The sequence below is a fragment of the Takifugu flavidus genome, chromosome 14 (genome assembly GCF_003711565.1).
Source record: "Takifugu flavidus isolate HTHZ2018 chromosome 14, ASM371156v2, whole genome shotgun sequence".
NCBI classification, from domain to species: domain Eukaryota; kingdom Metazoa; phylum Chordata; class Actinopteri; order Tetraodontiformes; family Tetraodontidae; genus Takifugu; species Takifugu flavidus.
This window is the reverse complement of record NC_079533.1, coordinates 529,816-596,986: the sequence shown is the minus strand read 5'-3', so window position 1 is coordinate 596,986 and position 67,171 is coordinate 529,816. Positions and strand designations below refer to the sequence as shown.

Below are 67,171 nucleotides of genomic sequence, written 5' to 3'. Positions count from 1 at the left end.
CCACTGGCCCACCTCGCGATGGTGCACGCTGGTGCTCACCTGGAAGCCCACAAAGGAGATCTGCATGGAGAGGATGGTGCCCAGGCAGTAAACCGTGCAGTACGCCACGTAGATCCGGTGAGAAAACCGGCCCGTCAGCATCAGGACCAGGACGTGGAGCGGGATAAGGTTGATCAAGAACACATAGCCTCCCCAGGAGGAAACCTGCAAGCAGACCCGCGTGGTGAGACGGAGCCAATGCTGGGACGCCTCCCTCGCCACTCACCATGTAGAAGTAGGCCAGCGCGCACACGGACGACCAGTACACCGAGCCCGTCTTCACCGCCTTGATCCACATGTAGTAGGTCAGCAGCATGCAGAAGATGGCGATACCTGAGGACGCACGCCATCGTCAGCTTTGTGTCCAACGGGCGCGTAACATGTGGGTGTGTGAGGACCTTCGTTATCGTAGGAGCCCGCCACAGAACGGGAGATGTAACCAGGCACCACGGCGATCATGGCAGCAGCCAGGAGGCCGGCCCCCGCATCCTGCACGCCAGAAAGGGCGGGATGTTACGGAGGCTGTGGGGGGAAGGAACCACAGCGCTACATCAGCTAGCATGCGACGAGCGTTACCTTCAGCTCCCTGGTGAAGTGGTAGGTCACGATGGCAGTAAAGGAGGAGAACAAGGGAGCCAAGAACACGCAGACGTTCCGGATGTCGATGGTGATGTGGAAAAAGTGTAAGACGTGGTAGAGCAGCGCCGAGGTGATCATCAGCCCTGCAGAGGCCAAGAAGAAGCGTTAGCGTTAGCGAACACGGCAGCACGCCGCCTCCTGACCCTCGACAGGCAGATCGGACATCAAAACAGGACGTAGAGGACGACGCTACTGCGGCCATGGCGACGCCGCTGCGGCCATGGCGGCGCAGGAGGCGGAGAGTCCTACCTGGGTAAATGGTGCCACCGATAATGCGACCCAGAGGGTACCAGGCCCGGTCATCAAACCAGTTGTGGAACTTATAAAATCCTTCTTCTGCCAGGAAACGAGTGGTGCGGTAGTTAAAGTACCTGGAGACGAGACGGTGAGACGCTTTAGGGTTAGGGTTAGGGGTCAGGGGTTAGGGGCGGCGTCATTAGCGTGTCCACGATGGACACGAGCGCAGCGGAACCACTTACGGGTCAAATTCATGGATGACGCTTTCGAATCTCAAAACAGAAAAGAGTCTGGTGGAGAAGGCTGAAAGGGAGAAGGTTCAGTTTGAGTTTGTTCGGATGAGAGAGGAGATATTCTGGGTGGAGGTCTTACAGAGGACGGCTGCCATGGACAGGATGAGCAGCTTGAGGAGCGTGTCCTGCTTCTCATAGGACAAACGCAGGAAGCCCACTTTAGTCATCTTGGTGAGTTCGGCTCAGCTGATCCAACCTGGCCAGAGAGGACAGAGCACAAGTCCTGGTGAGGAGAAGAGCTGGGGAGGAGAAGAGCTGGGGAGGGAGAGAGAGCTGGGGAGGAGAAGAGCTGGGGGGGAGAAGAAGCTGGGGAGGAGAAGAGTGGTGGGGAGAAGAGTGGTGGGGAGAAGGTGGTGGAGGAGAGAGCTGGTGAGGAGAAGAGCTGGGGAGGAGAGAGCTGGGGAGGAGAGAGCTGGTGGGGAGAAGAGCTGGGGAGGAGAAGAGCTGGGGAGGAGAAGAGCTGGGGAGGAGAAGAGCTGGGGAGGAGAAGAGCGGGGGGGAGAGAGGGAGGAGAAGAGCTGGTGGGGAGAAGAGCTGGTGGGGAGAAGAGCTGGTGGGAGGAGAGAAGAGCTGGGGAGGAGAAGAGCTGGGGAGAGAAGCTGGGGGGGAGAGCTGTGGTGAGGAGAGAGCTGGGGAGGAGAAGAGCTGGTGAGGAGAAGAGCTGGGGAGGAGAAGAGCTGGTGAGGAGAACAGCTAGTGAGGAGGACAGCTAGTGAGGAGAAGAGCTGGTGGGGAGAAGAGCTGGGGAGGAGAAGAGCTGGGGAGGAGAAGAGCTGGTGGGGAGAAGAGCTGGGGAGGAGAAGAGCTGGGGAGGAGAAGAGCTGGGGAGGAGAAGAGCTGGTGAGGAGAACAGCTAGTGAGGAGGACAGCTAGTGAGGAGGACAGCTAGTGAGGAGGACAGCTAGTGAGGAGAAGTGCTGGTGAGGAGAACAGCTAGTGAGGAGAACAGCTAGTGAGGAGAACAGCTAGTGAGCAGGACAGCTAGTGAGGAGGACAGCTAGTGAGGAGAACAGCTAGTGAGCAGGACAGCTAGTGAGGAGGACAGCTAGTGAGGAGGACAGCTAGTGAGCAGGACAGCTAGTGAGCAGGACAGCTAGTGAGCAGGACAGCTAGTGAGGAGAACAGCTAGTGAGGAGGACAGCTAGTGAGGAGGACAGCTAGTGAGCAGCACAGCTAGTGAGCAGGACAGCTAGTGAGGAGAACAGCTAGTGAGGAGAACAGCTAGTGAGCAGGACAGCTAGTGAGCAGAACAGCTAGTGAGCAGGACAGCTAGTGAGGAGGACAGCTAGTGAGCAGGACAGCTAGTGAGGAAGACAGCTAGTGAGCAGGACAGCTAGTGAGCAGGACAGCTAGTGAGGAGGACAGCTAGTGAGCAGCTTGGGAGAAAGCCCATTAAAGACCAGGTATTTGTCATGGTGGACAAGCGGGAAACCCAGTTTTGTAACCCTCTTTGACAAGAATTTCAACCGGAAAATGTTAACTGGTGTTTTGTAGCTCTGATAAGTGCTACACCTCCTTAGCTGCTGACTGGAAACCAGTTTCCTCATGATCACAGAGAAGTGCACGGCAACTATTTGACAACTACCTCTTATTGCACATCATGCCTGTTTTAAGCGAAGAATGCATATATTTCTATTGTCGTGGCCCAAACCGGGGCTAGTTAAGCAAGCTAGTTTCAATGCTTCTCCTGTACACTTAAGTGTTTAAGCGCTAACTAGCAAGGAAAACATGCTAACTGAGGGATAATCCCAACAATACTGAATCTCGCGAGCGAAATTTCTAAGATGGAAAACATCCACAGCTCCTAAAAAGTAGCAGTATGATAGTTAGGCAGAATAAAAGTTACCGTTGGGAAACGTGCTAAAAGTTTTAATTGATCTTGTGAGTCTCACCCGCTCCGCTCCTTCTGCTTGTCCGCTACTCTCACACAAACTTGATAACCTCTGCCCGCCCACACAGCGTTATACGGCACACGTATTGGTTGGGAGTCAACCTAACTTGGCCTCGCTGACTTGTGATTGGCTGCTCCAGAGTCACTGCGCCCTCCTCACGACAGCGAGCGAACCTTCGTGACGTGTCCTTAACTCAGGCGAACAGCGGCTCCCTCTGCCGGCAGGAGTGTGTATCGCAGCATATCTGCTGCCGCGCAAAATAAACCGCCTAAAATATACGATGTATAAGTTTTGGAAATTATGTTTCTCACAAATGCAAATCCGATACACGAAAACAATGAAAAACATAAACAGACACAGACTTTAGTAATCCCAGAGGGAAACTAACGTCAATGTGTCACCATAAAATGAGGTAAAGTATATTGACTCAACAGACAGTAACTGTGACTAGAAAAATATATTAAAAGCACATTAAAACATATGGAATCCGGTGATTTAGCTTAAAGGAGCAGCTGTTGAAATGCTTCCGGGATGAGCAGGGTGGAAAGGTCTCTTTCTGAAGCCTGTACACCATTCCTGGAGGGCTGGGCTCACCAGATAACGATCACCTCTGATCAAAGAATATGCTGTCTGTCTGTTTCTCTGTCCATCTATCATCCAGATATGACACGCAGGGAGAGATGGATGTAACATGATGATAGATGACAGACAGATGTGTGAAAGATATGAGGGAAACAGGCCTTTAATAGACATGGTTTTGTATGGAACAGCTCAATATAACGACACCATCTTCATTAACCTGTGTGTAAATGAAAGTCACCTGTGTGGTGTCAGCTAGTGCCCTGAAACCACCTCCCGAAGGGCAGCTTGTGCCGCTCATCCCGTGCACCGCTCCGTTCCCTGGGTCCACCCACAACAGGAAGCTAACAGATAGCATGACACACCACTTCTGAGGGCAGACTTGCTTTCAAGTGTTTTAATGACATCATCTGTGTCTCGGAATCTTCAGAGGAGAATCATTCAAATGGCACACTGTACAAAACTGACGGCGAGGGTTCCCCTGCGGCCGCCGTCATTGAGCCGGCAGCTGTCTGTGGCGCGTCGGGGAGGTGTGAGGGGACGCCAGTCGTTCCGAGGAGGCAGAGGACATCAGAGCAGACTGGAGGTTGACCGTCTTGTGGAAAAGCTTATTGCTGATGAGCACGACCAGAGAGAAGAGGCGCAGCTGGAAGTGGCTGAAAAAGGTGAAAAGAGCCGTTTCAGGCGGCGCCAGTGCGAACCAGCATGTTGTGTTGCTGCAACACTCACTACGGCGTCGTTGGCGTCTTGGCTTCGTTAGCGCTGATGATGAACAGAGGAAAGAGGATGGAGAACAAGCAACCACTACAACAGAGCACAGAGACCCCCATCACATCCCGCCTGAATGGTGTCCATCAAACAACCAATGCGTGGCCGCGGTCAAGCACGCCGCGGCGGTGGGGGGCGCTACCTGATGATGTACGAGGAAGGAAGCGCGGTGAGCAGAGCCATGGGCAAACCAAAGCCAAAGTAATACGGCCAGTTCCTCTCGATGTTGGACAGCCGCTGGTGCATCTCCACACCTCCAGCAGACACAAAGAGGCAGACTTCAGCACCCTTCAGACCCAGCAGACCGCTGCTGGGTGTGTGTGTGTGTGTGTGTGTGTGTGTGTGTGTGTGTGTGTGTGTGTGTGTGTGCAGCTCACCGTTGTTGAACCAGCGGTACTCGAAGCAGTAGAGCGAATAGAGCAGAGACATGTGGAGAAGGCTGACCATCTGCCCAATGGCATCAATGGGGAAGAGGCTAACGATCATACCCTGGGAACGACGGGGCAGCCTTTAAACCACGAGGAGGAGGAGGAGGAGGAGGCATTTGGACATGTGACCATGTGTGTGTGAGCAGTCATGACAAGTGTACCTGAATGAGGAACAAGGCCTGCAGCAGCAGGTTGAACAGCATGTCAGCGATGCTCTTACTGATGCTGGGGAACGCTTGTGCTTTACATCCAGACACCTCGAAGGCCAAATCAGCAATGTCCTGCAACACAGGAGGGACCATTCAGAGCTGCTGCCCTGCCCACATGGAGGTGGGACACCCCCGGTTCTGCTGCCCACATCGAGGTGGGGCACCCCCGGTTCTGCTGCCCACATGGAGGTGGGACACCCCCGGTTCTGCTGCCCACCTGGAGGTGGGGCACCCCCAAAGCTGCTGCCCACATGGAGGTGGGACACCCCCGGTTCTGCTGCCCACATGGAGGTGGGACACCCCCGGTTCTGGTGCCCACCTCAAGGTGGGACACCCCCGGTTCTGCTGCCCACACCGAGGTGGGACACCCCCGGTTCTGCCGCCCACACCCAGGTGGGACACCCCCGGTTCTGGTGCCCACCTCAAGGTGGGACACCCCCGGTTCTGCTGCCCACACCCAGGTGGGACACCCCCAGTTCTGCTGCCCACATGGAGGTGGGACACCCCCGGTTCTGCTGCCCACACCCAGGTGGGACACCCCCGGTTCTGCTGCCCACATCAGGGTGGGACACCCCCAATTCCTCCCAATGTTTCATACTTAAATGTGTGCAAATACTTTTGAGCGGCTCAACTTTTCGAGATCTGAAATTTGAGCCTTTATTTTCTAACAACTGAGATGTGATGTCATGAGTTGTCCTCAGTGCCGAGGTGCCCTTGAGCAAGGATCCTGCCTTCACCCTGAAAGGGGCGGTTCCATTCCCGGCACCTTACCTGGAACCAGATTGCGTTGACGATCTTGCTGAGGACAAACAACGGGAGGACCCAGAGGGCGCCGAAGACAGAGGTCAAGATGAACTCTAGCCAGGCCCAAACGCTGCCATGGAGGGACGGGTCACCTGGGTCAGAAAGGCGGGTTTAGCCTCAGCTCAGGAGCAGGTCTCAGGAGCTGCACCCTGTCCCCGGCACTCACACCTACCAATGATTTTTGCGGTGAGAGTCTGCAGCATTGGAATAAAGACCCGGTAGAAGAGGAACAGACTGAGCTGGAGAGAGAACAAGAACCTTAACGGGAACGCCGGGAACGGGACCAGAGCTGCCAGCTCTCCCTCCACATGCAGGGTCGGCTCCACCCTGCCTCCCTTCGTGGCCCGAAGTCCAGCAGACTTGTTCCATACTCACCCAGAACACTCCTCCATTCCAGGCGCAGCACTGCAATATCCTGCTGGCGACTTTGGGCTCGCTGGAAAAGAGGGAAACACAGACGACCCTTAGTAACACCTCAGAGTCAGCCCCGTTAGACCGGACCGTCGGCCCCGTCAGACCGGACCGTCAGACCGGACCGTCGGCCCTGTCAGGCCGGACCGCTGGCCCCGTCAGACCGGACCGTCAGGCCGGACCGTCGGCCCCGTCAGACCGGACCGTCGGCCCCGTCAGACTGGACCGTCCGGAACCAAACTGCCACCATTACACGCGTGTCTCGGGAGAATTAACGAGCACTAAGACAGCGCTCCAGCCATCCCCTTAGCTGGGCCCAGGCCCAGTGGCTCCACCTGGGGGGCCATTCCAGGACCTCTGACGGGGCCTCACTGAGACCCTATGTCAGAGTCACGCTCCCGGGGGGGCTCGAGGTTTCCTCCGCGCTGACTGGTTAAAGCCAGAGCAGGATGTGATGCGGCAGCCAGCAGAAGAGCAGCGTTAGCCTAGCAGATGCTGCTTCTCCTGTGGTTCCTCTCCCCCGCCAGCATGAAGGTTCAGTGCACGTTGATAAGGAGGGGCTTTGACCCTGGGGCGCGCTGCTATCTGATCACCACTGCCTATATCCGCCATCCTATAGACGATATAGGATGGAGGATATAGGTGGAGCTCTGACTCTCAAGAGCATTTGATGAGGTTAGCTATAGCGTAGCTGGAAGCCGTAGCCACAACATGCTCATGCTAATTTATCAGACGGCACCAAGGGACTTCCTGCTGGGCTGTAGAACATTAGCTTTGTCTTTGGTTTCTGACAACACGCTAGTTTCACATCAGGTCCAAGTTAACTTCATGCTAACACTTCAAAAACAAGCCTTGAAAAAGAAGCACGTTTTCTTCTTACACGTCGTGCTTGCGTTCCTCACTCTGGGCCCGTCGCTGGGCCAGGGCCCCGCTCACCCTCCTCCTGCGCTGCTCTTCCCGTTTCTGCTGGATGCGGACGTCTAATTTGGAAATCGTTCCGATCCCCAATATGGAATCCTTGATTCCCTAGAAATTCCAGTGTGAAACAGCAAATAATTGAAGTGAATGTTTCTGGAAGCACCTTCTCTCTCCTCAGTCATCTGAACACTTGTGACGACAGAAGCAAGTCTCGTCTTCCCTTCATCTCCCATCTGTCACCTAGTTTAGGTGATAACACTATAGGATCTATAGGAGGATCTTACAGCAGTCCGCCTCCAGCCTGTCCAGTCAGCTGGCAACACCAGGACAGCTCCCAGCCAACCGGACCTGCTGTGACCCCACTTACCATCGTGGAACTAAGGGGGTCGCTACATGAGACTGTGTGTTGGCGTGCGTGGACTGACCGTGGCCACATTACGAAGGAAGGTCCGGATGCTGTCGGTCATCTCTGGAGCAGCAGCACATCCATCAAGTGCAGACAACGGGGGAGCTGGTGGCTGGAGGGCCACTTCTCATGGCAGGAACCTTCTCACCATTCACCTGCTCCACACAAGAAGAAGAGCTCCAGGATGCAACAGCATGGAGAGTAACAAAAGGATCATTTACATGCCCTCCAAACCCCTAAAGCCTAGTAAAGAAGGATAAATGAACGTGGTGTTTTTAAACTAGCCATGTCCTTAAACAAGAATCTGTGGCAGCACCATGTTGCTGTCTTTGGGGAAATGTGCATTATTACATGCTTATTACACTGATATCAAGGTCCACATCAAAGGAACCTCAACTGTAATCCAGGTTTGTCTGCTTCGATCTTCTGAGGACATCAAGCACTTAATAGAACCTTCCTACTGAAGCTGAATTTACAGAACCGCTTCTCAAACACTGCACTTATTTCTATCTATCTATCTATCTATCTATCTATCTACCTAGATAGCGTCAGCAGAATGTCTCCACCGATTCTTGGTGTGAAGAATCAGGACTGAATTAAGGACTGTCCGGTTGAATAAGCCTTAGTTGAAGCTTCAGAAGGAGCTTTAGCTCTGTATTGTTAGCTAGCCGCTACTGTTGTTGGTGCCGCTCGGCAAAAACACGCGTCTCTACGAGCTTGGCAGTTTAAACGCGGAGCACAGAATTAGTCTTTCGCGCTTCCTTACCTCATATGGCAGATAAAACTATTTGATTTGCTTCTTAACTTTCTTCTACACCTTTAAAGTGACCACAACACCACGACACAAGAGCCCCGGGCCGTGAAAAACAAATTGCGCAAGCTCCGGTTTCGAGGGATTCTGGGAAATGTAGTCTCGCGTAGCACAAAAATGGCACGATTACAATTTTATAGTACAGCGTGTGTGCACTAAATACTACACTAAATATGCCTGCGGTATTTATTCATTTGTTACCTACTAATACATCTAGTTTAGGTATAAAGACAATGAGGTACATTTAAAAGCAAAGCAGCGCAATATCCAGTTTAACTTCAGTGATTTTAATTACCTTATCAATACGTACCAGGAAGGAAAGCGCCTCGGTTGTTTCTTTACAGGACTTGGGATAACACCAAAAGCTCATTTCATGATGGTTCGCTGATGAGCCGTCCCTGACACACCCTAATGAGGGCGGCGATGCTCGCTCCCGAGGGCGGCGCGCTCCTCACGCCCGCTGGAGATGAGCGCTGTTAAAGCGCGTGAGTGGCAAAGAGCTCATCTGGACTCCATGGTTGTCTTGAGCATCCGAAACGTGCATAAAAGAAATGCACTCATCTGCCTGGGCGCTGTGGGCTTCATCGCGTGCGTCTTTTTCGGGTGAGTTTTGTCCACTTTAGTTGTTGCTGAACCTGAATGACGTCATGTAGATTAAACAGCTGATTATGCAGTAATAATGATGATAACGCTGACGATGCTAATAATAATGACATAAATGATCAGGGACACGTGACGCCAGGTCATTACTGTGAGTGAGACTAGTTACTTTAGTATAAATATGACGTAATATTGGTTATCACTGATTCACTTCCTACTTCATCAGTTTCTCCCAGGGAATTTGAACTGCATTGATTATAGTTTGTTTAGTTGACACACGATGGTTTCCATTCCACTAAAGTGAAGGGTGCCAGTGAACTGGACCCGTCCAGAACCCCCTTATAATGCTAATGTGCTGATGTGACTGTGAGACAAATGAGATTCTACTTCCAGTCTTCCAAGGAGGCAGGAGAGACTCGGCAGGCGGGCTGGCCTGAGTGCAAACTCGACCCAGTTCCTCCTGGAGGGACAGCCCTTCCAGATCCTCGGGGGGTCGGTCCACTATTTCCGGGTGCCCCGGCCCTACTGGAGGGACCGCTTGTTGAAAATGAAGGCCTGTGGTATCAACACTCTGACGACGGCTGTGCCCTGGAGTCTGCACCAGCCACAGAAAGAGGTCTTCAGCTTCCAGTCCCAGCTGGATCTGGAGTAAGGATCCTTCCCCTCTCCCTTCAGCCGTGCACATCCTAGCACTGAACTCTGGCCGAGGCCGCCGTGAACGTGAAAGAGGCTCGCCTGTCGTCTCTGACACCACCTGTTCTCAGGTGTATTTTTCTGGTCGCCATCGGTGCTCTGTTGCTATAGAGACGCCCAGAGGCGCCGCCTGCCAACGCGTTACTACACCACATCCAAACCGCTGTTGTCAAGGAGCGTCCTTTGTCTTTTGAAACAGAAATTGTGGCAATTTTAATTGATGACTCTGGATTTGATTCACTCTAAAGTGGGTTCGATCCTCTCTCCCATCAGGGCCTTCATCAACCTGGCTGCTGATTTAGGCCTGTGGGTGATTTTACGTCCCGGGCCTTATATTTCATCTGAGCTGGACCTGGGAGGGCTACCAAGGTGTGTGTGTGTGTGTGTGTGTGTGTGTGTGTGTGTGTGTGTGTGTGTGTGTGTGTGTGTGTGTGTGTGTGTGTGTGTGTGTGTAGAAGAATGTACACGTACACTCAAACCCTGTATGCAAGGCTGGAAGTGGCCACTGCTCGGGTGAAAGGGGGACCAGCCCAGGCTTTGTCTATTATGGGCTGCACAGACTGACTCTTGTTCCTGGGTGACTCCATGCCTAAGCCAGCGTCTCGTGTCCTGTCTGTGCAGCTGGCTCCTCAGGGACAGCAGCATGAGACTGAGGACAATGTACCCAGGCTTCACTCAGGCCGTCAACGTCTATTTTGACAAACTTATCCCGAAGATGGTCCCACTGCAGGTAAAACCTTCTGACCCAGTTTCGACCGTGGCCGTTAACGCTTATTAAAACCTAACTTCTGTTGTTTTAGTTTAAAAAGGGAGGCCCCATCGTTGCTGTGCAGGTGGAAAATGAGTACGGCTCTTTTGCAAAGGATGACAGTTACCTGCTTTTCATCAAAGAGGTAATGTGATTGTTGTTGTCCTGGAAAGTTGCTCAACCGCGCCACCTCCTGGACACATGTGGAGACTGAAATCCTGTTGAATCCTGAAAGGCTTTGAAGTCCCGCGGGATCAGCGAGCTCCTGCTCACCTCAGACCGCCTCGACACTTTGGAGTGGGGAGGTGTTGATGGAGGTATGCAGGCGACACTACCCACACGCTCACGTGCACGTGGACACACTCACCTCATGGACTCTCTCAGCCATTAGAGCAGTCAAGCTGCAGAAGGTCAACCAGAGACACGTGCAGGACCTACGTGCTCTTCAGGTCAGTGAGACACGAGTGGCGACCATCACCTGAGGACACATGACGTTTACTACTGTCCTCCAGCCCAGCAGCCCCACCATGGTGATGGACCTCTGGACTGGTTGGTATGATGTTTGGGGAGAGCTTCATCACGTGCTTCCCCCTGAGGGTAAGACCGTCTCCCAAAGTTTAGAGGAAGAGACTTTATTCAGTACTCTACTAGGACCTTGCTCTTTAAAAACACAGTAAAATTAAAAGTAGCAATCGTGAAACATGGACTTGATCTGGTGGCTAACGTGTGGGCTGGTTGCATGTTGCTGCTGGGCACACCAACTGTCTCATTGTTGCACAACGTGCGCATGGATGTTCCCAATAATGACGTATTTCCCGTGGACACATGGCAGATATGGTGTCGGCAGCGAGGGAGCTCGTGAGCCAAGGCATGTCCGTCAATCTGTACATGTTCCACGGAGGCTCTAGCTTTGGATTCATGACTGGAGCACTTGGGGAGCCTTCATATAAAGCACTGGTTCCCAGTTATGGTGGGTGCCCTTTGTCTTAGGCTCCATCTGAATTATTGATGCCATAGTGTTGGACCTCCTCAACACAGACCCTTTTAAAAGATGATAATTAATCGCTCTTTTTCAGATTACGACGCTCCTCTGTCTGAAGCCGGGGAATACACGCCAAAGTATCACATCCTACGGGATTTACTGTCTCGATTTACCAGTATGGGGATTCGTTTCACCTAAAGTCACGTAATCAGTCGACCTCCACTCACGTCGTCCTGTCTGTTAAACCCAGGAGGCCGTGTTCTCCCCGAGCCGCCGGCTCTACATTACAGGGAGTCTTATGAACCAGCCGTCACGTACCAGCACTTGTCTCTGTGGGATGCTTTGAGCTACACCGAGGGGGTATGTTTTATTGAAAAGTATGTTTTATTTCATTTCAACCCTCCTGACATGTTGCCGAATGGCCCAAATAAGTTCTGGGTGGAAAACAGCTTTTATGAACTTTGTTGTCTGTTGATTGGATGTAGCCCTTCAGGTCACCCAAGCCGGTTAATATGGAGAACCTCCCTGTGAACAACAACAACGGACAGGCGTACGGGTACACGCTGTACGAGACTACCATCACCAGCGGGGGGTCGCTAAAATCAGGAGACAGTGTCCGAGACCGAGCTCTAGTAAGTCTTCAGGAGCCCTGGAGATCAGCGCTGGTAACCTTTTCTACATCACGAGACTTTTCAATCAACCTCTAAGAGAAAGTCGGGCGTTAGTACCACATTCAACATTAGCTGGCACAAACTGGAATGGCTGGGTGGATTCCAGTGTGGTTAGGAGGGCTTTAGTTAATGGTATTTAACAGGAAAGCCCCGCCCACACGTGAAGATCAAAGACAGAAAATAAAGATAAAAGAGAGAAACACAAAGAAGAAGGGCAGAAATAAAGAATAGCATAACAAAAGCCAATTAAAAAGAGATCAAAGAAGTAAGAAAGTAGAGATCCACCCTAGATCACTTTAAACAGCCCTTGTTACTAGATATGTCTTCGTAATACTTGAAACTTTCTGTGCATGACGAGGGCTCCGCCGGGGATGCAGCAATATTTAACAGCGCCCCCGGTGGTAACAGGAAAGGACGCCCAATACTGATCCAGGGCCGAGGGTGAATGGAACGGGTGCACAGGAAGTGGGCGGAGACCCGTTCATCGCTGCGTTCCCGTTAATGAGTATGTTGTCGAACTACTACCGATGCGCAGTACTGCAGCAGTTGTTCCATCATTTCCCTGTAGGTGTTTGTAGACAGAAGCTACATCGGCCTCCTCAAGCACAAGCGGCTGGAACTGGCAGTTCCTGGTGGTAAGGTACAGTACTGAGGCCAGGCACTGAAGGCCGCTGGGCGTCTGCACCATCCAGTTTTCAGTTGTAAAATCCAAACTCTCTTTAGGGACCCCGCACCTTGAGCTTATTGGTGGAAAATTGTGGGCGTGTCCACCAGGGTGGCGGCCTGGACAAGCAGCGCAAAGGTGACTGACGACTGCTCGCTGTGCTCGAACTGCTCTTCAGGGAGCGCTCGCTCGTTACTGTTCAAGCTAATGTGGCCTCTGTGTTTCCAGGCCTTGTTGGGGAAATCCTGCTAAACAATATCCCCTTGCGGGATTTCACAATCTATAGCCTTGACATGAAACCCAGCTTTATCGACAGGTTTGTGTCAGCAGATCTGCATTCTCTCTCTCTAATGCTCTAATGATGAGGACGTTCTCTGCCAGCCTTTACCAGGCACCTTGGAAGACCCTTTCTGAAGGGCCCACATTTCCTGGGTTCTTCCTGGGGAAGATTTTTGTTTACGGTTATCCAAGTGACACGTTCGTGAAGCTGCCAGTGAGTGAGAGGAATCATTTTCAGCATTTAGAATTAATGGAGAAGTTGGAGCAACGCTGTTTGTTTGGATCCACAGGCTTGGAAGAAAGGTGTGGTCTTCATTAATGGGCTGAACCTCGGCCGGTACTGGTCGATCGGCCCCCAGCAAACACTCTATCTTCCTGGTCCCTTTCTCAACAGTGGAATCAACCAGGTGCAGATTGTGATTTACGTTTGCTTTTTTGCCTTCTGTTGTGGAGTACTGTGCTTCGATGTGCTTGTGGCCTCGGCGTGCATGCTGTGCCAGAGAGTGTTGGGCATTGAGTCAGTTACTCTGACAAAAGCTTTGAGAGGTTTTTAATTTGTTGCGTTTTGGACACCTGACACTAAACAGCAGACCTTTCCAGGCTGGACCTGGAGGTCTGGAACGGGCCCTTTTCCTCTACTGACCAATGGTCAATACTGGACAAAAGTACATAACAAGGCCGATGAAATGCAGTCGGCAATAACAGCCAAGACAATTACAAATCAGCAAAACGTTGTTGCAATGAGATGTTCCGACGGACAGACGAACTCTATGGATTCCTCTGTCCATACGTGGCTTTTTATAGCTCTGATCTTTCTGGATCTTATGTGTGACACTCACTTCTGGTGAGACACAAGACTTCCTAAAATCCATAAATATTCTAGTTTGGGACTACAACAGGGAAGGGGCGTGGCCAGAGTGTACGGGGTGTTGGGTGAGGGCTGACGGCCGAGAGCAGGGGACCGATGTGAGGACAGAGGACGTGTGTCCAGCTACTGTCTTAGTAAAGATGTTCTCCACTGCTTGTGTTTAACCTTTGATGAAGAACAACGGTGGTGTATGACCAGGAAATGAGCCCTTTAAAGTACACAAGCAACAAAAGCGTTGATGTCAACCTGCTGACTGGAACTATTGCAATTTAATGTGTTCATATGAGATCTCTTCCTCCTAAATGAAGGTTATTGTGTTTGAGGAGCAAGAGGGAGACTACTCAGTCCACTTTGAGGACACACCGGATCTTGGCATGGCTGCTGACCTCTAATGAAGATTCACCATTTCACTGCTCGTCATTTTTATGTGAAAATATTTGGAATAAGATCAAATTAGACAATGTAAATAGCGTGACACCTATAGTCAATTAAATGTAATTAAAGTTCAGAATTAAATTACAGAGAAAGGAGCTGTACTTATTACACAGAATAGAGATTGATATAGGAGGAAGTAGATAAAAGCATAAATACAGAAACTCTGCATCATAAAACTAACCTTTGTTCTCTGTAATCGCAGGTTTTATGTGATATTATGTGGGAGCCAGCAAAAACAGGCCGATGACAGTGGAGATGACACTAGTGTGATGATCAGTAGTATTGATAGTGATTATTAGGATTATTAGTGACAATTATTAGTGAACGCCTGCAGTTTTTGAACCTTGCCTCAGTTCTGGTTAAAAATGGGACATTTTGAAGAGTTTGGAAATGAAGAAGACTCTTTAGAAATGTTCTTGAGAAGCCCTCAGATCAGGAGGATCTCGGCCGTTCTGGTCCTCATGGTCAGTTCCTGGCTGTTTTGGCCTGTTTGGCCTCCTCCACACTTGGTATTGGACGGATCTCAGCCTAGGACTCACGTCCCATCACGCTGAGAATCGGCAGCATCAGGTAGAAAACAAGCAGGTGTGTGTTGCAACGTGTGCATGTGAGTGTGCGTGCGTGGGCTCTAGTCCCACCACCCTTCCCTTTGCGCAGGCAGCATGTGGCACACATTGATTTACGTATTTATTTACTTACTTTTTACGTATTTATTTACTTGTTGGTAATTGACGCATGTATCAAAGCTCGTTTCATACAGTGACCTCATTGAAAACATGCAAAGCCTGAAGAACTTTTATTTCTTAAGCATTTAGATCAAATCGTCTTTCTTCATCAGCAAACTTTAGCATTTCTCTTCCAGCGATGAAGTTGATGGCGCGTAATCTGATCATGTATCAGCAAACGTCTGCTGACCTCATCAACACTGGTTTTTACTTGAGAAAATCGAGTTCACTCATCTTCATCAACATCTTCATGTCTACATTCACCTGTTTCACTTATTGCTAACTTTTCTTTTGTTAAAGTTCACCAGTTCAATAAACATTTTGTGGAAACAGTAATTGAATGTCGTGATCTTAGTTCCAAGCAAATAATCCAAGATTCCTAGTTTCTCCAGAACAGTGCAGCCCTGGTCTCTTGTCCTGGAGGCTCATTGGCTGTTCTGTTCTAGCTGTGCTGCTTGTGGCCTGTGGTCTGGAGGGGTGACCCTGACTCCTCCACAATTGGTGCACAAAGTGGCAGACACACACTATACACAAGCATCAACACACACCACGTCTAGATCTACATACTCATCAGCATCTAGAATCTGCCGCCTCCATCATCGATTATGATGAAAGGACAAGAGTTGAGAGGGAAACAAGACTGGACAAGATGAGCATCTTTAGTGGTCAGAAACTTTCCAATAGCTCAAGAGGTGTTGATGTGAACGAAACACGTCACTACAGCAACATCACCAAAAAACCCTCGTCCAAACACACCAGTGTTATTAACGTTTCAGAGAGTGTTATAACACATGATAAAACGTGATATATCTCGTCTCGGTATCTTCTGCTTATCTGGGGCAGGGTCACAGAGGCAGCAGGCTAAGCAGTGAGGTTCTCACTCCAGACCCTTCCTCCATCTCTTTGGGAGGATTCCAAGGTGTTCCCAGGCCAGCCCAGAGACACAGTCTCTCCATCCATCCATCAATCAATCAATCTTTATTTATATAGCATCTGTTGCAATCAATCAGGGTTCCAGCATCCTGGTGATCAGGTGATCATGTTTCTGGACCCCTGTCTGTCTATGATAGTAACTGGAACTACAAAATTAAAAGTAGACCAGCATTCTGAGAGCGGAGCGGTCTATTGGGCTGATAAGGTATCACTAGCTCCTCCAGGTAGGATGGAGCTAGGCCTCTGAGGACCTGGTAGGTCAAAAGAAGGGTTTTAAAAATTATTCTAAATTTAACAGGCAGCCACTGAAGAGACGCCATTACAGGAGTCATGTGACCTCTGTGGTCAATACCTGTCAGAACTCTGGCTGCAGCATTTTGGATCAGCTGGAGGCCTCTTAAAGAGTTGTTTGGACACCCTGTGTTGAGGTTAGGATTTTTGCAGGACCCGAAAGCAGGCAAGACGCGTTGATAAAAATTCCAAAAACTAGTCTTTATTTAACAAACTCAAACTCGCAGTCCTCCTGGACCGCAGGGAAGCACTTGTCCAGTCTTCCAGAGTGGACAAAGAGCTCCAGAGCGGAGCCAACACAGGAGTCAAGTCCCACGCAAGCCTCACTCCTGCAAGGCGACGTGGAGACCAGAGAAAACACCAAAACTCTCTGAACCTGGTGGACAGGCGCTCCGTCCCTAAATAGGTGGCCTGATGTAGGTTGCCGACAGGTGCGCCCGCCTGCGGCACCAGCTGCAGCAAATCACCTCCTCCAAGCCCCCTGCAGGAAAAACCAAACACACAACCCAGAACCCTGGACCCCAACACCCTGATAATAAAGAATTACAATAGTCCAGCCTGGAAGTAACAAAAGCATGGACTAACTTTTCAGCATCATGGTGGGTCAGCAGCTTCCTGATCTTTGAGATGTTCCTCAGGTGAAAAAAGGCACTTCTAGAGACTAATTTAATGTGTGAGTTGAAGGAGAGATTTTGATCAAAAGTTACTCCAAGATTCCTCACAGAGAGACTAGATGTTAATGAGATCCCATCTAGAGTGATCATGTGATCTAATCTATCCCTGAGAGGTTCAGGACCAAACACCATGACCTCAGTTTTCCTGGGTTAAGGAGGAGGAAATTTGAAGACATCCAGGACTTTATGTCTTTAAGACAGGTCTGGAGCTTCACTAACTTCTCTGTCTCCATCCTGCCCTGGGGACATGCCTGGAAGACCTCCCTAGGGAGGCGTCCAGAGGGCATCCCTAACAGGTACCTGAGCCACCTCAGCAGACTCCTCTCAACATGAAAGGAGCAGCAGTTCCACTCCGAGCTCCTCCTGAGTGACTGAGCTTCTCGCCCCCTCTCAGGGAGCACCCAGCTACCCTGCGGAGGAAACTCATTTCAGCCGCTTGTATCCGTGATCTTGTCCTTATGGTCACTGTCCTGCTGTCAGCAGTGTCAGTGATGGCTCTTTAATGGCTGTTAACCAGCACCCTTGTTAATCTTCATTTGTCTCTTGGCTGGGTTCCATTGCAACCTGTTGATCCCCTTAGCCTCCTCTCTGGTGGGGAAGCCAGAGCCTGATTTAGGCACCATTCTGCTCCACTCTCCAGGGCTCCACTGCCATCTTGCCATTCATTGGCTCTGTCTCTTTGTGTTTGGGGTAGATAGTTTAGCTCCTTTGATCACAGTCCCTTTTAGCTTCAGATCACTGCTAATAAATGTCAGTGATGCACTAGAGCCCCATAAGACTGAATTCTTCAGCAGTTGCTGTATGAGAGGACACATCGTATGTGGTCCCCCTTTGGTGTTAAACATCTACAAGTGACGCTTTCTTTATTATTTTACTGTTTCCTTTTTACGATCCTTGTTTCTTTTCTTTATCTCAGTCTACTGATCATGTGGGTTTTGATTCCTTACTAATGTGTTTTTCCCTCCTCCATGTCGTTTGTTAATTTCTGATAATTATGTTAATTTGTCTTTGGAGTTTGATCTCATTAATGGACATAAAAACAGGTGGTTGAAGTGTGTTAATATCAAATATTTGAAGATCACCACTGACTATTGTTGAATTGTTTTTTAATGTAGTAAAAATCTTTTTTTATATATTCTAACTCCCGTCTGGCCCAGGTGCATTTGGACCCGTCTCCCATGAGCTCTAGTTTAAGGTTAAGCTTTTGTCTGCCTATAACAGTGCTGAGATCTCTCTCCAACCAGGTAAACACCTCTTCACACACCTGTAAACACTCCACTTTCACCTGGGCCACGTGACCACAATGACTCTCCTGATAGGCACCACTATCAACTGGTTTCTATGGGCCTTTGTTTCACCAATGAGCCTGAATGGAAGGGAACTCATGAAACCTAACCCACCATGATGGGCGTTTGGCCCTTTGATGCTACAAAAGCTGAAATAGTTTTTTCTTCCACCAAACCTGTCAGAAGTGAAGAAGCTCTTCAGATGAGAAGCCAAAATCTTCCAGTTACTTTCATCAGTTCAGTTGACTTACAGAGAGCTTTATGGATAAATATGGCCTGGATGTATGAGAAGCTCAAAACCTTGAGTCCTGCAGCCTGTTTGGGGAGAAGCTCCATGGACATTTGGACCACGTCATTTGGTCAGGCACCTTCAATAGACCAACCACGAGTACTGTAGTAGTCTTAAGAGAAGAGCCATCTTTACATAAACTGAGCTGCATAAGGTCCCGCTTTGGTTTAGCACTTCAAAGACAAACATTAAAGCTTTAAATCTTTTAAAAGGGTTAAAACAATTAAATGGACCTGGCCACTTTTACTGGCGACTGGTTCGTAATTATTATGTGACACAATGACGTCATTTTATGTGCACCGTAGTGTCCGAACAATCATTTTAAACTCAGTCCACTATGTAATTCACTCAATCCACGTCCCCAATGTAGTGAGTAGTGAATAGGGAAAGAGTGTGTGGTTTTGGACACAGCATTTTAACTTGTATAAATTTAGCATTACAAACCTAGAGTTAGGGTTAGGTTAACCTAACACTAACGCTAACCTTAACCTTTCAAAGGTCCAACCAACGAGTGCTGTAGTAGTTTTAAGAGAAGAGCCATTTTTACATAAACTGAGCTGAGTGAGGTCCCGCTTTGGTTTAGCACTTCAAAGACAAACATTAAAGCTTTCAATCTTTTATCCTCTACTTGATAAACTGCAATTGTTTATGTAACTGAATACACTTTATACTGTACTGTTGAAATAGCTGCTGACATTAGCAATTTAAACATTAAGACAATACATATACAAGAAATGGAATCACAAATATTCCTTGAACATCTACTTTCTGAACATCAGAATCTTCTTTTCAGATACAACCAAAAGAAAAGTGTCTTGTTTTACTATCTGAACAGACTAATGGAGCGGATGGACAAAGAGGAGTTAAATCATTTCTACAAAAATATTTCCATGAAGTATGATGAGCGTCCTCCACAAATAAACACTGACCAAACTAAAACTCCCTCTCAGGCCATTCAGGACCTGCAGGAGGCCAATAGTCAGATTCATGCATTGAATAGCCACATACAGGAAGACATTGTGACCCTGGAGGAACATTTCAAGGATCTGAATAAAACAGTACCTTCAAACCTTCAAAATATATTTGATTGTCAGAATGAGAAGAACCTCCTCCCCAATATTGGACTGGATACTGAAACCCAGAAAATTCTGGAGAGCCACAATAAAATGAAAGAGCAGCTACAGTTTACACAAAACCATCAACGCATCAATGAGAACCTCATTGAAGAACTTGCAGAGGACGTGGATAAGCTACGTGAAAGAGTCAAAATCCTTCAGGAAAGGGAAGCGTGCAGTACTCCATTAGAGCAAGTTGAAAAGGAGAACAAACTCGTTTGGGAAACTGAAGTTTGGGAAGAAAACATCAATGGTATTAACCAGCAGTTGTCTGAAGACATCAACAGGGGCGATGACTTAAATGGACAGCTGAAAAAGACCCAACGCCTGTTCTTTATTTACAAGAACATCATCAAGAATTACTGTAAAGAAACGTTTGCCCTCCGTAGCACTGTGAAAAAGCTTGTGGAAAAATTAGAGGATAATCAGACCTCAGTATACAAAAGTAATTTCAAGTTCTTCAGTCCAAAGTGGAAGAAGCATCAAGCAGAGATCAGTCTTCTAATTAGCCAGAGGCGTTTGGCACGGGACAGCATTGAAGACCTCAAAGAGCAGCTGGACAGGGCAAAATACATCTATAGCATCTTTAGGATCATGTTTGAGAAGATTCAGATGGAGGTTGATGAACTTGAGGAAATAATAAAGTGGCTTGATGACAGGCTGCTGAAAATTAGTCCTTCGTTGAGCCAAAGAATGTGTAGATGGTTGGGGCTAGCACCAGCAAAAGAAGAAATGGAGATGGGCATCCTCAGAATACAGAAACGTGAGGCTAAGTGCAGACTGAAGGATCTTCGAAAGCAGCTTTTGGATGTCAAACGCTTTTATTCTCGATATGAACACATCACAGGGAAGATTAAGGAGGACAAGAATATCCTTCAGAAACGACTGAGAACATTTGAGGAGAAGCTGAAGAGTACGATTCAGGAAGAAAGAATCAGAACAAAGGCATTCGAACATTGGAATTGAATATTTATGATTGTACAACTGTTGCCTGAACATGGAGTCGTTGTGTTTTAAGGAAATATATGACATTCTGTATAAAACTTGTCAAGTTAACATACATTAATGCGACTATGATAAAGAAGCTCTTCATGCCTCTTCATATAAAAAAATCTTTTGACATAATCTGCAATCTCTGTCAAGATTAATATTAAACTAGAAAACAATCACTTGGAGAGCTCAGTCCTCCACCAAGGAGGTAATTTCCTGACATATAGAATATTCGGGCATTAGTAATAATGTTACATGACTTACATGGCCATTCCTTGTTGTCACATCCTCAATGATGAAGTGTTCAGAGACTTTTATCGGAATCATCCAAAAAAGCCGTAAGTGCAAGGGGGGATTTGCAGATAGAATCGGTTAAACTCATGTCCCAGTGATGACAGATGATGATTTTTATTTTTTAGTGTTTCATGCAACCAGCCTCACTGACACTTGATCATAAAAGTGCTCATTTCATGTTTTCTTTATAAGCCAACATTTGTCCAGCGCCACACATCCGACACCTCGTTCTGCTCAAACTGTGGTCATGTGTCTGTGTTTCTTGAACGCTGAACCCCCTACAGCGTCATAAACAGCTGGATGACTGTTCACTACATCGGAGATCTAAAAGTTAAAACAGAAAATAGTTTGCATTAATATTGTATATTAAATTAAGAAAGAAACACTAATTACATGAGCTCCTCAAACTCCACGCTGGCCTGCGGCCCCGCAACACAAACATTCAGAAAAGCCGGCGATAGCGTTCGCCGTTCTTGTCCCCCTCTCTAAACCAGGAGGGACAGCGAGCGTCTGATCTCAGTGACGCCTACATGGCGTAGGAGAAGAACCAAGCTGGACCCTTCTCCAGCTTCCTGTTGTTAGAGATGCTGCTCTGCTGCCGGACTCCGCTGGTTCTTAGGTGACGTAATCGATAATTACACTGGTTGTAATTTGTAAAACGACACACTTATTTGCCTTTTTCTGCTATCTGCCAGAGAAAACACGTTAGGCTCAAGATGCCTGACATTTTTCTCCAGCCAAGTGATTCGTATTGTTGATCTACTTGGCGTTGGAGTGGTTAAACCTCACAACAAAAGGTTCCCTGTTGGAATCCTCTAGCGGGCCAGCAGGGCCCATCTGTGCAGGGTTTGCATGTTCTGGGCTCCTCCTACAGTCCAAAGACATGCTTTGAGGAGGACATCAGTGGGATAATTCAAATTGTCCTTAGGGTTGACGGGTAGAGCGTCCTTCCATCTTGACCCTGCAATAAACTGACGACTCATCCAGGGTGTCGGGGAGAACCGGCAGAAAGTGGGTGGATGGATATGCTATTAATAAAATACTTCATTTTCATTTGTAAGTATAATGACATGTATTTATATGTATATATTTATGACTTTTACCAGAAGGAATTCAAACCATAAAACAGTCAGGAGCTCACCTTTACAGCACACAAATATTTACAACGGTTGTTGTGTAGTGGGGTCACACTGGAAATCCTACCTCAAATATGCCGGAGCCCTTTGCTTGGGTCACCCCACTGTCAGAGCGGTCCCAGGGACCTGAACCTAGCGTTAGACAGAAGGGTTACATCTGCTCTGGCATAGAGAAACTGAGACGTTTGCATTAATCTGCGTGTTTCCTACTCGTATGATCATCTGAAACATATCCTTGGTTCTCTTTGCCGTCTTGCTGTCCTGAAGCATCAGTCCTCTGACTGTGGGACCTGGCTCTACGCCTGCACGCAAACACAAGCAGCAGCTGAGCTGAACAAACCTTCCCAAAGACAACCTCAAATGTGTGATTAAAAGCAAAGTTTCTTACTTTATCTCATCTTGGTAGGTGGTTTCTGAAGAAGACAGATGATTGATTAATTACTGCGCAGTGCGTAAAACACCAAAATGTTACGTTTTTATCGAGTGGGACTGAAAGTTACGTTTGCCTATCCTGCGTTTGTAGCAGAAGATGATTCCAAAAATGAGTAAAAGCAGCAAAGCGAGACCACCAATGGACACGACCACAGCTATCAGCACGGTCCAGTCTGGAGGCTTGGGAACTGGTGCGGGAGTCAGCAAATATCTGGTTATTACACTCCCACATACAGAGATATACCTGGTTATCACACACACACACACACACAAATGTGGTACAAATACATGGTATAAATATCATTACTTTTTAATCAATCTTAATTGGGTTTCGGTTTTCAAAAGACACTAGTGAGAAGGAAGGATGGATGGTCACAAGTTGGCGACGCGATAGCCGAAGTGCTAAGGTACGCTTTGTGCTAGTGTGGTTTTTGTTAAGCGGGAAGTGCTTCAGAGATGAGAACAGTCCTTCCTGCAGGGTGCGTATTGCACTTTATTTCAGTCATCTGCACCGACTGTACCCTCGGTGGTTCTGCCCCTGCTTCAACCACTTCTCCTTCTCTCTGGTCTTCTTGCTGGGGTCTCGACGGGTCCATCTCTGCTGTATCCACTGGCACAAAGTACTTAGTCTCAAGCCCTTTCTTTAAGTTCCTCTTGTCTACCTGATAAGTGAGTCTCTTGCCATCTGTGACCGCCTGCATGGCCTGTTCAAGTTTCATCCTTTTGCTGTCATGGATGCAAATCGGATATCCCCAAACCTTTGAACAAGATTGATTTAATTTTCTTACCAACCACCATGTCGACAGAGCTTGACCTCGGACTGGTGAGTGCTGCCACCGTGGCCCAACACTCCACAGTGGCACTGCTGACGGCCTTGAAATTGAGGATACTGGTGGAGTTGAAGGAGTCCCCATCCTCCACGCTGCTGGTATTGTAGAGGCTGCTGTTCACGGCGATGCCATTGAGGCTCCATCCAACTGTAGGTTGAGGGTACCAACCCCCTGTTAGACACTGAAACTCCACCTGCTGGTCCTGGGTCACAGTCATCTCCCTATTCATAATGCTGACTGTGCCACTCTCTGAAAAACACACACGCATTAGAGCAGGACGTGCTTGTCATACATGTTCGAACTAAAAGTACATACACGGTTCGTCTATTTCATATACGTGAGTTTGAGGTGTTGGCTTGGCCTTTAATGTCCCCAGACATCAAAACCATCAAGCATCTGTGGGATTCGCTGGACAAACAAGTCTGGTGGCCCTTAAAGCTCTGCTGTGAACATTGTGACAAGATGCTGCAGCAAAATGGTGGAGGGAGGTGCAGACCCCAACGGATCAGGGCTGTTTTGGTTGGGGACCGACACGATATCATTCAGGTGGTCATAACGATGTGCCTGCTCACTGTAGCTCCCCGAGACCTACAGGAGATGCTCCTGACTGACCTTGTACAGAGAGACTTGCTGTCCTTGATCCATACGCTCCGAGCACACGGCAAACAACTGGTCCTGACTGGTTGCGGGTGACACTCGAGATGGAGAACTCGACACAGCTGGTGTCATTGTCCGAGCACAATCGAGCGGAAAATTGCTCTGAGGACGGTATCACTTCAAAGCTGTTGTCGAGAGAGGCGCTGAGGACCAGCAAGTCGTTGATGTTCCAAGTCATCACTTCCCATATCCCTGGTACGGTGGCGTTGAACCGCACGGTGGAGTTACTCAGAACTGCAGTCCTTGCCGGCTCCAGCCTGAAGTCCTGGGACAGAACTGAACAGAAAAAGGAACAAATGTCGTACAGCTCATGATTGTGTGCAATCAAGGATTTATTTAAAATCTAAATGTACATTTTTGTCCACAAAACAATGAATATTTGCTTGTCTTTATATGAATGTACAGTATATGAATTTCTGTACTGAGGACTTTAACATGTACATGAGAGCACACTGAGTTAAGATTACTTAGGATTACTTATAATTACTTTGGATCACTTATGATTAATTAGGATTACATACTTTCTGCATGATCAACAATTGTTGTCCAATCAGTGCTTAAAGCTGAAGACGTGAAAAGGTGTAAAACTGCTTTGTTTTGTTGATTTGTGATAAGGTCAAAACTTGGAACTGCAGCGTTTCATGGTTTGTGTTATAGTGTAGCAAAAAGTGACACAACTATCGAGCTGAGAGCAAATAATTGATAAGTATGTGCAACCTGAAATATATATACATATACAGTGTATACAGTATGTGTGTGTGTGTGTGTGTGTCTAAACTGACCTGAAACGAGGCACAGAGATAAGCAGCAGTAAAAGCCGTGAGGCTGTGATGTCCAGAGAACAGTCATGTTGGTGCCGTGATCCTGGAAGGAGGATGCAGAGACCAGCTGGGTGATGGGACACTTCGTGGGTCTGCTGCTCACATCCAGTTAAAATGAATCATTGATCCCGAGGTCCTTCGAGGAAGACAACAACCTCGACTGGCTCCCACGGCTGCGTGTTGGGAGTGAATGTAACTATCACGATGAGCAGGTCATCAGACGCGCAGGTACGACTCCGACGACGACTCTTTGAAGAATCACTATCGCTTTAAGAAACATTCACACATATAGAAAAAGATCAAGAAATCAAACAATGGACTTACAAGGTGTAGCTGGACAAACAGGTCCTGAAAAAGAGCGCGAGCTATGGGCGGTCACCTGTGGCTGCTGCTGGGAGCAAGGTCCAGTCTTTTATCACCCTGTCAACCCTCTGGAGGTGACAACGTCCGAAACTGGCGTGTTGACGTGGGCGTGGTCGAAACATGACTGGGCAGCTGCAGTGTTGCACCGTTAAAGTTCAGCATTTTTGGTTGCTTGTTGAATCTGGTTCAGAATAAATATAGTCTTTTAAACCATAAAGCTTCATCACCCTTTCAAAAACTCAACTGCAGCTACAAATCTTGGCGATTTCTCTGTGTGTTTGTTTTGATGTGTGTGCACGTGTGTGTGCACGTGTGAGCGCACCCTCCGCTCTTTCCTTCTTACTCACCTGTGTCTGCTCTCTTATTCAAGACCTGCTTCTTTGCTCTTCTGCTACATCATCTAATGAGACAACATGGAGGCCTTGGCCCCCTGCTGTCCATAAAGCCTCCAAAACAACATTCATGAGCGGGTTGAAGGAACCCAAACAACATTCAAGGGTTCCGAGCAGTCAGACGGCAGAATGTGGTTCTGCCTGAAAGGATCAAAAACAAGAGAAAATTTCAGCCTCTTGGTTTCACTTCTTCATCATTCATGTGAAAAGTTAGAAACAACAACAATGTGAAAACTGCAGCATGTTAAAACTCGGCGCTACTGAAGGTAACCAGTGGATGTTGACGCGTTGCTTCAAATTGGTTTGATCCACCAAAGTTAGGAAGTCCTGAATCCTAATCTCCTTTTAAGACTACTCTATGCAGTGGACCCCTATCGTGTAGCCTCCCTAGACTCTTGTAAGAACCACTATTGTTTCCTTTCAGCTGTCATGAAAGGACAAGCGTCCCACATACAGTGTTAGCTGTTAGCTTGCGTTCTGGTAGCTGAGGGGTATTGGATCCACATTTTATACCCCAGAACGTTTCAGCTGGCCTCAGTTTTTTAATCTTCTGTGTTTTGTCTTGATTAAAAAGGCCATGAACAAACTCAGCTTTTCCATTGCCAGTGCTGCCGGTGCTGCCAGTGCTGCCGGTGCTGCCAGGGAAGGGGCTCATTTTTCCGCTGTCACACCTTCCCTTTTGGCCGTGGACCCTCGTCTCTGCCTCTGCGTAGCTGCACTGTTTTCACTTGCTCAATTTCCTTCCTGACTTCACAACCACTGATGTTACTCTGCCCACCACAGATGCAACCTTTGTCCATCAGCTCTGCAGTCCTCAGTCCTCTGCCCCCCCCCCCCATTTATAACTCCTCTGTTTCCCCTTGCAGGCCGCGGCTACTTGCCTGGCAACTGGAAAGCCCAGTATCCAATTTTGCCCCGTGGAAGTAAAGGGCCCTCAGACTCCACAGACAGGCTATCCAACCCATCACTGTTAATTGTTTTTGCTCTGCTGACCCTTGGAGTCTTTTTCTTATTCATTACTGCCCCCTTCTGTTCTGGAGTGTGGACCAGATAATAGTCCACCACAACATACAGTACACACACACACACACACACAGCATTTTTGAGGTTCCTTCAGTTGTACTATTGGCCGCTCCTGCTTGGTGGGTCACTAAATCCCTTTAGTTCACTTGCATGCTGTGATTTGTCCTCTGTTGGAGATGATCAACGTGCACAGCTCTTGCTCGTTTCCATCTCTCGTCTGTACTCTTGACACATTCCTAGCTGATTTTTCTGAGACAGCTTAAACTGAGAAAGGGTTAATTTACAACATCTACACTCTATTTCCAGAAGTGCAGAAAGGTGCACGTGCTGCTCGTGCGTACGGTGGTGAACGATGTGTGTAACACTGTGTTTGTCAGAGAACGTGGTGACCTCAGGAAAGGAAACAAAAACTGTCTAGAAGACTGGAGATTTCCCTGGCGAAGGTGAAACGATGAGAGCTGGACCGCTCCTGCTGGAGAAGCTCCTCATCACACTAATTAGCTGCAGCTGCAGGGGAGATGGGTCAACCAGGCCCCCTGGTGGGAAACACACAAGAGCACAGCCCCAAACACACTGCTGCCTCAGGTCACCTCCACATCTTCCACAGCTCCTCTTCTCCGAGTGGTTTGTCCAAACACCTGAAACACCCTAATGGTTTTTGCACAAAAACTCCATGAATACTCTCTTGGGCTGTTCCCTCGTTCAAAGTCAATTCACTGTTTAGGAACGTTTGTCACTCCCTTTTTAGTTGTTTTCAATTCAATCAATCTTAATTGATACAGCGTCTGTTACAATCAAAATTGTTTCTAGGCGCTAGCCATGACCCAGTAGGGTTCCAGCAGTCTGGTGATCAGGTGATCATGTTTCTGGACCCCGGCAGAGCTGAGCTATGTTCATTTGTAACTTGTTTTCAAACAGTCAATAACAGTCATGCTGTGACTAGAAGACCTGGGAGGGGGGAGTTCTTTATTTAGTCTTTATTTGCGCCAGAAATGTTTTTAGTCAGCTTTCGTGTCACATTATGAACAGTTCAAAGTAACAAACGTGCAATAATGTTGCATTCTTTTGTTGGACCGATGTACATGCTGATCACATGACTTCAACATATGGAATTAGTAGTAAACATTCCACTTTGGTTTAACAAATTCGATACAATTTTTGGATCCCACTTCTCACCTGAAGCCAGCTGTGATAGGCTCCACCCCCATGACCCCAGGGTGGATGCATGCATTAAATGTGTGGTTCTTCTATAGTATAAAGGTATCCTTATTGTTACTTTGTACTCAAGTTTTGTTAAACTTTACAGCCATAATTTAAAGAAAGGCTCTGCGTGGTCATCCGTGCTCTGGTGTTCAGAGACCTGCTAACAATCCCAATCAATTTAGCCCGAAGTCAAAAGAATGCTTTAGTCATTTTTCTTGGAGATTCTTCCCATTCTGGTGTGCATGTTGCGCAAAAAAAAGAAGCCGATTGTGGTGAAAACCATTATGAGTTCAGCAATCCAGAAGGCCGCGTCCCAGCTGTATTGTTTAGCAATCGTGCTGAAGGGGAGTCCTGCCATAAAAGCTCCGACTGCAGGAAGAAAGGGGAAATGGTCAAAGTGCAGAGCTTCCTTGAGGGTTGGGCTGGTGTAACTTACCGTTTGCCATCAGTGCCACGACTGCATGAGAAGTCCCACAGAAATTTGAAGGTGCGCTTTCACTGGCTATCACCCCAAACAATGAAATTGGACCATAAGAAGAAAACCCAAACATGGCGCCGAGCAAGAGGATCCAGATCTGGACGGGAGATGTTTCTTCTTTTAAAAGGTTTTTACTGAATCAGAGCCAACAGGGTTTTTTCAAAGATTTACTTGATTATACCTCTTTTTCTGACACACCAAGGAGGATTGAGATGGGATGGATGAGCTGGACCCACAGAGGGGTCTCCTTTGTTAAAAGAAAAACAGCCTTTGTTCCCTTTACAATGCTGGCAAATTACATTTTACCACAATAATGTGATGATATACTCACACAACATCAAGTGTAACTATACTGTATATTACCTTTGGAACATCCGGTGTGATGGTGACTCGAAAGAGGTACATGGACAAGTACATACCAGCCATCATGATAATAAGCAGGCTGTGGCGAGGGTTGCCATGGCTACCCAAGCCTTGCTGGAAAGTGTCAAACAGATGATATTTGTAAAACTGAAAGAGAAGCAGAGATCCTGATTGCACCCTGCCATCCACTCACGCGAGCTACAGCTCTGTCTGTGAGGAACCCTGAAGCCAGGCTGCCCACAAAACCTCCAACTTCCAAAGCACTCATGTACGTGCTACCTGTGAACAAGGCAGCTGAGGTTTCCATGTGTGCTCCGTGAAAGTCTCAGCTGTGACCAATTCTTATAAGCATACCCATGAGAGCCGTCTGCCCCTTCTCCTGCATGAGAAACAGCTGTCCCCAGTCAGTGGCAGCTGTCTTCACCCCAAATACCACCAAGTAGGTCAGAGACAGCACCCACAGGAATGGTGATAGGATAAAGTCCGTCAGGGTGCACTCGCCGTGACCTGGGGTGTGGAAGCACAAACAGCAAGATTGTCCACGCACTTTAATTACACTGGCTTGCTAGACATCAAAACTAATGTTGAGCTTTCTATTAGGGTTAGGGTTAGGTAATGACGTTACTTTGAAAAAAGGCTCGGATGAAACACGTGGCATCACTCTGACCACACGTCATCGTACGTACGTTCATACAGAATTGGTTCAGTTCTTGAGTTTTTCTTGCCTACTTTAGGAAGAAACTACGAGAGTATCTGACCACGGGATCGAAACCAAAGAACAACAAAGATCAGCTGTGAGATATAAAGGTAAGAAGTATTTGAATTCCAATATTTCTGCATCAATTTGTCGTAACTAAAATACCTGGTTCCCAAAAACTAAATAGTTGGACAACCTGTGGTGTGACCCGCTGATTGTTTGGAGATCGCCAGTGAGGCATCGATGGGTGACAAGTTGAAATGAGCAGAGGAAATCCACAGTTACCCTTTGCATACAATTGTTGCTACCAACATGGCCATGTGTGTCCACCATGGCCCAAAAAGCTCGACCAAGGTCATTTCTGGAGGTCAAACCAACACCCCTTTGTTCACGGATGAACGTGTATTTTGTGTTGCAATGACATCAGGACATTTTCATGTTGTTTCGAGGCACATCGCTATGATATCTGCAATGCTAACTGCGGCGTTGCTAACTGAACAGAGTAGAGTGGAGGAGAGTGAAGTTGGTCCTGTCAAAGGAAACCTGTTATAAACAACACCGATCATTAGGAAATGTTGGTTTAGTAATAGTGTGAATTTAAACTTGATGTGCTCCTGACCTGCAGTGGTCAAAGCTGGTCTGAGGATCAACCAGGATCAATCAGGATAAACCAGGGTCAATCAGGATCAACCAGGGTCAACCAGGATAAATTAGGATCAACTAGGGTCAACCAGGATCAACCAGGGTCAATCAGGATCAATCAGGGTCAATCAGGATCAAACAGGATCAATCAGGATCAACCAGGGTCAACCATCAACCAGGGTCAATCAGGGTCAATCAGGATCAATCAGGGTAAACCAGGATCAAACAGGATCAATCAGGATAAATTAGGATCAACTAGGGTCAACCAGGATCAACCAGGGTCAATCAGGATCAATCAGGGTCAATCAGGATCAATCAGGGTAAACCAGGATCAAACAGGACCAATCAGGGTCAATCAGGATCAATCAGGGTAAACCAGGATCAAACAGGATCAATCAGGATCAACCAGGGTCAATCAGGATCAACCAGGGGCAACCAGGGTCAACCAGGATCAATCAGGGTCAAGCAGGACCAATCAGGATCAACAAGGGTCAATCAGGATCAACCAGGGTCAATCAGGATCAATCAGGATCAACCAGGGTTAACCAGGATCAATCAGGATCAACCAGGGTCAACCAGGGTCAATCAGGATCAACCAGGGTCAACCAGGATCAACCAGGGTCAATCAGGATCAACCAGGGTCAATCAGCCAAGGGTCCTAAATGCACATGGGGGAGGACTGTAGGAAAGCCTGATCCAGTGGACGAACCAGATGATTGACAGGTGACTGCAAAATGCTTTGGAAGATTTAAAATCTTTAACTGTTCTTTGGTTATGTTGTATCACTATTGCTGAAATAAAGAGCATTTCAAGTACATTCTCCCTTAAAGACTCAACTCAAATTGTTGACAGTTTGAACTAAAACCTTCTGGTTTGTAAATGCGTGAAGTAGAGGACAAATGAACAGTGACTAGGACAAATTAATCAGTTTTTTGAAGCTACATTTGTGCTTTGAGTTATTACACTGGATCAAAATTTGTGGCTTATAACAAGTAAAGATAAATTTGAACTTTTTCCAGCTAGAATTTAACGTCTGGTCCTGAATTGCGCAGCATTCTCTGCTCTTACTTGTGCTGCCGATTCTTTGCGGATGATTGGTAGGCTGTCACAAACGTATCGGGACTAGCGGTAAATTCTTAAGTCGCTGCTCGCTGACAGACAACAGAACTATCACACACATTTGTCAGCTCAATACAACATTTGTTCAAAACCATTTTGGTCGGAGCCAAACTCAACTTACCAGCCCTAGCATCTTTCTTGGCTGATAGCTCAATGCTGGGCAGACCTACATCCTTTGGATCGTTCCTCACAAAAACCAGACACACAAATGCGAAGGCAGCACACAGAGTCCCCGACATGGTCAGGATGGTCCTCCAGTCATAATACTGCAAGAGCACTGTGACACATATCGGACCCAGACTCCCAGCCAGATTCATGCTACAGGACAGCAGGGACCACCATGTCCCAAACTGGGATGGCTCAAACCACTGAAAAGAGAGAAAGAGAAAGAAGCAAGACACATCTAGGCATCTTTTCTTACTATAACTCTAGAAGTCAAAAATGACTCAAAAGTGAGCAGGCAAAAACATTTGTTTTGGGATATTTTGCTTCTTTAACACGTCTTCATGAGCCTGAACAATCGTGCACCTACGCTGGTGCCGTTTGATGATTGTAAATGATGGTTTCCCATAAAAATACACTGAATTTTCCAAACAGAATTTCCTGACTTTAAAGAGGGATTACACAGACAGTGTGGATATACAGGTGAATTCCGCCATATTGACTGAGATGGGGCCATTTTCCCAGCGAACATGAGACCCAGATGTGCAGACACGAGCACATTCGTCGTCAATCAGGGTGCACGAGCACCAGGATGGACAAATGACACCACGTACCCCCAGGATTTATACTCTATAGTGCAGAATTTCTGAGGAAAGTGTCAGAAACACCTGCCCATGTCAGCAAAAGGGTGAAAGGAAAAGGAAAAAATGGTTTTACCAAACTAGTCAAATTCCTTTTCACTGGACAACATCTGAGGATCTGCTATTATTATGGTCTCTAGCAATCTGATCTGTTTCTCCACCACATGCCAGAGCCTATTTATGGAGCACCTTTAACGGCAGCTAAGTTTAAAGAGGCGTCTCATGTCTCAGCGGTGCCGCTGGTCGGATCAGAGGACAGAAACTTGTGAAGCAAGTCCCAGAAACTCTTCAACTACCAACCAGGCAGAACTTAAAGAAGAGTGAAAGTAAAAGAGAAGCAAGCGAGTAAAGGCCTCTGATCTCAGGCAGTTCTAAACTCTGATCATTACCGTCACCATGGTGCCATAATATAGCTGACAAAGCTAGCTGAAGCCCACAGCTTCACTTTACAATAAAGCTCCAAAGAAACAATTTCATTTTGACAGCAGATCTTTGAAAATGTCTAATTGAAATGTGTTTTATTTTCATCTCGAATCAAAATAATGGGACATCCACAAATTGTCAATTCTTTTCAATAATCTCTATATTATCAGAGATTTTACCTTGCGAAGGACCTTCCCACATGGGGGCCAACCACAACCTTGTCCCAGGCCGTTGATGAACCAGAGCAGGGAGAACATGGCTACAGTGGAGGCCTGGGAGAAGGCGATGTTGATTCCACCCACCAGCAGCAGACCTATGGAGAACAGCCAGCGGGCGCTGATGCGGTCCGAGAGCACCCCGCTGATGAACTTGCTGATGGCATAGGCCATGGTCTGGCTGCTGGTGATCAGACCTGCCAACAGGGACCAAAAGGGACTTTTCTCGGTTCCCAGCACAGCAGTGGGGTCTGCAGGATAACCGCTGTTCTAGCTTACATCCGCCTCCATGCTAACATTTATGGTTTGGATAAACTAGATAGTTCTTATGAAACTATTGCTGTTGTCAATAATAGCAAATAGCCACAATGTTGAAAATAATGCGAACTATATTTGAACAAATATTGTCTGAGCTGTTGTGATGCGAGATCCTCCACTTATTTCAGAGCCCTGAAATAAAACAATGTTGTTGATTGGTGGACAGAATTACGATTTAGCAGAAACAAGAGAGAAAACAGAGCTTCTACTGCAGACAGTTGCTAAAGCCGCTGCTTTCCCCCAACTAAAAGGCATCAATACTATCAGCTCACCCAAGTCGTCTTTGTCCAGTTCGATTTCCTCCATCACCGAGGGCATGACGAAGGAAAAGGTCTTCCTGTTGAAGAAGTAGAGCGCGTAGCCTGTGAACATGCAGAGGAAGATGGCCGCGCGGTAATAGCCATAGCTTCTGGCTGCCATGATTTTCTGACCACTGCAAATACAGACACACAATTCAACACTTTTAGTGCGGCGCTGTGCGAGTTGTCCACCTGTCAGCGACTACACACATATATATTCCATGAGGAGACACGGTCCACTGAAAGACTGGTACCTCTCAGGGAATGTGGGTCGTGGGGTCCGGGACAGGGAAGGGAACGCTTTCACTTGTTTGAAAACGAAGACAACATGGATCTATGAGGAGAAAAAGACACGTCATCTGTGGTGTTCAGAGATGTTGCATCAAGCAGGAGCATGATATCAGCAGGCCAGGTGGAGTCGGACCTGGTTGAGGACTAGGAGGTCTCTGACTCAGCAGAGCTCTGTCCTAATGAATCGCAATTGAATAACATGTTGTGTGGAAGAATTAAATGTAACAGGCAACATACATTTGGACATTTGACATCATGGTGATGGGTTCGAAACCTGCTGGACCTTGAGTAACCACTACAGGAACCCAGATCGAATGTACCCCCAAACACCAACTAAAACCTCAACTAACTCCGCTGTCTTGCTGGACATACAGTGAAAATACCAGCATTCCTTATTGGTGCTGCTCCCCCCTGAAGCCACCATGCTGGGGAGGGAACGCCGGGAAATCTGTTACCTTCCAGCCGCGTCTCCTCGCTGCTCCTAATCCAAGAGAACGACCACCTCAAACTCATTCGCACACAGACACGGGCTCTTTCTCCCTCACTCCCCCCTCGCCCCCCGTCTCACCCTCCCTCCTGTCTCACTCCCCCACGTCCCCCCTCTCACTCCCCCCCTCTCTTTCACTCTCTTTTCCTCTCTCTGAGGGGAGGTAGGGAGCTGCGAGCACTCAAACATTTCTAGCTATTTTATATATATATTAGATGTTGGTGGTGTTTTTTGTGGAGTTTATTCTTTACTTTTCATTCTTTTGGTGTGTAACCAGGGAAACTAATCCAACGGTTAATAATCCACAGTTGGCCAATCCAGAATCTGGAACTTTGGCTGACTAAACCAGGTCAGGAGTGGCCTGAGATGCAGAAAAGAAGGTCATTACTGGCAGAGCCAGGCAGGCCGGGGGCCGGGGGCCGGTAGGGCCAGTTACAGGGTTAGGCATGGAGCCCAGAGGACCTGGCGGAGAGTGTGTGCAAGGCTGGACTTTGCATACTGGGGAGGTTGGCTGATGACTGAGGAGACTGTAACAGGTGTACTGGTTTGGTGTGATTGTCTTAAATCAGCCCGTGACATTACCACCCCCAAGAGATGGCTCCTGACACCCCTAAAATCATTCAGGGGGTTGTATGCATTGGGCCTAGAACTTCTGACAACCAGACCATTCTGTCCTCTCTGCCAGGTGGGTAGAGGAGGGAATCCTCAAAACCAAAAGAGTCCATCTCATCAGCTGTGGGGCTGGCAGGATCTGGAAGTGGGACCCCTCATCATCAGACCAGATGATGAATTTCAAGGACTGCCAGCCCCTCAGCATTGTGGAGAGTGAAGGCTTCAGGGAACTGGTTCAGGTCCTTCAGCCCTCATATGTTTTACCAAGCAGAAAGGTTTGTGTGGGAATTATTGAAGCAGTTGATTTATCCAATTTATTTCATCTTTCATTTAAATATAGTGATTTGCTTTTGCTTTGACTTTTCAGGCCATCCAATGAACGTGGCTAGAAAGTAGGAGGAGGAATGGGGGGAACTGGACTCTTAGCTGTCACTGCATTAATGAGCATTAGCAGCTGTGAACATCTGTGTTGGGAGTGCAGCTTTGACCACTGCTGACAACTTGGCCCATGTTAAAAGGGGCATGATGGAGGACTGGGCCATGGCCAACATGGGACTGACGCAGCACCAAACATGATTGCATCCATGAGACGGCTCGGTTTTTGCACTGCATACCCTCTTGCATCCATCAGACCCAACGCTCGGCACGTTGTCACGGACTTTGGATCAAGCACTGCAGCCAAGTAGAAGCTTGATGGGCCCACCAACCATGAGACCTATCAATGAGGTGCCAACACGCTGGAAGAGCACATAAGAAATGCAGATCTCTGGCCTCTGGAGAAACACACCTGAGTCCCCTTACAGCAGGTGAGTAGACTATCACAGCAGAAACACTTTCCACCAAGCTACAGTGGAGAGAGGCGAGCGTCGGGGTCAAAGGTCATCCCCACAGGCAGCCCCACACCTACATGAACACCTGAAGCATCGAGTCCCAGACAGTCATGAAAGGTGCTGACCTGAGCAACACTTCTAGACCCCAGAATCTACGAGGTTCTGCAGGTCCTCCCAGGCCAGTGGGGCCGTCAGTAGACTGAGGTGAATGTGCGTCTGTAATCGGATGCACACCTGAGCTCCAGCCAGGACCGTCTTCCCCACAGCTGTCTGCACCCACTTCAGGCATCTCATTCAGCATCAATAACTATTGTTGTTGTTTGGGACTGTCATGACCACTTGGCTCCCAATGACCACAACATAAACGGGGAGACCACGCACTTTTAAGGATTTTACCAAAAAGGGATTTATTGAAAAGTAAAGTGAAAAGTCAGTGGTAACGGTGAAAGCAGTAGGGTGCAACAGGGTATAATCAGAATCCAACGAGGGTAATCCCAACAAGGCTTTAGCAACGGGACTGGCACTCTCCAGTGGACGCGTTCGGCAAGGTTTCCAATTTCGTTCAGCAGCAGCTGACCCTCGGCCCGATCAGCCCCATCTCCGTCCTGAACACGGGTTTTTAAGCCATCACCTGGCTTATCAGGTTAATGAGCCCCACCTGGAGTGGTGGCCTCCCAAACAGGTCCAGACAGCTCCATCTGCAGGCCAAGCACAACACCAGACCAGGCGCAGCCAAAGACACCATGTCCCAAATATTAAACCCAGACGCGAGGCCACCTAGTGGGCCGTCACAGGACTCATGGACTAAAATGCCAATATGGAGTTTTTTGGATAACTTTTGGCAACATTTGGACATGGAAGTGGGCGGGCAGACCAAAAGTGCTACAGCTGATGCCATCCAGGAGGTGCAGAGGGCAATATAACCAGGTCCCAGGATCCTACCAGATCCTACTGGACAACCAAGAGCCAACCTATCCAAACCTCTGCTGGCTTTCCTTCCTTCTCTGCACTCCAGCCTCATCTGTGCAGTGTGAGCAGCTGTTTCCTGCAGCTGGAGAACTTGTATCAACAAAGCGTAACAGACTCAATTTCAAACATTGGAAAAACGTATTTTTCTCAATAAAAATGAGTAAAAACAAATCCCAGTCAGTAAGCGTCCTCATTTACAACACATTCACTTCAATGTTCATGTTACGACACATGATCACATTATTGATTGACTGTATCTAAAAATATCAAAAATGTTTGAATTTAAATGAAGATGTGAAATACTACAATATAAAATACTATGACTATATACTAGGTCATCAAATCAGTCAGTTGAGTCTGTCAACTCAGTTGCCTGTAGGGGTTTTTAAGGTCCAACAGGTGTCAGTATTCAGTAACACAATGTATCGATACAGTATCGATACAGTATCGATACAGTCTGGCGATGTGTCCCAACGTTCATGGTGCCTCATATACCATCAATTATTACCATCAATACTAATTATTACTTTTACCATGAGCACTTGAGCACCTTGTAACAGTTGAAGCAATGAAATAAATAGAAATTAATTACTTTGATCTCAAAAGAAAAAAGGAAAAGAGATTTCTGTGGCTATTGTTCCCATTTATTCATGTTCATATTTATAAATGTGTTTTTTTTATAAATTTTTTATAAAATCTGGGTGATCTAGTCATATATAACTTTCTTTTTTCTTGCCATGCTGTAACAAAAACGACCATGTTCATACTCTAAATATGGACTTTATTGTTTCACTTAGGAGACTTTAATTAGCAGATGGTTCCAACAAAAATGAATTTATGGAGTGACAATGGAGAACAAGAAAAAAGGGTTGGGAAAGTGAAGAAAAGGTGAATATATACAGAGCCTCTGTGGAAGACTGTTTGTTCTGCATTACCACCAGCTGACTATTTTGGGAAAGAGAAATATATCGTCCCTCTTTATTTCTGGGCAGGAATCATGCTATCAATGGCCTCTCCCTTCTCCAGCTTCTTCTCCATCTCGACCATTAACTTGACGCCATCCACCACCAGCTGGACCTGCTCTACTTCAGAGGAGCCCAGACGGTCAGCGTTAGAGATGTCAAACACACCGCCAACGGAGGCAGTGTCCACGCCACCTGGACAGGAACAAAGTGTTGAGACAAAGCTTAGGTTAGAACCCTCAGTCCAGACTGTCCTGTGTCTATTTTAGACAAACCCTAACCCTAACGGCTGAAACATGTAATGATTAATTAGACTTGATTTTAGCACCATGAGTCAGCATATATACCGCTATCTGAATTAAAACTCTTCCTTTTCTTACGATAAATCTCCTTTCGGGAATTATAGCTTAAAAGCAGACCTTTGACTGATAATAAGTATGTCTGTTCCTTCACACGTCCCTGAGGCACGGATGCCCAGAGTGTTCCCTGACATGTTGGGGTGGTTTTAGGTGCGCTGTGGGGCAGATGGGCAGTACCTGTGCCACGCTTCTGCAGACGCAGTCTGGTGAGAATTTCCTCAAACTTTGCATGTGTGCTCAGCTTGGGCAGCTTGACATGGACGCCACCACGCAGACCAGTACCCAAGTTGGAGGGACAGGTCAGGATGTAGCCCAGATGCTCGTTCCACATGAAACCATGGTTGTGCTTTTTGAAAATGTCCTCAATCTGGCAGAAAAGACAAAAGAGTGATGAGTGGCGCTTGGCCAAGGAGAACATGTGTTGAGCTGCTACTGAGACAACACCTTCTGTAGGCCAACACAGAATCGCCTGAAGACCTCCCTCATGTTGCCACCCTTCTGCATTGAGATGACGCGCAGGTGATCCTCCTCATTGATCCAGACCAGGAAGGTCTTGCTGTCGTTGTGCCTGCACGGAGGTGAAATGAAAGTTCTTTCTTTTTAATGCGAACATGAAGACTCTGTTTTACCTCACACCTGTCTTCAAGCACAAGAAGAAGAAATAATTCATCTTAGCTACTCCTTAGTTTTCAAAAAAAAAAAACTTTTCTGGAACGATATCACCAAAACCAGGTGGGATTAATAAATCTAGTTAGTTAGTTGGTTAGTTAGTCTATATGTAGAGAAACTTTCATGATCTCTTCAATGGAAGTCAAGCATTTTAATTGTGATTTCTTTGAACAAATACTTTTGTCTTTAAAATAATAGCAGTGTGTTTGAAAAGGTGAGTGAAGCCTAAAGCTCTCATAACAGTTTAAAAACTGCATATTACTTTTCAAAATTTCCAAAAAAAAGTTTTCTAGTTTTCTTATGTTACAGAAAGGTGCAGCTTTGAAAAGTGCAGCAGTGAGGCCGTTGGTTGGAGGTGAAACGGAGCAGAAGATGAGATGCTGCTCAGTCCCAAACGCTTCCAACACCAGGAAGATGAGGAAGGAAATGAAAAACATGTCAATGTGTTCAATAATATCCACGCTGACAATGACTGAGCCAATAATGTGCTCCTGAGTCATCAAAGAAGGTCCAAAGTTCTGACTTATCTTGTTAACTGGCAGCACATAAATAGTATTTAAGATAAAACTAGTAAAAGGGGAGTAAAATTGAACCACTTGATTGAAGTAGATGTTAAATAACTGAAGCAGACGGAAGCCCTCTACACACACTCCGAGCGTTGCAGTTGGCTTCTTCAGCCTGTTGTGTGTACTCACCAGATTCCTCTTGCGTCGGGCCAGTCCCGGGCCATACCGGCACAAGTCAGGAGGGGGGAGACAGGCTTGTCAAAGAGAAAATGATCAGCAATCAGCTGTTCCTGTTCAGCGTCAGTCATGGACTTCAGAGGGTAGTACTTCCCCTTAAACTCGCCGTCCAGACTGGTCAGTGCTTGAAAATCAATACAATTGTGATCAGCACATAAAGAGGACGTTTGTGAAGTTCCTATTATGTGGAGAACTTACCCTCAACAGACATCTTCTCAATGCCTCTGCGCTCACCACGGCTGGTGTGGGGGGGCAGGGTGAACCCTTTGATGCTACGACCAGTACGCACACGACTGGACAGAACATAGTTGGGGTCAAGGTCATCACCACCCTAACAAAAGGTTTATTATCAAAAGAGAGACCACAAACAGCCTGTAAGTCTGCAGTTCACCTTCCTGTAAATTGTTAAACTCTGACACTTGTGGAAGAGCTTTATTTTGATTTGATCTGATATTTGTTGCAAACCTTCAGGTTCTCAAAGTTCAAGTCAGTCTTGTGCTTGTCAGTGGGCTTGTATCCACCATGACGGTCAGAAATGATGGGGTCAAAGAGATCCTTGAAGACCTCATAGGACTCTTCATCACCGGCAACACAGCCAACAGTCATGATGAAGGGGTGACCTGGAGACAGTCATTCAGGATGATATTGTGAGTTGCAACCTGTCTTTTACAACGGAAAGCTTAGACTCATTTGAGAAGTGAATTCCACGACGTTACCAGGGTTGTCAACGCCAGTCTGGATTACGTCATCCACAGTGAAGCCACTGGGTGTCTGCTTGTCCCTCAACTTGGCGTACACATCCTTGGTCAGGACCTTGGCCATGTGGTTGTTGTGCTTGGAGAGGTCAGGGAACTCCTCCTCAACTTTGTAGTTGAGTTTGAAGTTGTTGTGTGTGTTTCCAAAAGGCATGATTGATTTCTGACACTGCAAAAGCAACAATAAACAATGTTCAAAGAGCAGCTCACACATTAGACCTCAACCTAGCGTGCTAAGCTTTCAAATCAGAAATCTATAACGATATAGGATACCCCCCCAGACAGCTGCGGAGCTGCAGAGGGGTACTGAAGATACCAAGAGATATTCCATTCTCGAATTCTCAAATGTCGAGTTGGGAAGGGTCACGGTCGGGTATTTATAGCTCCACCAGATCTGACCATCAAAATAACCTCAAGACTTTTCACTGTGCAAAGGAATTTTAAATTAAAAGTCAGCAAAACAATTACATACATCGTTGTCCATGCCAACTCATGAGCACTTGTGTATTTCTAAATCTATTTTGTATTTTTGCATGAGTAAAGATTATTGGGTTATTTGATTCTGAGTACTCTTTTTACTGAGTACTACTCGTCTTTCAGGAAATTACTTTTCGAATGGTTTCACTCCGATCTTTACTCGCTGCTTCATGTAACTAATGGAGGCACAGCAGCTACTTTATCTCTAAACCCAAGACACCTGTCCACATAAATCACCGTCCACATGACACAAAGCTAATGTGCAATGTGGAATGCCTACAAAGACATCTATGCTTTTTTTTTTGCTTTATTTATTTCATATATTTCATTTAGAAATAGAGTGGACGATATGGAAGAAGGCACTTTTTGCACATCTATTTTTGCTTTTTTTGACATATTTGCAGTCGTAAAAAAAAATGGTCTTTTACTTTGTTTTGGATGGTTAAAAAACAGATATTTGAATAAATATGTAGTAGTAGTGTAATATTTCTATACCTGCTCACCAGTCAAGAGTCCTTGGGTTCAGATCCTGCTCCCCACAGCCAAAATAGAGGTCACCCAAGTCTGGAGGTGTGAGCTCCTCTTTATATGCAGGAGAAACGCTCTGGGCCCGACTATTTTAGTGCCTTCTGAATCCTCATTGGCTGTTGCTGTTGAACTCGTCCTTTGAACAATTTATGAAAGCAGTGCATTTACATGTCAGTTGTTAAACATGGGTATTGCAGCTGAACCCCTACCCAATGATTGACCCATACATAGCATTGGTTTGAGAGTGGCTGCTTCTAAATGTGGAGTGGCTCGCTAGTCGTGACGGCGCAGGAAGGTTGTGGAAGAAATGAAGCAATAGAAAAAAGCATGACTAGACAAAATTAGCGTTCTTCAGCCTTGTAAACCACAGTAAAGCATTAGTACTTCTTAAAAACAATGATGAAATATTTTTGGCACAATTTCATTTCTTTTATCATTTTGTTCATTTATTTGCAGGTAATTTACACAATAACTTCTGAGGACAAGGAAATACTAAGGCTTAAAGTCAATATATGTGATTTTGAAGAGAGAAATATTTACTTCACTATTAAATGATAATCATATGTATAAAAAACAAAACATAACACTGTAGAGACATTATTTGAAGGACACAAATGCACTTGGGTTTCTGGCTTTGGGTCAAAAGGGAAAATGAGCATTACTTTGTAGGCTTGCGTAACTTTCCTGAAACTTTAATATCTTGGCCCTTGGGACTAATTCCTGCCAAGTGCAATGACCTGCGTCAGAATAGCATGGTGTCAAGCTACAGCGACACAGCTGTTTGCAGTGCTATGCAGCTATAAGTTCGTTATGTCACCTCAATCAAGAGTATTGTCTCTACCATTTAATATTCATCACCTTTACTGGCCTTTGTTATACACAGCAACAGATGAAGAAAATCTAAATAAACACATATCTGTTACATATGTTTTATTACTTTCTATGGAGGGTCAATAGATATGTAACTGATTTTAAGTTAGGTTCCAGAAAATTTAAGTTGCAATAAATAGCAAGAAAAAAATGTCATCTGCATTGAGTGGTTTGCTTTGATTTCCCTGTCTTGAGGGCTTGGCCATGTATACATAAGTGATATCCGGGTAAAGCTATAATTAAAGCAGCCACCCTGTAAAGTAAGATGCCCCACCAACTGACAATCCAGGTTTAATTTTAGCAACAGAGTTTTTTCTCTGTCTTGGTCAAGAGGAATATAGATATATGCTGGTGATATAGTGTGGTGGGTTTTAAGCACAAACACCTTAAGAATGGTTTGCTCAGTAAATGATTGACCTTGGAGCCTTAAAACCTCTGAGCTAAGCTGCCATTAATAATACATATATAAACATATATGTTGCCAAATAGAGACCAGGTCAAGGTGGCAGTGGTTCCTGGGAGACCCAGCCAGCTTCATTCAACCAATTCTTTTCTCAAAAGTCACCAGCTTGGCAAAGGAGGAAAGCTTTAGTCGTCACAACTATAAAAGTAAATCAAGGCCATCTAAGTCTAAAGTTTGAACACTGTTGTTTAGAATTGAAATGGGACTTTTTGTAAAATTGTGTGAAATCATGTAAAAAAAAAATTTTTAAATAAAATAAAAGTTTGTGAAGTTGCAAAAAATTCAATTTCAAACCTACTGGTATTAAGAAGTAGAAGTTAATTTTTATCTCAGGACTTGTTTCTAGATCAGATAAGTTGTCTCTCACACATTACCATGTGATTTTATTGAGTCTTCTTTTTGATTTACCTCAATACATCTGTCACATTTATGCCCCAAGATAACAAGAATTTTGAAATTCTGATATTATGACAGTGATATTTTTTCCTCTGACTTGTTTTTTGTCTTATTTTGACTAGATACTATGTCCAAAAAAATGTATCTATGCTGTTGGCACACATTTTTTGTTTTTCACTAGTTGTGATTTTTATTGAAAAACTCATTCGTATATAATTCAAAATAATAAAAATACATGTAAAATGAGATATTGCATATATTAAACACAAGTCTGAAGAAAATGTCAAAACTTAAGGACAGACGGACGGACGGACGGACGGACGGACGGACAGACAGACAGACAACTTCCAGTAGGCTCACCACCCGCACGAAGATCCATGAGGTGCCAAGTGGTTTGGGTGTCAGTTGTGGCTGGGGGCATCGACGACCTGATCCCCAGGTCAAACCTGAAATGTCACCTCACTTGGTGGGAAGGAGCCTGAGTTTGTGCAGGAGGTAGAGAGGTACTGGCTACAGATAACCGGGCTCACCTCCACGCACCGCATGGGTTCAGGAACCCAGCTCCTTAGGAGGGGCTGGATCCTCAACTACTCTGGAGCTGCTCAGGGGCAGTGGTGGTGGGCTGGTGTAGGCTTACTTATAGCTCCCCAGGTCAACCGCCATGTGTTGGACTTACTCCAGTGAACTAGAGGATTTTTCTCTGTGCTTTCGGGTCGCAGACAGGTCTCTTGCTGTTGTTTGTACTGGCCCAGTACCTGGCCTTCTTGTAGTCTCTGGGAGGGATACATGACAGGGCTCCGACTGGGGACACCATAGTCCTACCAGCAATACCTGGAGGAGCGTGATTGGGAGGAAAGGTCTCCCTAATCTGAACCAGAGTGGTGTTTTGTTATTGGATTTCTTTGTTCATTACAGTTTTTCCATAACAAATAACATGGTCATGCATGAGGGTGTCAATCAGTGCACATGGCAACTGGACACCTTTATGTTTTGGGTAAAGAGAGGGGCTGAGCTGTCAACCGATCACCACCTGGTGATGAGCTTAATTTGCTGGTGGGGAGATCGGGTGAGGATCGGTTGGGAATGTCTGGCTGAGCCCTCTTTCAGAGAGGTCTTCAACTCCCACCTATGGAAGAACTTCCACCAGATCCTGAAGGAGGCTAGGGACTTTACGCAGAGTGGACCTTGTTCTCTACCTCCATTGGTGACATGGCAGCCTTAAGCTGCGGACACAAGGTCTCTGGTGCCAGTGGTGGTGGCAAAGCCTGAATCCTATGGTGCACACCAGAAGTAAGGGATGCCATCAAGCAGAGTTCTATCAGGCCATGGTGGCCCATGGAACTCTTCAAACAGTAAACAGTACTGACAGGCAAAGCAGGCTGTAGCGTGGGCTGTCCTGGAGGCAAAAACTCAAGTCTGGGATGAGTTTGGGGAAGCCATGGAGAATGACTATGTTCATGCATAAGAACATATCCAGAAAAAATTCTGGTAATCCGTCCGGCGCCTCAGGAGGGGGTAGCAGTGGTCTGCCAACACTGACCTCATATTGTCGGGTATATTGTCGGATGGTGGAAGGAGAGGCTCTCATGTGGACTCTGCCATCACCCAAGCCAAAGTCACTGTGGTAATTTACAAGTTTCTCTGAGGCAAGTTGACATGGGTGGATGAGATACACCCTGAGTAGCTTAAGTCTCTGGATGTTGTAGAGCTGTCCTGCCTCGGCAACATCATGTGGCAGTCAGGAACAGTGCCGCGGGAGTGGCAGTGCTACCTCTTTTTAAAAAGGGAGAACAGGATGGTGTGTGCTGAGTATGACTTCTGTATGAATTCAGGAGGACAACACTGGACCTTCTCAATACCCTCCACAGGATGCTTGACAGTCCACAGGAATTTTCCTAACCAGTCAACATGTGATTTGTTGATCAGGAAAATGCAGTCAACCAACTCCCTTGGGGTATTCTGTCGGTTGTCGGACAAAATTTTTAGGCATAGCCAAGGGTCAGAGGAAATCCAGTTTGGGAACCATGGGATTTCATCTCTGTTTCTTGCAGAAAATGTCCTGTCGTTATCATCAAACCAGGACCTCTAGCATGTACTGGAGCAGTCGATTGGTGCAGCCGATGCTCTTGTGCAGTCCTTGACTGTTATGGTAACAAGAGAATTGAGACAATTTACTGGTCAATACATCCTGGTCACCTATGGTCATGAACTTTGGGTAATGACCGAAAGGACAAACTTATGGATACAGCGGCTGAAATGAGTTTCCTCCGCAGGGTGGCTGGGTGCTCCCTTAGAGAGGGTTAGAAGCTCAGCCACTCCGGATTAGCTCAGAGTGGAACTGCTGCTCCTTTGTGCCGAGTGGAATCAGCTGTGGTGGCTGTGGTGGCTGTTTGAGATGCCTCCTGGATGCCTCCCTAGGGAGGGGTTCCATGCATTTCCCACCTGGATGAGGGCCCCAGGCAGACCCAGGACACACTGGAAGACTATGTCTCTCAGCTGGCCTGGGAATGCTTTGGAATACTCCCAAAGAGCTGGAGGAAGGGTCTGGGCAGAGGGATGTCTGGGCAGAGGGATGTCTGGGCATCTCTACTTAGGCTGCTGGCCCAACGAACCAGTTACGGATAACGTGGAGGAAAATGAGATGAGACGAAAGGAGGCTTTAAGACATTGTATAGCTGTGGTCCCAGCAAACCTCAGAGAACGATGATGCCATCAATTAAATGTAAACAATATCTGATTGAAATATGCTACTTTTGTTAAATGTCCTTCCTGGATTTCTATTTTAAAAGATATTAATTTCTCTTGCTGTTTCATTTATGAATTGTGAACATTGTTACTGTGTGACAAAGACAGTGGTAAGAGAATTGATGAGATGGCACCAACAGGACTGTAACGCTACTCTTAGCTCACTTGTCCACAACAACAATATTTAATTGGAATTGCAACCAGCTCTGTTTAGATTTGTATTGGCCATTGTGTGAACTAGTATGGATAAGCTCCAGCCCGCCTCCTCAGGGTAAACTGCACCACGAACAGTCACAGCAAACTGGGTGGTGTTTGTGTTGACCGGCTGATGATTGGCTGTTCTGACATAGAGGGACCGCCCCAAGCGGGTGTCGAGTGTCTGAGCCAGTGTGACAACTGTGGGATAAAGTTTGGGGGTTCCAACATCTATGGGTGCGACTCCTCTGTACCTCACTGAGCTGAAGTTTTTGGGCATGTTGCTCAAAACTGTCACTTCTTCCTTTAAACGTGTGCCTTCATTTATTGAAAAACAGCTGGGAATATAAAAAAGTAACAAAATAAAGAATAGTTAAAAAGGAAGAAATGAGAGTTGAGCTTGGAACAGGTGTTGGTGTCCCGTATCAGATTAGAGCCAAATGTATTGAGCTTTGTCACGGTAGAGGCGGATTTTCATTTTATTGAAATACATCAGTTTTTCTTTGGTTTAACACCTTTTTCACCTGAGCAGCAGAAACCTTCTGATGCTTAAAGGGCGGAGCAGAAGAATCGCATGTCGTCATACATGTTGTAAGACTGTGGTCTCTTGGTTTTGATTCATGTCTGTGAAGAAGCTGAAGAGCTGCCCATGAGTTGAGTCACTGAGGTCCTTCTCACCGCTTCAGCTCTACACTTGCTGCTATTCCGCTCTTTGTGTTTCCTACAGTTTTTGATTTTAAGTCAAACTGCTCCTCTGCTGCCGAGAAGATCCCCACAATAAACAAGAAGAAGAAGAAGAAGAAGAAGAAGGCACCAGATTCCAGCTGCAGGCCATCTCACACCGATAGGGGCTTTCACAGTGTTGATGATGACACACACGTGCAGAGGCCACATAAATCTGTCGGGAAGACGTGCACTATACTCTAATATTAACGCTGTTTTCCATGACTGCTCCTCTCCGGGGGAGGGAAAGCTGTTGTTGACTGGATGGATGCGGGAATCTGCGGTTGCACAACAGGACCAGAACTTTTCCTAGCAAAGACGTTCTTTACCAGACCAAAAAATCAGTAAAACATAGAAAGAGTGGTATATAGTTAAATACCAAATTCACATTTGTATCTTTAAAAATACATTTTATTGAAATGCTTTTTCTTGTCCTTGCTTATGGAATGTAGAACACACTGCATTTCCGTCTTTAAAAAAAGACAAGATCGGGCATGTAAAGACATTTAGAAGAGAACGAGCGTCTGTCATCCCAGACTTGGTGTAATAGTGACTGCTGACTAGGCTCAAATCACACACACACACACACACACACACACATGCACGCACACGCACACACACAAAACGGAAGTGTCTTGTGGGAATAATAAACTTTTAACATTTAATTAGGACTTGTGCAAATATTTTACAATTGTATTTTACAACCATTTTACATTATTAATACACGGAACTTTAACAGATAATTTCTTTAAAACAGAACCAAGATACAGCATTTTGTTGTAAACTGCACCATACGTAACCCCCGAATGGCTTCTTCTGGACTCGCTCAGCTACAATTGTTCAGGGTATAACAAGGTTGGATACCTTTGAAGAACTCTGCACAACAAGAAAATATGACAACCTAATCCATAAAATTCCCGTCTGTGGTGGAAGCTGCAGCTTATATAAAAAAATATATCAATCTAAATTTCTCAGACGCGCAACCTTTTGCAGTTGTCGTTGCCATGTTGTAAACGTCCTCTCATCCGAATCGTTCTACCGCGGCTCCATTCATTTGCCAGGAAAGGCCCAAAGCAAAGGAAGACTCCACAAAAGTGTCCATGTGTTTCTGAGTGCATGGAGCCCGCATCCCTGGCTGGAATCCAAAGCCCTCACCTACCTGAGGGTACAGCAGATGACTTGCTTGAAGGTCGTAAGGAGTGCTGCAGTGTCCCTGGGTGCTGTAGAGATGTTCTTCAGAGGAGTAGCAGGGGTAGTGTGGTGAAGGGGAGCACGGCGTCACACTGTTGGTCACGTAGATGTGCGGCTCGCTCGACAGCCTCCACATGTGGGGCCCTGGGGTTGGTATTGGCTGTGACATAGAAGCGTGCCAGGGGATGTAACTCTGTGGGTCCAAGTGAGGAATTGTGACGCTGATCTGCTCAAGGTTTGAAGTTCCCATAGCGACTGCTGACTGCACGGACGACCTGTTGCATTCCCGGTGCGTACAGGTGTTGCTGGGCGGGTTGGTGTTGAGGAAAACCGAAAGGGCAGAGATCCGGTTGATGGCTCTCTGCAAGGTTGCAATCTTAGACAGTCGCTTGCCGCTCAGGTCGTGGTTCAAAGCGATGCGGAGCGTGTTGAAGGCCTGGTTGTAATCCATGATACGCTTTCGCTCGCGAACATTGGCAGCCACCCGTCGAGCTTTGGAGCGAACGGGTCGATGGCGCTTCTTCGTGCTGCCTTCCTCGGCGTTGCACGAGCTGTGCGTTGTGTCCTCACTGTCCTGGAAGGCGGACTGTGGTGGTCCCTCATCCTCCTTTTGGTCCAGTATTCCAAGCTCTTCCTCGGAGAGCTCCGATGCGTCAGCGCTGCTGCAGCTCATATCAGAAGGTTTGCCTGTGTCACAGAGAGGTGGTTTGGTTGGAGCTCCCGTCTGTTCGTGCTCGCTCACACGCGTTCTCTTCTGCTCAGCCACTGCGCTGCCTTGTATTTACGCGTTCCTCAACAAGACAGGATGGCCAGCTTTTTAAAGCTTGATGAATCACATGGTGGAGGAATACCTGTCTCTCTCTCCGTCTCAGCAGATTTATGGGTTCCTCCTGGGCAAATCACAGCCACCTCCCCCTACTGACTCTTAAAAGTCTTAAAAATCTTCTTTTTAATGGCGTTTCGCTGACATTGGAGACAGATAAAGGTGGTATTTACTGTCATTGGCTTTGCTTTTGTGACCTCACAAGATGAGACAAAGTAAAATCTAAAATGCTTCGTCCACTTACAGGAGCCAGTTTTTCATCAAGCACACATTCGTGCAGTCATTATTGAATCTAATTAAACATTGACTAAAATGTTTTGTATCGTTCTGGGTCGGATTCTTGAGGAGCACGGATGTGTTTGTGCACCGAGCCCTCTCCTGTCCGTCCCTGTGTGGCTGCAAGGCTTCGTGTCACTCTGTGTAGCTCCTCTGGAACTTATCCCCATAAATCTGGGTTGGGCAACACCTGAGGACAAGAGCACGGTGAGACCTAAACTTCAAAGCAAGCAAAATAACAAGGGCAAATATTTCACAAATGGAACCTGCAATTTCTGGTAATGATTTGTTTGGAAGATGTGATTTTATCTTAATTAAACACAGAAAGTCACTGTAATGTAGGAATTCCCATAGGTAATAACACGCACGAACCACTTTCTGTGCTCCTTAAATCATGTTTTAAAATCCCATTTAGTCCCCAGGATGCCGATGGCCGTGGACTGGTTTATATGCTGACATTATAGTTAGGCTTTTTCTGACAGTTGCAGCACTTGTATGCCGACATTCATTCGTGCTTCACATTTTTATTGTAAAACTCCAACATAAATTATTAAAAAAATGACATTTTCACTGACAAATCTGGAAAAGGCTCCACTTTCATGTCCACAATGTCCATCATCCTTCAGCTTGGACAGAGCACGGGCAACCACTCACTGGGATTTCAGCACAATGTGCACGACGTTCTGTCTGGCGCAGTGATGCATACGCACCTCTAGGGGGCGCTGGATTACCAAAGCGTCCACAGACCGCAGTTTAAAGAGAAGAAAAAGAGTTCTTAATTGACTTATCTGTGTAATAACGGTGTAACATTATTAAACTCAAATAATGCAAATTAGACAATGACATCATTCATCAGAATGTGGAAGGAAACAGAGTTTCTCCGTTGCCCGTTTCTCTCTGTTCATTTTGTTCTCTGACTCTGTTGTTGGTGCAGCGCTGCAGTCGAACCCTGCTCGTTCATGAATGCAACATTCTGAATAGTAAAAGCTAACAAAGTGTTCTAAGATGTTGGGCAAGTATTTACTCTTTGGTGTGTATGAATTCTAGAGTAGGTGAAATATTGAATTCAAATTGGTAAAACAAATAAAACTATAGTCTCTCTCTCTCTTACACACACACACACACACACACACACACACACACACACACAGATGTGTGATGTCCACTATGGATTTACCAGCCTCTACCTGTCCCAATGCCAGCATTGGTGAAGCTCTAACGTGGCACCAGTGGCTCAGAAAACTCACTGTGAGCTGCTTTCTGCTGTCAGGAGTCTGTGTGATTTATTGCTTTGGAGCAAAAGTGCAAATACTACAGTCACCGACGCTCCGTTTCTTCCTCACAAATGGACAAGACACCAGTAATTATTAGCCCACAGGAGTAAATCACCAGATTTTATCATGCTGCTAGCCGTGCCCTTGATGGAATAACCATTTTCAAGCTGTCCACACGTCCTGAACCTGATATTTGTAAATGTGTTCAAGCCCCCATAATGACGGGTTGTAAGCCATTTGTTATTAGAGGTCTGTGTGCTGAACATTATAGATGTATATTTCCAAAGGGGTAGTTAAGGGTAATGAGTGAGTAAAGCTCTGCTAACATTGGTTTTGCTCTGGTATGTTAATACATGTTTTTGGTCTCAGCCATGAAATGTTCTCACCTCAATAAAGAGCTTCCAGTCCAGAAGGAAGTTGTTGTCTCATCCTCATCGCTCTTGGAAATGAATGGAACGAGCGCGCTCACTTATCACGTGCACGTGTGAAACCTTCAAGCATGTCCACCATTAAAGGTGGACTGGTCTGAGAACTGGGACGGTGCTGGTAAAGGCAGACGGCACGTGCACGAGCCAAGAGCACAGTAGTGTATGGGAGATGGAGGTGGTGCACGTGCTGTATATCTGCCACAAACGGGGCATGAACCACATGTTCACTGGTTCTCCAGTGGAAAGAATAACAACCTTATTACTGCTGGAAACTAATGTTTTGGTGTTGTAATTAAGGTGGTTTTCCTTTATTAACCAGTCGTTAAGCCAGAAACTCCGAAAAGAAGAATTTACTAAATCATTTACTACCAAATAATGGTGGAATATTGGGATGGACAACAACAATGGCAATAATAATGAAAACAATAACAACAATAGTAGTCCTAATATTAATTAGGATATTAATATTAACTATAATAATAACAATAATAATAACTGTAACAACTGTAAGCACACGAATAATAACCGTAATAATAATAACTATAATAATAACATAATAATAGCAATAATAACTGTCATAAATGCAGTCATAACAATAATAACTGCAGTCATAACAATAGTAACTGCAATCATAAAAACAATAATAACTGTAATAAAAACAATAATAACTATAACAACAACAATAATAACTGCAACAACAATAACTGTAATAAAAACAATAACTGTAATAACTGCAGTTTTAACAATAATACCTGTAATAATAATAACTATAATAACAATAAACATAACAATAATAACTGTAATAACTGCAGTCATAATAATAGTAACTGCAATCATAAAACAATAATAACTGTAATAATAACAACAATAACTATAACAACAATAATAACCGTAACAACAACTGTGATAAGAACAACAATAACTATAACAATAATAATAACCGTAACAACAACTGTAATAAGAACAACAATAACTGTAATAAGAACAATAATAACTGTAATCACAACAACAATAACTGTAATAATAATAATAACTGTAATCAGAACAATAATAACTTTGATAGGGACAATAATAACTGTAATAATAACAATAATAACTGTAGTAATAACAATAATAACTGTAATAATAACATTAATAACTGATGGGAGTTGTGGTGCAGGTTCCTGAAACAAATGTCCCCAAGGACGTCAGCTGTCTTAGTCTCCATTATTCTTTTGAGCTTTATATTGCTTTGTGGTCATTTTCTAATTAATTGCTTCGTATTTGTTTGAAATGATTTTTCCTAACTATAGTTTTCACTCTTGTTCAGCAGTGCTTCCTTCTTTCCTGCCACAGTCGTTTCACTGCTGCTCTTTAAGGGCCTCTTTTATGAAGCGGAGGTCAAGGTTTAACTGTCTTTAGGCTAGTTCCCACACAACTTACTGGGAAACCAGCTGACCTCCAATGTTCCAAATAACACTTTCCCTTTATAGTTTAAACAAAATGGTTTTTAAAAATCTTTTAGAAGCTGCTATCACTCCCCTAACCCAAGAGTCTTACACGGCACCCATCGTGCACTGTTCCCTCTTTAAATAGCGTTTATTCCAAATGGTCCCCAGGTGCTTCACAGAGACCCACAGACCAGCGACGGTGGCAGGAAAACCTGCTTGAGGTCCATCCCCACATTTCTAATGCTTCGGTCAGGGGACGGAGGCCTTGGCGAAAGCTTGAGCCTGGACCTCCGGGGCAGTTCCTGGTGCGTTTTAGCATTAACAGATTTTGTGTTTGCTTCCAGAATTTAGTTGCTTTTTAATGGAACAGCTCCAACGCCTGATTGATCCACTTCAGGGAGAACTTTGCTGCACTTGACCCTGCTCATTTAGTGTGTTGTTCTTTTGCACTTTTTTTGTTATTTAATGAGTTGAATTAATTTAGAAACGCTTCATCAGTATCTTCTTCAGAAACTCAACACCAAAATCATTTTTAACTGTGTTTTTGGACTCTTCTGCTCCCTCTGATTTGCTAGATGTTCTCATTACCACCCTCTGCAGTGGCTCTGTAGAAGGTGGTCAGGGGTAGAGGAGACAGGTGTGACCCCTCCCCCCTCACAGGGCCAGGGTTATGGTTATGGTTAGGGTGATATGAGCAGTAACCAGTCCAGGCTGTACCTTACTCCCCCATGCTGGGCTGCTTTCTCCTAAAGCCGATGATCAAAAAGGAAGACTATGGGTGCAATATGAAGACCATGGGTGCTATAGGGAGACCATGAGTGCTATAGGGAGACCATGAGTGCTATAGGGAGACCATGGGTGCTATAGGGAGACCATGAGTGCTATAGGGAGACCATGGGTGCAATATGAAGACCATGGGTGCTATAGGGAGACCATGGGTGCTATAGGGAGACCATGAGTGCTATAGGGAGACCATGGGTGCTATAGGAGACCATGGGTGCATATGAAGACCATGGGGGCTATAGGGAGACCATGGTGCTATAGGGAGACCATGGGTGCTATAGGAGACCATGGGTGCTATAGGAGACCATGAGTGCTATAGGGAGACCATGGGTGCAATATGAAGACCATGGGGGCTATAGGGAGACCATGAGTGCTATAGGGAGACCATGGGTGCAATATGAAGACCATGGGTGCTATAGGGAGACCATGGGTGCTATAGGGAGACCATGGGTGCTATAGGGAGACCATGGGTGCAATATGAAGACCATGGGTGCTATAGGGAGACCATGGGTGCTATAGGGAGACCATGAGTGCTATAGGGAGACCATGGGTGCTATAGGGAGACCATGGGTGCAATATGAAGACCATGGGTGCTATAGGGAGACCATGGGTGCAATATGAAGACCATGGGGGCTATAGGGAGACCATGGGTGCTATAGGGAGACCATGAGTGCTATAGGGAGACCATGGGTGCTATAGGGAGACCATGAGTGCTATAGGGAGACCATGGGTGCAATATGAAGACCATGGGTGCTATAGGGAGACCATGGGTGCTATAGGGAGACCATGAGTGCTATAGGGAGACCATGGGTGCAATATGAAGACCATGGGTGCTATAGGGAGACCATGGGTGCTATAGGGAGACCATGGGTGCAATATGAGACCATGGGTGCTATAGGGAGACCATGGTGCTATAGGGAGACCATGGGTGCTATAGGGAGACCATGGGTGCTATAGGGAGACCATGAGTGCTATAGGGAGACCATGGGTGCTATAGGGAGACCATGAGTGCTATAGGGAGACCATGGGTGCAATATGAAGACCATGGGTGCTGTAGGGAGACCATGGGTGCAATATGAAGACCATGGGTGCTATAGGGAGACCATGGGTGCAATATGAGACCATGGGTGCTATAGGGAGACCATGGGTGCTATAGGGAGACCATGAGTGCTATAGGGAGACCATGGGTGCTATAGGGAGACCATGAGTGCTATAGGGAGACCATGGGTGCAATATGAAGACCATGGGTGCTATAGGGAGACCATGGGTGCTATAGGGAGACCATGGGTGCTATAGGGAGACCATGGGTGCAATATGAAGACCATGGGTGCTATAGGGAGACCATGGGTGCTATAGGGAGACCATGGGTGCTATAGGGAGACCATGAGTGCTATAGGGAGACCATGGGTGCTATATACTTAGGAGGTCGTCTAATCATTAGGTTAACAACTTAGTTATGCTGCTATAGGCCGAGGCTGCCGGGGTCCAGAAACATGATCACCTGACAGGCCTCTGTCACCCCACTGGGAAATGGACTCCTCTCCTCTCCTCTTCTCTCCTCCCCTCCTCTCCTTCCCTCCCCCTCTCCCTCTCCTCTCCATTCTATCATCTACCTGTCCTCCCCCCTCTCCTCTCTCTGAGGACCCAGGGCAGGAGGATGAAGAAGCGGCTGAAAAACACAGATTTCCTGGCGAGGCTAAAGTTACCGCGCACCTTCGCGCACTTACTCCATTGCAGAATTGATGGAAAGTCCAGCAGCCCCCCAGTAATGCTCCCCCATCAGCAGCCTGAGCCTGGTCCTGCTCAAGGTTTCTTCCTGTTAAAGGGGAGTTTTTCCTTGCCACTGTTGCTTGTCTGGGGTCAGGCCCTGGGATTCTGGAAAGCGCCTCGAAACAATTCTGATTGTAAAAGATGCTATATAAATAAAGATTGATTTGATTTGATATGAAGACCTTGGATCCTATAGGAAGACCGTGGGTGCACATGCAGTCCCTAACATGCACACGTACACTTGCATTACGAACAGCTACTGGTGTTTTGTTGTGTTTTTCACAGCGACATCGTGCACCTGTGGGGTCAACAGGGCAGCAGAGAGATGTTGAAATCATGTGGTAAAATAGTAAGCAACACAATGTTGTCTCTGTTTGTGTGGCTCAATGGGAGGAGCTTTGCCCTTAAAGAGGGCGCTGGTCTACTCTGGTCTTCCCAGGGGGTGGTGGGTTTGGCTGTTGGTGGATTAAAGTAAATATGTGAGAGGAATGCTTCCAACTATGCCAACAGTTACATACTGGAAGGTTCTTCCTGCTATCTACGGAGGCCGAACTGGGCCAACGACTGGACGCACAAGGCCGGAACCCCAGAACACAGACGGGAGGAGAAACTCAAAGTGAAAGATTTATTTACAAAAATTCACAAAGGTTCAGTAGTGAACGAATAGTGCTCTTCGGGTGATGTGGAAACAGAAGAGAAAAGCCAGCGGAGCCACTAAATCCGAAAACACTCAGTTACCAACAACGGGGACCAAACGATCCAACGCTGACCAGCTGCTGCTGGCTGCCTAAAAGACCCCCAATCATGGTGATCAGGTGCAGGTGAAGAAGCAGCCAGCATGAGCCAGGGAAAAGGCCACCAGCGCCCTCTAGAGGAAGCACACAGCAGCAAAAACAGGAGAATGACAGGACAATTGTCATTAAACGTTATGAAGTTTATGAATAATAAGTTACTACGTCAGGCCCCAAGATAACAGGAAAATAGAAATAATGAATTGTGAGGATAATAATTATTATTCCTCACTGACTAATTTTTTTTAAACAGATACTATGTTCGAGTCAATACACATGGGCTGGTGATTATCATTATTATTTAATTAGTTGTGAATTCTCCTGAAAACTATGCTCACTATCTGTGGGACCTATTTTCATTTATTACCAAATGGAAAATGATGGACTAAATTATTTTTCAAACTGAGATTCTTTGACCTTGGTTCATTTTCTTCAAAGAACATATCAGAAGATCTTTATAATCCCCACACAAATTCAGAGATATAACAAATGTAGCACTGCTATTGTAGTTCCTCATCACAGAGGGCCATGACAGGGGTTGGGGGGGAGGGAGGACAGGTAGAGGTGAGAATCGGCAGAGTTCATGGAAATACATTAATTAAAATGTACTCTCTTTATAATAGCTGAGTGGGGTCATTGGGGTCAGAGGGCAGCAGGTCAGCACACAGCTATGAAGTCGATGATTCCTGTAGATGGATACAGAACTACAAAATTAAATAAAAATAACTACTGACTCCAGTAATTAAAGATGGATATTAAAGTCTCCAATGATAATGACTTTGTCTGTTCTAAGGACCAAGTCAGATAGGAAATCAGAGAACTCAGACAGGAACTCTGAATGTGGCCCAGCAGGGGGCCGATATACAACTACAAACAGAAGTGGCTTTTCTGTCCTCCAGTTCAGATGAGTGATGCCAAGAGTCAGGCTTTCAAATGAACTGAAGCTATGTTTTGGTCTGGGATTAATTAATAACTTGGAGTGATAGATTGCTGCCACTCCCCCTCCTCGACCAGTAACATGAGGAATATGATAATTCAGATGGGTAGGAGGAGTAGATTCATTTAAGCTCACATACTCCTCCTCCTGAAGCTAGGTCTCAGTAAGACAAAATAAATCAATGTGATGATCCGCTATCAGGTCGTGCACCAACAGGGATTTACACAAAAGAGATCTAATATTTACTAGTCCACATTTAATTTAGATTGGCTACTATCTCGCCCGCTCTGGCCCCCGGAATGCACCTAACTATGGTCGCTGGAGTCGGCTTCACGTAGCGCAAAACAGAGTCGCCAATTACCAGGGTCGGTTTCTCTGCGAGTTTGTCACCGAATGGGGAAAAACGCTTAGCCACAGGAAGAGATACAAGCTACTGACATCAAGACAAGGAAGCTCCTCACCATGCATGGAGGGTTTACACCCTATGTCCAGCGTCCTGAGGTTGCACACAAAGCGAAAGGAAGGGGGCCGAGGACTATTAAGTGTCTGAACTACTGTCCAAGAGGAAACAACAAGCCTCAGAGAGTACATCAAGAAGATGGCCCCCACTGACCCACTGCTGAGTGAATGCCTCAGGCAACAAAAGCCCAGCAAGGAGGAGGAACCTGAGGGGCTATCATGGAAGGACAAGCCCCTGCATGGTATGTATCACTGACAAATTAAGGAAGTGGCCGATATCGAGAAAACATACCAGGAGCTGACAAAGGCCGGACTGAAAGACAGCACAGAGGCACTACTCAAGGCTGCACAAGAACAGGCCCTGAGCACCAGAGCAATAGAGGCCAGGGTCCACCAGACCAGACCAGACCAGACCAGACCATACCAGACAAGACCCCAGGTGCAGGCTGTGTGGAGATGCCCCTGAGACAGTCCAGCACATCACAGCAGGGTGCAAGATGCTGGCAGGCAAGGCATACATGGAGCGGCATAACCAGGTGGCTGGCATAGTGGACAGGAACATCTGCGCTGAGTGTGGGCTGGAGGTCCCAGGGTCCAGGTGGGAGACAGTGCTGGAGAACAAGCAGGTCAAGATCCTGTTGGACTTACAGATCCAGACTGACAAGATGGTGGTGGTCAACCAGCCTGACATAGTGGTGTTGGATAAACACCAGACGATAGTGGTGATGATAGATGTAGCAATCCCGAGTGATAGCAACATCAGGAAGGAGGAACAGGAGAAGCCAGAGAAGTACCAAGGGCTGAAGGAGGACATGGAGAGAATGTGGGGTGTGAAGGCAACAGTGGTCCCAGTAGTGATCGGGACACTAGGGGCAGTAACACCCAACTTGAGTAGATGCCTCCAACAGATACCAGGAACCACACCAGAGATCTCTTTCCAGAAGAGCGCAGTCCTAGGAACAGCTAAGATCCTGCGCAGAACCCTCAAATTCCCAGGCCTCTGGTAGAGGACCCGAGTCTGAAAATCGCCACTGGCCATTTGTGAATCCCTTGCTCGGGTTTCAGGCATTCTTGTGCAAACAAAAAGGCTAATAAGGAAGTTCTACACCTTTCAGGACGATGTGGAGTTTATCATATAGACAACAAGTGCCTGGCTATTTTGGAAAAATGGTTGATGTTACAAGATTCAGTTACTGGGAAACATGCAATGGTCAGCAGGAGCTGGGAGCCTGAAAAGGCATCTGAAAATGGATACTACATGCTTGGCAGCTGGACAGGAATAGTTCCCCAATCAGGCTGGGAATGTCACCATTTTAGGAGAGCTCAATTTGGTCTAGGATTTTGCCTTTGGAGTTGTGCTGCCTTCATATTGCTCAGTAGAAACTTACTTACCGATCAGTGTTTTTTGGTTTTTCACTTTAGAAAGTATCTACAGGGATTTTTAGACATAATCTTCCACGGCACAGACCAAATGGCACTGAAGCTTTTCTTTTCCATTTAAAAATGTTATAAATGACCAAGAGGTCAGAGGGTCACCTGAAGGTGCAAAAGTGGGAGTAAGTGTGTCTGGGTGGTGTCATTTAAATACATAATCAAAAAACCATCCACTTCAGAAATTTCACACACACACACACACACAAATTGAATATATTGAAATATAATGAGCAGTGGTCAATAATCAGACCAGTCAGTAAAAGACACCTTTACCTGTAACAGCAGGGCTCTCAACTGGAATACACCCAGTTTCAAGGCTCAGGGAAACACCCACTTGTTGGTCACACCTTAAGGTGGCAGCAGAACTCATCATATGACTCCATTCCAGTCCTCTCTTTTTAGCTTGTTTCTTCCTAATTTCACAAAACTTGAGAATATGCAGTCCTCAAAAAAGTGATAACCATGAGCATGTCTCTCTGAACTTTATGTGAATATTACCTCATGAAATGCCGCATAAATGTTCTCTTTTTTACACATTACATTACACGGGTTTTAACATATTGTGTTTGGGGCTTCAGTCTCTGTGGCCGAACTCGAACCCTCTCTGATGACCTGTGAAGCTCATTTAGGGATTTGCACCTCTCTGCCACTCCATTTGATGCAGATTGGTACATCTAACACAGGGGTCGGCAACCCGCGGCTCTGGAGCCACATGCGGCTCTTTAGCGCCGTCCTAGTGGCTCCCTGGAGCTTTTTAAAATATAAAAATGAAAATTGTTTTAATATAATTTCTGTAGGAGGAATAACGTGACAATCATTCTTAAAGTTTTTCAGTGCTGTATAAATGTGTATAATAAATATTTAATTTCAACATCTCATTATAATGGAAGTTAAACTTAAAGCGCCATCGTACAGCAGAGTGGCCACATGGTGCGTCATTCTCTTATAAACCCTATATAAGGCTTTCATTTTTTGCGGCTCCAGACAGATTTGTTTCTTGTTTTTATGGTCCAATATGGCTCTTTCAACATTTTGGGTTGCCGACCCCTGATCTAACAGGACAAGAACTGACATCAGTCACATTATCGCCCTTAGAGGGGGTGAGAAGCTCAGTAACTCAGAAGAAGCTTCGTGTTGAGAGGAGTCCACTGAGGCACCTGTTACGGATGCCCCCTGGATGCTTCCCTAGGGAGGTGTTCCAAGCATGTCCCACCGGGAGGAGGCCCCCAGGCAGACCCAGGACACACTGGAGAGACTGTCTCTGGGCTGGCCTGGGAGCACTTCAGAATACTCCCTGAAGAGCTGGAGGAAGAGACTGGGCAGAGGGAAGTCTGGGCATCTCTGCTTAGGCTGCTGCTCCCCCGACCTGGGCCCAGATACAGTGGAGGAAAACGTGATCAGATGAGATGTTTGAAGTGCTAAATGTAGAATTCATTTTGTTAATGATTTCTTCTGATTTCTTCTCTACCCATCCTCCTCTTTCTCCTCCCCCTTCACCTCTCTCTCTACCCAGCCCCCCCATCAGCAGGAGGGTCCCCCCACATGAGCCTGGTCCTGCTCAAGGTTTCTTCCTGTTAAGGGAAGTTTTTCCTTGCCACTGTTGCTTGTCTGGGGTTAGGCCCTGGGATTCTGGAGAGGGTCTAGAAAAAATTTTGATTGTAAAAGACGCTATATAAATAAAGATTGATTGATTGATTGATTGATTGATTGATTGATTGATTGATTGATTGATTAAGTAGCAATGACAGCATTTGAATGTGATAATAGTTACGCATGGTTATATTATGAATTCTACTTTGAAAAAAAGTTTTGCCATTTTTATATTCAATAATATATATTAAAATCATGAGGGCCTTTATATTTTTTATGTCAAACAGGACACGTTATTGTGTAAAGTAAGTGTTTTTCCTCCAATAACAAGTGTAGTAAAACTTACCAAACACTCTCCCTGATTGAAATCAGGTCCAATCCATTTAATTTAACACAGACGGACATCTGCATACTTACATTCATCTTCAGTTTTTACTTTTTTAATAGCTTATTCTGAATTACTGAGTGTAGCTGTAGCTGAGTGTCAAGAAAAGAAAACATTTCTTTTGCATTTTGATAAAATAAAGGCTTCACCACAAGAAATAGTAGACGAAATAAAGTTCTTTTTGTAGCTAGTATATTTTGCAGAGACTGCCACGATGCATAGTTTTGGCCTTTGACCTTCGCTGTGGAGCCTGTAGCAGGCAGGGGAGGGTGGCCTCCTGGCCTGAAACCATACCTAGTTGGACTTGCTGCCATCTTGGTAAGAGACTTGCATGTTGTGTGCTGCTAACAAGGGGTGGACAAAGGGGAGGCTGACACAGTTCATAAAACCCTGATGGTTTACTGCAAGGCTTGACGATTGTCCAGGACCCAACCAAGCGTGACATAGTCAACAGGATCCAGCTCGGAGACTCTCAGCCAATCACATTGCATGAAATGATGTGCCTTATGTTCCATATGCTGAAGCCTGTGCTTACATTTCTGTATTTCCTGGTCACATAAAATGCCTTCCTGCATCTTTTTTTCTAGTTTTCAATTGGACTTGGTTCTGTGTCATTTTTGGAATCATGGGATAGTACCTGGAGAACGAACACAGTCCACCTTGAGTTCAAATCCTGGGAATGATACCATGTCCATGGGGTCCATGTTAGTGGACACTGGGTCATTGTTGGAACCTATTGGTGGGCCGTCCCCACGAAAAATATTTCTGAACTTTTAAGGACTCAGTGGCTACAGCAGATTAGGAGGGACGGCGTCTTCCTGATAAAAGCACCAGTTGATGATTTGCGTCCATCAGCGTTGTGAATTGAGCTGGATTAATTTATTTATAAAGGTGTTACAGATCGGTTTAGGACCTAATGACATTTGGCATTAGCTGGAGAATGATGTGAGGCTCTAAGAGAGGCGACAAACACTGATCCGTCTTCCTCCACCCTTCTGGATTTTCATGGGGAATTTCAGAAGAAGGAAAGAAAATGGATGTATATTTATATTTATTCTCTTTTGTCATGTCACTAACCCCCATTTCCATTTCCATTTCTTTCCCTGGTTACATCTTCACCTGCTATTTCCCCCCTGCCTCTCCCTGCTTCCTCTGCTCTGGCACTGCAGTGCTGTTTTTGAATGCACACACACACACACACGCACACACACACACACGCATGCACACACACACAGAGGGAGAGAGAGGGAGAGACAGAGAGAGAGGAGAGAGAGGGAGAGGGAGGCATAGCTTGGAGGACAGACTGCAGGAGTATGCACCAACCATGGCTGAGCTGCTTGAGAACATCAAGAAGAGGAGCTAATCAGTGGCTGTGGGTTGCTTCTTGCTTCTTCCTTTTTTTTTGAGAACAAGGATGATTATATTCTCCAGGCTCCTCTCTATCGCCTGTGCATCCCTTTCATTCTACCTATTTAACTTTTCCTGCTGCGGTCCGTAGCATTGTTATCCAGGACAAGACACTGGACTACTGAACGGTGGATGGTCAGTTGATATTCTGGCGATGCTACACTACACTTGGATTCTAACTGACATTTGACAGATGATATCATATAACCTGCGAGGAATCTTGGATCTGTTCCTCACTAGTGCTGCCCTTGGCTTATTTCCTCTATTTCAGTGTGGTTTTTTTCCCCGTACTTGAGACTGGCTAGCAGGCACTGCACCACCACTACCGCAAGACCCATGAATCAGAAGGGCATAAGGACCCAGAGGCCACCAAGGAAGGATTTGAGTGCTTCCATTGCTACGGCTGCTGCTGAAGTGCTTTTTTTTCTGAATTGACTGACTGGTGGGAGTTGTGGTGGGTGGTGAGAATACAGATACCAATCTACCAGTTCTGTGCGTGTGGCTCTTCCATCAAGTCCATCTTGTGGGCAAACGGAGGAAAAGGGCTCATCCGAGCAGTGGGCTCCTTATGGTAGCTATTTTTATCACCCTTAGCTGAGGAACTGGAAGAGCAGCTAGAGAAGATGCTTATGGCCCGAGGTACGGCTCGAGATGAAGCTCAAAAGCTACACAGGAAGTGGCTGAAGCACCAGGCCTTTATGGTGGAGCTGGCCTGCAATAAAGAATGGCTAGCCAAAATAGAATTGGTGAGTAGAGGTGAAGGGGGGAGTGGGACGGGAGGTCAGATAGGAAGAGCATATGAGTCAGGGTTAGGATGTCAAAGTCAGCACATCGTACAACCAGAGTGAAGGTGATCGTACAAAGTGCAAATAAGTAAAAATCAGTAGCTGTCATCAATTAGCTTTGGGACATCCTGAATCGTATTCTCAAGGTTATACCTCTGGAGTAGCAACGTAGGTTTCGGATTCCATGGTGGCATAAAGCCTCGGCGTCGCAGGGTTGTGTGAACTTGAAGATCAAATATTTTAAAGAGGACATAAAATCCTCTAAAGAAGAAAAAGATAAACATACAATTTTACTATTTTAGCTGAAAGCTGGTTCTCATTCAAATGTACTCCTTCAAGCTCAGACTGGTCCTTAAAAAGCAAATAACTCAATGACACTTGATATTTTTGAAGAAATGTAAGAAATGGTCCTTCGTGTGATGTCCCTTTAACATGACCACGGCGTCTGTGTGGAAACATGTGCCAGCCACTCTTCCGTGTATTAATATCGCGTTCTGCTGCATCCCGCTGATGACTCTTTCAGCTCTAGCATGAGGGTGTACTGATCAAAACGGTCCGATGGATCGAGACCACAGGAACCCTATGTGAGGAGTGGTTCACATTCAATCCAGGCGGGGGCCTTGTGGGCAGAAAAAAGTGCTCATTTGTACAGAATGGATATTTTTAATGTGAGTGATAAAATTTGAATAAAATCATATTTGCCATTTTATGGAGGAAATATTACACAGATCTGAACAGTGTTCATTTAAACCACATATCTTTGGTCTGAGTGCTGAACTTCCATCATTGCAAGGGTGCAATTCATAATAATAATAATAATAATAATAATAATAATAATAATAATAATAATAATAGCTATGAAATAAACTGTGAAATAGTAAAACACCATCAGGTATTTTGCATCATTTATTAAATAAAGACCCATTTAAAGCTATTCTTAAAATCTGGGTCTTGAGTGTGTTGAAGGTGGTGCAGACATGGCTGTGTGTGGACCATGAGCTGGTGGGGGCAGATCTGGCCCCCCAGGTTCAGTGCTTGGTTCTGGAAGGTGGAGAGACAGTTGATTTCGGAGGAGAGAAGGTTGTGGAAGGAAAACATGCCAGTAGAGAAGGTCTATGAGCTAAGAGGTGGCTAGGTTATGGAGGGCACTGTAGACTAGGTGAAGGACCTTGGACTGGTCTTGTGGTATGTGGAGCCAGTGGAGGGTTGGGGTATCGTGGAACGTGCTCAGGAGAGCTGGTGAGGGCGACAGCAGTGTGCTGGAGATCTGGATATTGAATTGTGGGCTGTATGGATGAAACATTGTAGTCGTGGATTCTGGATGTGAATGAATGATTCCGCCAAGGAAAGCGATTTGTGGAGCTGGCCAGTGTTGTGGGGCGAGAACCGCAGCTCTTATGACATGGTTGATACGCATAGAACTCCTTTATAACAATATTATTTGAGGGACATTCTCTCGTAAAATGAAATGAATTGGCCTTTCTGATTGTTCATGTGACATTCAGCCATTGGCCACATTTCCAGTGAGGTGGAAACGTCACCTGAGCCGGCAGTGATGGTGGTTCAGCAGATGATCCTTTATATCCTGTTTCTCTACATATATAAATATTTGTGATTGGTCTTGTGCATTTGAAAAGTGATGAATAAGCAGCACATTATTTTTAAAATATCACAGTTTTCGTGATATTTTAGGACATAACTAGTTTGTCCCAGGTAGCTGAACACCAGAGCTGCGTGGATCTCTGTGTGGTCCAGACCCAGAGTGAGGGATGGTGTCGCGGCTGTGTGCAGGGGGGTGATGGGCCGATGCTGGAAGCCTCCGTTTCTAAGACGTATTCAAAGATACAGCAGGCGAGTCTGGTGAGGGTCATAGCCCCGCAGAGTAGCCCAGGCTCCCAGGTACTTTTGGGACACAAGTCTTGGTTTTTGACGTTCCTTAAGATTCTCCAAAGGCAGTGATAACCCGTGAGCTAGGACTGCACGTCCTAAACCTAAAACAGGCTTTAGTCCTTTAAAGTCCATGGAGCTTCTCATTCCTGCAGGTCACATCAATCTGTTCCATCAAACTAGTCAGAACGTCTTCCACTTGCTTTTTACCACTCCAGTTGAAACTTTGCTCAACCTTAAAGCGCCAACTAAGAATCAGATTTCTGTGTGTGTTTAACCTGCGATATTAACCTTTCTTACATACGTTTTTAAAAATGAGAAGACACTTTCTACTGATAATAATGCTGAGTTATGGCTCCTGTCTATGCCATCCTGTTCCTCCTGAGTGCACTGAGAAGATCCAGTCTGTGCTGATTGTATTGTCGTTTTGGAGCCCACACAATTTTCTCTCCCATCCATCCATGCAGAAGCGTATGGGTCCCATTTCCTCCTCAGGTCCAGAATCAGGACGACTCTGAGTGCCGGTGTTGAGCCTGGTGATGGTCATGTCATGGAATGAGGTCTGCAAACCTCCCTGTGGGCACGCAGTGCTGAGAGTGGTGGAGGAGGAGATGGAGTCCAGGTTCTAGTTCTGTAGGTGCACTGTCAGGAACTCTCTGGAGCTCCAGGTGATTTAGCACAGTGTGGGCTGCACTTCTGATGGCATCATTTTACCTCTTTGTACTGTATTAGGACTGGTGCGGATCAAAGGAAGGGAGAAAGCTGAACTTTATGTTGGCTAAAATCACTTCACGATTATTGGACTGAGTGCAACTGGTGCGCTCTTGCTGGCCTTTTTGGGACTGGGATGATAGCAGCTGCCCACAAACAGTGTGGTACAGCGGCATATGCTAGGGAGATACCGACGAGCTTTCCAAAGACCACAGGTAGCATACCTGAAGTACCTTGCTGAAGCCTCTCCAGTGTAGCAACCCTACGTGGACTAACAGATCCCAAAGCCCACTGGGTCCTGGCTGGTTCTGGAGTTGGGGGGTTTGTAGAAGGGAATTGGCAGGTGGCCTATTTACCTCCAGCAGGTGTGATGGAGTTGGTCTTTTTTCCTTCGTAATTTTTTATATTCTGCATCCCTCCCCACATCGTCTATCGAGTGTTTGAGGTTGGTGTGCTCTCTTTGCCTTGTGGGCGTCTTTGTAATTATTAGCCAAGCATGCTTGCGGAGGACAATCACAAATGATCTGCAGGTGTTTCCAGCAGGTGTTTGCATCCATTTTACTCACAATGAATGTGATATGAGGAAGACGCTGAAGATTGGCACTTTGAACGGTCCCCTCCATAGCCTGGCTTAGCCTGGACACTTCTGCCCGTCCTCTTGCTCTGTTGTTGGGTTGAGCAGATGGTGGTGACTCCAGTGCTCCTGTGATCCTCATCAGGACATCAAAGACTCTTGACAATGTCTAAATGTTCGAGGTCATTTCATATTATTATTCTAACACATTGCAGAAGGTCAGAATGCTTGAAAAGAAAAACTCTGGTTGACAAGCCCGAAGGCCCCATCAAGAGAAACATTTTGAAGATGAAGGAATGGATGAATGGTTTAGATGCTTTTTAACTGCTCCAATTCTCAATTTCCAGGAGGGTCAAGAGCTGATCCAGGAAAAGCCAGAGCTGCGTTCAGTGGTTCAACAGAAGCTGGAGGAGATTAGAGAGTGCTGGTCTGAGTTGGAGAACACAACTAAAGCCAAAGCTCGTCAGCTCTTTGACAATAAACCTGAGTCAGAAGTGAAAAGCTATTTGGACCTGGACAACCAGCTGTCAAACCTGCAACAGCAGCCCCCCCAACTAGAACAGACACACTATCTGCCTACCTTCAGTGAGCAGCTACACAAAACCAAGGCAAGTCTCGAGGCTTCAGTGTCGCCTGTGCACAGGTGTCTGAACAGATGAATGATATAGACATGGATGTGGTTTGGTTTCGGAGATGAGGACCAACTCCTCACCACTCCATTCTATTATCATCATCATCATCAATCTCTGGATTTGTGCTAAGCTTTTCAGAATAAACAGACGTACCTACAGATGCTGCGTGATGACACTCTGACCTTTCCTTTATTTTTCATGTGTTGTTTGTTTTGATGTGTAAAGAATAGGGATGTAATGAGGTACCTTCATGATAAGAGAAAACATGACTTGATTTTTTTACGCACACAACAACAAAGTCGGAACGGGCATATTTCATTTTCTTTTATCTTAAACATTTTTATCGCTCATTTACTAAATAACTGAACTACACCTAGACTGGAATTTACATGTTTTCCTTTATTTGTTAAAGTAAAACTGAAAATGTCTCTTTTTGCCTCAGGAAAAAAAAAAGCATATTTTTAAATCAAATAATAGAATAAATCCAAAAAATCTTGGAATGAACATGTTGGGGGAACTGTTGAGGGAACTGGACAGTAACTGATCCCTGCAGTCCCGGACAAAAACTACAAGTATTTTGCTTTATCTTTTCTGAATCAAACGACAGATTTTGCCGTCTAACTGAAGCGTCGCTATTCACTTTTAACGTCCCTGATTTAAACTTCATATTTGAATCCTGATTGAACTGCATCACAGAGAACCATTACAGCCTCCACATAGTAAAGAATCATTTGGATTTGAAGCAAAAGTTAACAATATTTTACTCTTGACACACGATACAATGAATTTAAAAATTGCAGTTTCAATAATGAAAATTCCTTCAGTGTCTTTGACTCCACATAATATTTTTTTAGTACTAGAGTAGTCCACTTTGCTTTTGTGCCAATTTTTAACAGAATACATACTTTAGCTTTTTGTTTCTGAAGTGTAGTTTGTCGATATTATGTCAGATAAGTGCTCAAAGGCTGAGTTAAAACAGCCGTATGTGAGTTTGAAACCATAAGTGTAGAGCGTACCTCTTTTTATTCAGATCAGGTTAGCCAACTTTACATGAATCTCACCTGTCCAAGGGAAAATCAGCACTTCTGTGTTGGTCTTCGAATTCTCAGCTTCCAGCCATCTTTCAAAAGCATCTCCTAGAGATCCTCGTTTCCTTCCGACCTTGTCACGACGAATGACGCTGAGGCCATTTGGGGCTCGTGACGTCAGACAGCCTGGAAGCCTGAACACTGAGTTGGCGATGGTTCAATCGGTGCGGGGCGGAGCTACAGACACCAGAACCTCACATTGTTAACTCCAGCATTATTTCCAGGCTGACTCTTCGAGGAGTGAGAACATGAGAAGA

At 46.0% G+C, this 67,171-nt stretch overlaps 8 protein-coding genes and 1 long non-coding RNA gene across 20 annotated transcripts in view; 3 read left to right on the top strand and 6 right to left on the bottom strand.

Moving 5' to 3' along the window:
* Positions 1 to 3,371, bottom strand: part of stt3a (STT3 oligosaccharyltransferase complex catalytic subunit A) — a 6,906-nt gene extending 3,535 nt beyond the window's left edge. The window contains exons 1-8 of one of the 2 annotated variants that reach the window (XM_057055628.1): positions 3,101 to 3,371; positions 1,288 to 1,404; positions 1,158 to 1,218; positions 928 to 1,049; positions 616 to 761; positions 438 to 528; positions 266 to 372; positions 40 to 204 (exon numbers count right to left, since the gene is read on the bottom strand). In XM_057055628.1, coding sequence (XP_056911608.1) covers positions 40 to 204; positions 266 to 372; positions 438 to 528; positions 616 to 761; positions 928 to 1,049; positions 1,158 to 1,218; positions 1,288 to 1,375 — 780 coding nt within the window. In that variant the 5' untranslated portion in view covers positions 1,376 to 1,404; positions 3,101 to 3,371. Of the gene's footprint in view, positions 1 to 39; positions 205 to 265; positions 373 to 437; positions 529 to 615; positions 762 to 927; positions 1,050 to 1,157; positions 1,219 to 1,287; positions 1,405 to 3,054 lie in introns of both variants that reach the window. The other variant, XM_057055627.1, reaches the window with a different exon arrangement.
* Positions 3,372 to 4,061: 690 nt separating this feature from the next.
* ei24 (EI24 autophagy associated transmembrane protein) lies at positions 4,062 to 8,882 on the bottom strand. Of its 7 annotated transcripts, none has more exons than XM_057055652.1 (11): positions 8,745 to 8,882; positions 7,643 to 7,778; positions 7,180 to 7,325; positions 6,264 to 6,324; positions 6,061 to 6,127; positions 5,856 to 5,980; positions 5,037 to 5,156; positions 4,825 to 4,936; positions 4,590 to 4,701; positions 4,409 to 4,483; positions 4,062 to 4,335 (listed from the first exon to the last, which is right to left on the bottom strand). In XM_057055652.1, exons 2-11 carry the CDS (start codon positions 7,682 to 7,684, stop codon positions 4,173 to 4,175), a joined length of 1,023 nt encoding a protein of 340 aa, XP_056911632.1. In that variant the 5' UTR covers positions 7,685 to 7,778; positions 8,745 to 8,882; the 3' UTR covers positions 4,062 to 4,172. The 7 variants fall into 7 exon arrangements, with proteins under 7 accessions (XP_056911632.1, XP_056911630.1, XP_056911633.1 ...); XM_057055650.1 differs by having other exon boundaries at positions 7,643 to 7,800; positions 8,745 to 8,867; XM_057055653.1 differs by lacking the exon at positions 8,745 to 8,882 and adding an exon at positions 8,390 to 8,628 and having other exon boundaries at positions 4,409 to 4,441; positions 7,643 to 7,800.
* Positions 8,883 to 8,900: 18 nt separating this feature from the next.
* On the top strand, positions 8,901 to 15,435 carry LOC130538222 (beta-galactosidase-1-like protein 2). Of its 4 annotated transcripts, none has more exons than XR_008953817.1 (18): positions 8,901 to 9,037; positions 9,428 to 9,682; positions 10,001 to 10,096; positions 10,349 to 10,457; positions 10,528 to 10,620; positions 10,711 to 10,792; positions 10,860 to 10,924; positions 10,988 to 11,072; positions 11,308 to 11,445; positions 11,552 to 11,632; positions 11,708 to 11,817; positions 11,943 to 12,089; positions 12,697 to 12,763; positions 12,852 to 12,930; positions 13,021 to 13,108; positions 13,174 to 13,285; positions 13,362 to 13,478; positions 14,248 to 15,435. XR_008953817.1 is itself a non-coding variant. In XM_057055632.1 (18 exons), the coding sequence occupies exons 1-18, from the start codon at positions 8,901 to 8,903 to the stop codon at positions 15,240 to 15,242; spliced, it is 1,872 nt and encodes a 623-aa protein (XP_056911612.1). In that variant the 3' UTR covers positions 15,243 to 15,435. The 4 variants fall into 4 exon arrangements, 2 of the variants coding, with proteins under 2 accessions (XP_056911612.1, XP_056911611.1); XM_057055632.1 differs by having other exon boundaries at positions 12,697 to 12,768; positions 15,237 to 15,435; XR_008953816.1 differs by having other exon boundaries at positions 12,697 to 12,768; positions 13,021 to 13,285.
* Positions 15,436 to 21,060: 5,625 nt separating this feature from the next.
* Positions 21,061 to 25,000, bottom strand: LOC130538229 (immunoglobulin superfamily member 5-like). Its single transcript, XM_057055646.1, has 8 exons — positions 24,809 to 25,000; positions 23,982 to 24,302; positions 23,328 to 23,618; positions 22,608 to 22,727; positions 22,496 to 22,520; positions 22,318 to 22,409; positions 22,175 to 22,239; positions 21,061 to 21,295 (listed from the first exon to the last, which is right to left on the bottom strand). The coding sequence occupies exons 1-8, from the start codon at positions 24,873 to 24,875 to the stop codon at positions 21,206 to 21,208; spliced, it is 1,071 nt and encodes a 356-aa protein (XP_056911626.1). The 5' UTR covers positions 24,876 to 25,000; the 3' UTR covers positions 21,061 to 21,205.
* On the top strand, positions 24,950 to 30,823 carry LOC130538245 (uncharacterized). Its single transcript, XR_008953831.1, has 3 exons — positions 24,950 to 25,075; positions 29,404 to 29,476; positions 29,554 to 30,823. It is a non-coding gene; the product is annotated as an uncharacterized LOC130538245 (long non-coding RNA).
* LOC130538224 (glucose-6-phosphate exchanger SLC37A4-like) lies at positions 27,573 to 34,056 on the bottom strand. The gene is made up of 11 exons (XM_057055634.1): positions 33,932 to 34,056; positions 33,440 to 33,519; positions 33,159 to 33,319; positions 32,533 to 32,765; positions 31,249 to 31,495; positions 29,024 to 29,176; positions 28,863 to 28,948; positions 28,670 to 28,783; positions 28,488 to 28,553; positions 28,265 to 28,403; positions 27,573 to 28,197 (listed from the first exon to the last, which is right to left on the bottom strand). Exons 3-11 carry the CDS (start codon positions 33,304 to 33,306, stop codon positions 28,031 to 28,033), a joined length of 1,353 nt encoding a protein of 450 aa, XP_056911614.1. The 5' UTR covers positions 33,307 to 33,319; positions 33,440 to 33,519; positions 33,932 to 34,056; the 3' UTR covers positions 27,573 to 28,030.
* A 3,082-nt stretch (positions 34,057 to 37,138) lies between these two features.
* Positions 37,139 to 40,994, bottom strand: ckma (creatine kinase, muscle a). 2 transcript variants are annotated; one of them, XM_057055644.1, is made up of 8 exons: positions 40,843 to 40,994; positions 39,824 to 40,031; positions 39,573 to 39,727; positions 39,306 to 39,438; positions 39,060 to 39,231; positions 38,140 to 38,263; positions 37,873 to 38,062; positions 37,139 to 37,531 (listed from the first exon to the last, which is right to left on the bottom strand). In XM_057055644.1, exons 2-8 carry the CDS (start codon positions 40,014 to 40,016, stop codon positions 37,353 to 37,355), a joined length of 1,146 nt encoding a protein of 381 aa, XP_056911624.1. In that variant the 5' UTR covers positions 40,017 to 40,031; positions 40,843 to 40,994; the 3' UTR covers positions 37,139 to 37,352. The 2 variants fall into 2 exon arrangements, with proteins under 2 accessions (XP_056911624.1, XP_056911623.1); XM_057055643.1 differs by having other exon boundaries at positions 40,835 to 40,989.
* Positions 40,995 to 46,582: 5,588 nt separating this feature from the next.
* bhlha9 (basic helix-loop-helix family, member a9) lies at positions 46,583 to 48,124 on the bottom strand. Its single transcript, XM_057055655.1, has one exon. It carries the CDS (start codon positions 48,121 to 48,123, stop codon positions 47,281 to 47,283), a length of 843 nt encoding a protein of 280 aa, XP_056911635.1. The 5' UTR covers position 48,124; the 3' UTR covers positions 46,583 to 47,280.
* Positions 48,125 to 61,112: 12,988 nt separating this feature from the next.
* The window catches only part of sptbn4a (spectrin, beta, non-erythrocytic 4a), a 27,971-nt gene continuing 21,912 nt past the window's right edge, over positions 61,113 to 67,171 (top strand). The window contains exons 1-2 of the mRNA XM_057055619.1: positions 61,113 to 61,983; positions 65,542 to 65,802. Coding sequence (XP_056911599.1) covers positions 61,861 to 61,983; positions 65,542 to 65,802 — 384 coding nt within the window. The 5' untranslated portion in view covers positions 61,113 to 61,860. The remainder of the gene's footprint in view (positions 61,984 to 65,541; positions 65,803 to 67,171) is intronic.

Excerpts from the sequence above, each read along its gene's own strand:
- LOC130538229 (XM_057055646.1), bottom strand. The coding sequence starts at position 24,875 with ATGACTGTTCTCTGGACATCACAGCCTCACGGCTTTTACTGCTGCTTA. Across the intron at positions 23,619-23,981 it reads AGCAAGTCTCTCTGTACAAG|AGAGTGGCACAGTCAGCATT; the intron begins GTCAGTCAGGAG and ends TGTGTTTTTCAG. Across the intron at positions 22,728-23,327 it reads CTCTGTCGACATGGTGGTTG|TTCCCAAGCCTCCAGACTGG; the intron begins GTAAGAAAATTA and ends CTCCCGCACCAG.
- ckma (XM_057055644.1), bottom strand. The coding sequence starts at position 40,016 with ATGCCTTTTGGAAACACACACAACAACTTCAAACTCAACTACAAAGTT. Across the intron at positions 39,232-39,305 it reads TGAGAAGATGTCTGTTGAGG|CACTGACCAGTCTGGACGGC; the intron begins GTAAGTTCTCCA and ends TTGATTTTCAAG. Across the intron at positions 37,532-37,872 it reads TCTGCAGAAGCGTGGCACAG|GTGGCGTGGACACTGCCTCC; the intron begins GTACTGCCCATC and ends GTTCCTGTCCAG.
- LOC130538224 (XM_057055634.1), bottom strand. The coding sequence starts at position 33,306 with ATGGCAGCCAGAAGCTATGGCTATTACCGCGCGGCCATCTTCCTCTGC. Across the intron at positions 29,177-31,248 it reads CAAGAAAGATGCTAGGGCTG|GTCACGGCGAGTGCACCCTG; the intron begins GTAAGTTGAGTT and ends TCCACACCCCAG. Across the intron at positions 28,404-28,487 it reads TTGGTGTGTCAGAAAAAGAG|ATCTGGATCCTCTTGCTCGG; the intron begins GTATAATCAAGT and ends TCTCCCGTCCAG.
- ei24 (XM_057055652.1), bottom strand. The coding sequence starts at position 7,684 with ATGACCGACAGCATCCGGACCTTCCTTCGTAATGTGGCCACG. Across the intron at positions 6,128-6,263 it reads GGAATGGAGGAGTGTTCTGG|CTCAGTCTGTTCCTCTTCTA; the intron begins GTGAGTATGGAA and ends TTCTCTCTCCAG. Across the intron at positions 5,157-5,855 it reads TCAACGCAATCTGGTTCCAG|GACATTGCTGATTTGGCCTT; the intron begins GTAAGGTGCCGG and ends CCTGTGTTGCAG.
- bhlha9 (XM_057055655.1), bottom strand. The coding sequence starts at position 48,123 with ATGAGCTGCAGCAGCGCTGACGCATCGGAGCTCTCCGAGGAAGAGCTT.
- LOC130538222 (XM_057055631.1), top strand. The coding sequence starts at position 8,901 with ATGAGCGCTGTTAAAGCGCGTGAGTGGCAAAGAGCTCATCTGGACTCC. Across the intron at positions 11,818-11,942 it reads CTTTGAGCTACACCGAGGGG|CCCTTCAGGTCACCCAAGCC; the intron begins GTATGTTTTATT and ends GATTGGATGTAG. Across the intron at positions 12,769-12,851 it reads TGGCAGTTCCTGGTGGTAAG|GGACCCCGCACCTTGAGCTT; the intron begins GTACAGTACTGA and ends AACTCTCTTTAG.